The 72089-nt window shown below is 43.0% G+C and overlaps 1 protein-coding gene and 1 long non-coding RNA gene across 4 annotated transcripts; one reads left to right on the top strand and one right to left on the bottom strand.

The window, feature by feature from the left end:
* Positions 1-2868: 2868 nt before the first annotated feature.
* Positions 2869-40519, top strand: LOC147900140 (neutral/alkaline invertase 3, chloroplastic-like). The gene is made up of 6 exons (XM_087376531.1): positions 2869-4208; positions 20208-20376; positions 20545-20756; positions 20976-21469; positions 39925-39973; positions 40075-40519. Exons 1-6 carry the CDS (start codon positions 3264-3266, stop codon positions 40396-40398), a joined length of 2193 nt encoding a protein of 730 aa, XP_087232657.1. The 5' UTR covers positions 2869-3263; the 3' UTR covers positions 40399-40519.
* On the bottom strand, positions 6935-45208 carry LOC147900141 (uncharacterized). Of its 3 annotated transcripts, none has more exons than XR_015541272.1 (2): positions 45091-45140; positions 6935-7129 (listed from the first exon to the last, which is right to left on the bottom strand). It is a non-coding gene; the product is annotated as an uncharacterized LOC147900141 (long non-coding RNA). The 3 variants fall into 3 exon arrangements; XR_015541274.1 differs by lacking the exon at positions 6935-7129 and adding an exon at positions 18894-19153 and having other exon boundaries at positions 45091-45191; XR_015541273.1 differs by lacking the exon at positions 6935-7129 and adding an exon at positions 19801-20388 and having other exon boundaries at positions 45091-45208.
* Between the last annotated feature and the right edge of the window lie 26881 nt (positions 45209-72089).

Here is a 72089-nt window from a genome sequence, read left to right on the forward strand (position 1 = left end):
AGTCAATTCCACAAGGACTTGACACACAAAAAGATCCACTTGTATACTTACCTATGTTCTTAGGCAAAGGTAATCCCAAAGAATTCATTGCTTTCTTTGAGTGCAAATGGTTAGGAGATACCTCAAGGCAAGAGGAAGATTATTTGAACATATTCCCACAAGCCCTAATAGGAGAACCATTTGATTGGTACTGAAAACTGGGTGTGGAAATACAAAGCTCATGGCCCATGCTATGACAAGCTTTTATACAACAATTTGCAGTTACTCATGGAGCAATGATTGATCTTCATCAGAGTGTCATCCGCAAATTTGGGCAATCAAGAAAGATCAGACAAAGGGATTCAAAAATCGACATTGCCAAAGGTAGTTCAAAAGAATCAAGATACTGTGACAAATTAGTTCTACAAGCTAAAAAACACTATCATAGAAAGAAATATGTCACTAACAAAGCACCAATTATTCAAAAGTCTTATCAAGGGCTTGCATGAAGAAATTAAGCAACAATTGGATCACTATAACTGCAAAATTGTAATAGAGGTATATGATGTCGCAATGATGATTGAAGATTCAATTGAGAAGGATTAGGAAAGGATTGAAGCAATATTAAAACACAGGTTTCCAAATCAAAATAATGACACAAGTAAAGTCGACTCTAACTTCGCTGATGCACATAGCTCATAGAATCATCAAACACACTGAACAATAATGAAGGCAATTTGGCAATGGTTTCAAGAGAAACCCTTATCACTAACATGTGCACAATGGAAATTCAACCAACAAGAAAAAAGAAAAAGAAGAAGAAAGGAGCTAAGAAAGGTAATGTGAATGTGCAATCAAATGATGACTCAGAACCAACCCTCACAAAAGCAGATTGCCCAAAGGGGGAAGACATCCAAAGCATTGCACTAAAAGGTTGTAACACATGTCTCTTGGGTGATGCAAAGCCAAAGTGTGGCATTCAAGAAAATCTTGATCACTAGGGCTCTTCCAGTATAACACTTTTATATGAAAAGGTTGCACAAAGCATCCTCTCTGATAAATCTCAAATATGGGTGCCAACCATGGAAGAAGAATAACATGAGGGCCATACACTAGAAGATTCCCCAAAGACAACTACTAAGGTACAAGAGTCAGATCCACTCTCTTATCAAAACCCTTGAAGACCTATTCTTGACACATTCAAGGGGAGAACAAGAGCCATGCATTTGGTTTAAAAAATCAATCATGGACACTAGCCATTCAGCTTATGAATGTGTAATGTATGGATTGGTGGCATGGAAAGAAAGGGATGTGATCTTTTATCTCCGATTTGACTTAAGGATAATGCCCTTTCATTGTCACAAAAAGCTCCTATCCTTTCCCAAGATTAGTTGGAGGGCTAATGATTAGGACCTTCACATGCTTAGCCGCAAATACATCGCGCACATTTGGCTTGAGTAGTGGGTGAAGAGGATCAGTGTAGCAATGGACTTCTCGTAAAGGGAAGTATGAAGGTTGGTTGTGCGCAAAGACAAAATGAATTTCCCAACATTTGCAACTTCTAATGGTTGTGCGATTAAAGAATCTACCATTGGTCGATAAAAATTTACTACATTGATGAGAGTGAAGGGGTGGCAGCTTGAAAGTTTAATGAGAATATTTTGATAGTTTTGAGATCTATGATGCATATTTTGATAATGGCTATGGAATTTTATACATCTTAATTTCAAAGATTGCATATTCTTTGCTTTTATGGCTCCCGTTATGGCCTTTCATTACTTTTCGATACATATCACCTCCACGTCTCTTGCTTCCTCATTTTGAACCGACAATAACTTATACTTTGTTTGGATTGTAGGATCTATCATCTATGGTAACTACTTTGCCTATTATCGCTGATGATCATAACATGTCTCTCTAAAACAATGTGATAGCATGAACACAATGGACTATCCATATTTGCCAACCGAGAGATTGGCCATAGACATCATACACTCGTGTGTGTGCCTTTTCCAAGGCAAAGGAGATTTTACCTTTATTAGCACTACCTCCTTAGTGCTATATTAGAAGATTGACACTATTTTTACATGTAATTTTTAAAAAATTTAACTAAGTTATGCTTAAATGGATATCATCTTACAAAAATTACCTTTTAAGGACCCCGACTCCGTTTAAAAAATCGTTTGCTTTCTCTTTTGCACTTGCTTTACCACGAGGGTAAAGGGGCCAGTCTTGTGCACCCCTATTTTTTCCATAGTGTAAGGGGTTGCGTCTATGGTTTTTTTGATCTTTTTCAAAATGTAGGAGCATCGCATGAATGGAAATAGAGAAAGGATATAATTTTTCAAAGAAAAATGAGGAATACAAATTTAGCTTGGGGGAAAACCCACATACCCAATACTAAAGGCACTGCTGGGTAACTTCATAAGAGCTTGACACCTAAGCATATTTTCCCTTCTTCATTGACATTTTAAAGGCACCCACTTCTTTACTAGCCCCTTTACCTATACTAAGGGCCTTATGTCATGGAAGGGAAATAGCTATTTCTGTGCTGTGCGAAATGCACCATGAGAAATAGAGGGGAAATACGTGGGAGCATGGGAAATAGCACTCCATGCTCTAGACCTCAAGGAGCTATTTCCCACACTCTTGAGAACCATTGCTTTATAGCATGTCTAAGTTTCCCTTGGATCCTAAGGGAAAAACATGCTTTTTGATGTGAAAAGCATCGTCCATGACATAAGCCCCTTGAGTGTGGGACACGTGAAACGTGTGTGAAGAGAGACTTCCAGTTCACGGGAACTGGACATTCACCCAACGACCACCTTCCCACCATCTTTTCACAGCGATTGCAAGCTTTCCTCATCCTCCATTTCCCCTGATTGATGATCCACCTTAGCACAGCACACATTCAAAGACGTTTCATCCTTCATGGGAGACTCTTCCCAATGGTCTGCCGTGCAGTGACCTGAGCTTCCCAGCGTTTTGACGAATGCTAGCTTTTCCAGCTGCTTTTTTGCGAAGGGGTCTGAGGAATCGCCTGCTTTTCCCCTTGGCTTTGCTTCTTTGCTAGATGTCCTGCACTCGCTTTTCCATTGCATTTTCCCATCTAGCCACCACGTCGGGCATTGACGACCATGGGAGATATCCAGCATCGTCCCCCATCAGTCGACTTACAGCTGCCTTCACTTTGCAATCTAATCACATCTAAATGACAGTGGTATTTCATAACTCGGAAGGCGTTTAAATCATCTTTAGTGGCATTATTATCCTCCCTTTTGCTTATGAAGCACATCAGTTCGCCAGCGGCATTGGTGCCTTCGCTAGGCCCTGCCATTCTTAAACCTTGCAGGTTTATTACCTCAAAACACCTTTTATCCACCTCCAGATTGAAGAAATTATACAGCAAGCCTTGTGTTTTGTTAGGGTGTCCTCCAAACTCTTACCGAAAAGGGAAGAGACTGAACACATTTGTAGAGCTATTCCCTACTGGAACCCGCCAGTTTTCATCTAGCACTTACTCTTGCTCGGGTTCATGCTTAAATTATAACGGGTATTGGAGGTTGCAGCACAGGCCTTGCCTTGTTTCTCATCTTTCTTGTGCTTCATGCTCTGATATTGGTAGAAACCGTGTTTCGCGCATTTGCTGTGTGAGATCTGGCCTTTTCCCAAATTCTGCACACCTAGCAAGGCTTTTGTCCTCTGATCAATTTCTCGGGAAAAAAACCAAACACTTTGTTGGTATTCATTCCCAGCAAGAAGATGCAACTACAGGAGAACCAGAATGGAAGAATACTGCCTCTTCAGAAAATAATGAACACTTACAGGAACGGGAGAAGCTGTCAGTGGTTGCTCCAATTGTCGAAAAGGTGCAAATCGCAAACCAATGTATACAACCCGATCAAGGTGCTATTTCAAGCACACAAGGACCAGTTTCTCCAAGCCACCCGACGCTAGGTAATACTGCATCATCTGCTGGTACTCCAACAGGAAATGTTTATGAAGAAAGCCCTATAGAAAAGGAGGCATGGGAACTTCTCAGGAATGCTACGGTGTTCTATTGTGGGAGTCCACTTGGAACAATTGCAGCAAACGATCCTACTGATCCAAGTCCCTTGAATTATGATCAAGTTTTTATCCGGGATTTTATCCCTTCAGCTATTGCTTTCTTACTCAAAGGGGAGACGGAAATTGTCAGAAATTTCATTCTAAATACTCTTCAGCTACAGGTAGGTGTGTCCTCAAGTTTAAAATTGCCATGGCTTCCTGTTTCTTCATGATTGTGTTGTCTATCATAATTAGGTGATCTGCTTCCAAGTCACATAATAGAAAACAAACAGATGATAAATTTGCACATGTTTAGACACCTTTGTACTTGATAAGACCCACAGTTTCAATTGAGATTTTGGTTTCTTATTAGTGCAACTATTTTGTGTTGCAGTGAGGCCTACGAGTGTGTTATACAGAAAATCAGCTCCCCCATCCTGCTAATAATTGTCCAGCCTATCCTCATTCTGATCCATTCAGAATATATGCAGACACATGCAGGGCATTGCACATCACCGCCGCTCAGATCCACAGTTTCAACTGAAATTTTGGTATTAGTGCCACTGTTTTGAGTTGCAGTGAGGCCAAGAGTGTGTTAATACAGAAAATCAGCTCCACCAAATGCATCAATTAAGAGTGATGTCCTGGTAATAATAATGCAGCCTATTCTCATTCTGATCGCTTCAGAATATATGCAGACACATGTAGGGCATTGCACATCATCTCAATTACTAGGAAACCCTAGGGAAGTGATGCTGACAAGTTAGGCTGAGTGCCAAGCCATCAAATAGATGGGGAAGCTTTGCTGGAAACGTACACAATAGGAATTTCATATTACCTATGGAAGTCACTACAGTGGGATCACCATGTCAAAGTGAATTAGGTCTGTATAGATAATAGCATCAAGATGCAATATTGTACAAGGAAAGTTTTCATGAGCTCCCCTGCCTTCTTGCTGATCCCGTTTCCTCCCATTCCTGCCATCCCACTCAGCCCATGAGAGACCTGCTCATCTTTTTGAGCTCGTGGCTCTCCCTTCTGCACCTGTCACTTTCCCCACTATACTTTTTGCCTCAGTTTTCCCCTCCCACCTCAACTGCTGCTAGCAGGATCCTCCCGCTGGGTGAATGCCATACGGCATGCCCTTGTGCTCACAGTTCGCCAATCCCATAGGACTGTGTGCCGAGCCTCAGCCCCCTCGATGGGCTGTGCACCGTGTGTATAGACCTAGAGCAGGTGAAAGAGTGCAGAATATCAATGAACCATATGTTGACATGGTATCTTCGTGATCTAGATGTGATGGCTCAGACACTTCTCCAGAGTTACCCCATATACCTCGGACCTGTTTTCTTCATACCTTGGTACCATGGTTTCACCATAAATGACATGTAGAAATGTCATCAAATGCTGAGGTACTCCATGACCTCGCAGTTGCCGAGCAGGCCATAGGAGTACAGGACTATCCTCTCTTCAATAGGTGCCACATTTGGAAACATCTTGGAGCCCTCTAGGACAGCAGCTACAATTATCATGGATGATGGGTGCAGAAGGTCATCATGGACCCCTCCGCCCTACCCTCTGGCATCTCTTTGGACCCTTTCCAAAGGGGTGGTGCTATAATGGGTGGAGGTCACTAGGCTCCCAAGACAATGTCATCTGGGCCATGTTTGCCAAGGTTTGTTGGCTGTCTGATGGTGAGTCAAGGCCACAGCAACAGGAGCCCACCCAACACCTTCCTCCCCCGCCACCGGTGGCACGAGTTTCAGACTCTCATGTTCCTCCAAGAATGGCTTGGATGCCCGTCCAGAACTAGAGAAAGAGACATTGCGCAAAGAAAAATGTAAAAATAAGAGCTAGAAGATGAAACTAGGCAGGGAAGCACATGGGGTCACCCATTTGGATATGAACCCTCCCCCTCCTCTGCAGACTCAGGGAAGAGGACATGGAGAGGAGACCCCCTTCGAGGCATCCATCTAGCCTATAGAAGGACCACATGTACAGGAACCAACGGAGGCATGGATGTCCCATGTTGGTAGGACTTACCTCCTTTCTCTCCTTGGTAGTGCAGGCAGGTCCTCCACTACCAAGCCCTCTGACATGCACACCAACTCATGATGATTCCTCCCCCACTCTATCAGCTCTTCTAGGGGTACCTCCCCCACTCTTTCATCTCTTCCAAGGGTACCTACCTCCCCTCCACCCTCTCCAGCTCCCACAAAGGAGTCAGTATCTACCCCCTCTCCTCCCTCCACTGCACCCTTTTCTCCGTTAGCATCTCTCCCAACTCCCGAATTGGTTCTGACACTAGTCCTCTCCGGTGTCCTTATCGAGATCCATGTTCTCTCTCCCCCACTCCCCCCTAGTCCCCCTCCCCCTTCCCCCCCTTGGACCTACGATCCCCCCTCGAACCTTGCCCCCCCCCTCCCCCCGAGGTTTCTCTTACATGAAAACTTGTTTACTCCTAGCTTAACATCGAATCACGGGTGCTGGCACGTAGAATCACCTCCCAGCCAATCTCGGTGGTCGTAAGTTCTCTCTTCTTTCAAATCGTTACGTTGAAGCTTTTTTCTTACTTGATTTCCACCAAGCCCCAAAATTCCCTAGATGGATCTAGTATGCCACATGTCTTCATTTTAGGGTCCTTCCTTAATGCATCAATTACCCCTCTCTTGGGATATCATTAAAACCATTTGCCCCTTGGCACATTTCATGCATTTAGGTCCCTTAGCCATAGATCCACCTAGTCTAGTGCCATATCACCCTCACCAAGGACCTTGACCTTGATTCCTTTTTTATCATTTACATGAAGCCCAAACAAATATAATACAAACATTGATCCTTTAAAGGAAAATGCCGACTAATCCTTCCGAGGTCATGTTACCTCGACTTGAGCGTAACATTCCTTCCCTCTTCAGGCATCAGCGTCCTCGATGATAAAGTCTGGGAATACTATCCGTAACTGGTATACGGATTCCCAGGTAGCTTTTGATAGAGGTAAACCATGCCATGCAACCAACACCGTGGGTATCTTCCGATTGCCTACTCGCATCATTCCTCGGTCCAGGATTCCTATTGGTTTGTGTCTTGCATTATCCTCTATCTCCTGAAATAAAACAACACCCTCGATTAGTGAGTCACCTGTATGTAAAAATGAGAAACATGAAACACTGGGTGCACCTTGCAACCCTATGGCAATTCTAATTTATAGGCTACCTTGCCTATTCTTTTTAGAACTAACCATGGCCCATAAAATCGAGGTGATAACTTAGCACACTCTCCTGCAGTCAAAGACTTAGAGTGCGAAGGAACTTTGAGAAAAACATTTTCTCCTTCCTTAAATTCTCTAGCGGATCGGTTTTCATCTGCATACGCCTTAGCTCTATCCATAGCTTGGCGGATGTTAGCTCTCGCAAGTGCTAGCATCTCCCGCATCTGAACCACAAAGTTCGCGGCACTAGGCACTTTCTGAGGTACTCCAACTATAGTTGGATTCGCTGGTCTATAACCATAGTTCAGCTCAAAAGGACTGAACCCTGTAGAGGAATGTTTTCTATCATTATAGGCAAATTCTAACAATGGCAACCACTTGTCCCATGTATGTTGCCTCATGACACATATGCTCTAAGCATATCCTCTAAAATTTGCTTGATTCTTTCCGTCTGACCGTCCGTTTCTGGATGATTCCCACTACTCATTCCCAACTCAGTCCTTAGTGTCTCAAACACCGCAGTCCAAAAATGACCGGTAAATTAGACATCTCTGTCTGACACTATGGATTTGGGTAATCCATGCAAACGAAATATATGTCTAATAAACAAATCCGCCACTTGCGGGGCACTAACAAACTCTCTAGTTGGAATGAAGTGAGCCATCTTGGTAAGATGATTAACCACCACAATGATAGAATCATATCCACCGTGTGTCATAGGTAGACCTACAATAAAGTCCATGGAAATGGTCTCTCACCTACCTAGTGGTATTTCCAAGGGTTGTAAAAGTCCGGGTAGCTTCACCCGCTCTGCCTTACTTACCTGACACGAAAAACAACGCATCACATATTCATGAATATGCTTTTTCATCTTTGGCCAAAGGAAATCTCGCTTCACGAGATCATATGTCTTCTTGACTCCTAGATGTCCCGCACATCGGCTATCATGGCATTGTTGAATGACTCTCTGCCTGATATCATTCTGATTAGGTACTACTACCTTGCCATTTCTTTTCAGCATACCATCCCTTATGGCATATCTTGCATAAGTTTGGCCTTTTCTGGATGCCAGGTCATCCTTTTCCCCGGGTTTTAAAACATGAGCCTTAGGCCAAAGGCTCTGGACGAACTCGTCCACCTTTTGAGTTTCTCTAATCTCGATCATTAGAGCAGTTTCTAATACCGTGAAACTCATATTATGCATAATGTGTGACAACGCATCAACAACTTTATTATCCTTTCCTCTTCGGTACCGAATCGTCAAGTTAAACTCCTGCATGAGTTCTGCTCACCTAGCTTGGCGGCCTCTCAAGTCAGGTTGTTTACAAAAATGTTTCAGAGTATCATGATCAACATCAACATAAAACTCTGACTCATGCAAATAATGTCTCCATGTTTTCAGAGCATGGACAACATCATACAACTCTAATTCATGAGTTGGCCAATTTCGTTGAGAGGGAGAAAGCTTCTTGCTTTCAAAGGCTACTGGCCTTCCCTCTTGGAGGAGAACTGCTCCTACTGTAATGCCACTTGCATCGGTTTCAAGGAAAAACGGTTTCTGGGGATTAACTATTTTTAACACCGGTCCTGAGACCACAGCTTGTTTTATGGTGTTAAAACTTTCTTGTTGATTCTGTCTCCATATAAAAGGTACTTTATCTGAGGTCAGATCAGTCAATGGCGATACTATTTCGGAATATCCTTTGATATGCCTTCGATAAAATTAGACAAATCCCAAGAATGATCGCAAGGCGGTCGAACTCTGAGGGATTGGCCAAGTCAGTATCGTAGCCACTTTCTTTGAATCCATTTCTACCCCCTCAGGAGTAATTATGAATCCTAAATATTCAAGTCTTATCATACATAATATAGTTTTCTTTTTATTTACATAAAGACTGGCTTTCCTTAAAGTACTGAACACTATTCTTAAGTGTTCATGATGCTCAGTAATACTTTTAATGAATACCAGAATATCGTCAATAAAATGTACTATAAACTTTTCGATATACGGACGTAGTAAATCGTTCATAAGCATGACAAATGTAGCTGGAGCATTGGTAAGTTCAAAGGGCATTACCAAAAACTCATAATGTCCAAACCTGCTTCTAAAAGCAGTTTTATACACATCCTCGGCTCTAATACGGATCTGATGGTAGCCACATTTAAGATCTATCTTACTGAAAATTATGGCCCCATGTAATACATCTAGCAAATCATCGATCCGAGCCATCGAATACATGTGCTTAATAGTGATATTATTCAATGCTCTGTAATCTATATAGAGGCGAAAAGTATCATCTTTCTTCTTCTTTAATATCACTGGCGAAGCAAAAGGTGAGAAACTTGGTTGAATCTGCCCCAACTTGAGGTATTCTTCCAGTTGTCTTCGCACCTCCACCTCTTAAATAAAACTCAACCTATAGGGAGATCTATTTACAGGTTCTGTCCCCGGGATTAGTTCAATCTTATGCTGAACATTCCGCTCTGGAGGTAATCCATAAGGTAGTTCATCCCTAAAACAATCAGAGAACTCCTCTGCTATTTGATCAGCTAGCTTGGCCATCTCTCCATTTTGAGCAACATCAGTACTAGCTAAAGAATCATCAATCGGCTCTACCGATGCTGTACAAAGAAACCAAAACTGTTCTTGAGCTTTTCGAATTTCCATTACGGAAACCAACAGTCCTTGAGGTATATGCTTTTCACCTCGTAAGACATACAGCACATCATTCATTTTGAATCGATAAATGTGCTTTTTCCAATCTATGGCTGGATTCTTCCTAGAATGCCAAGCCTTACCCAGGGCTATGTCTGCATGAGCAAGCTTAGTCATTTCAAAATCAAGCTTCTCAGCATAGTCTTGAATTCGAAGCTCCAGCTGGGTAACCCTTTGGTCCCATACTTCAGTTGAACTTCCATCTGCCATTCTGACTGTATATGCATAATCAGATAGGCTAGTCTTTAGTTTCAGCCTATTTACAAGCTTGGAGTTAATTACATTGTGCGTTGACGCTGAGTCAAATAACACAATGACATCATGATTAGCTACTTTTTCATCTTAATTAACTCCGTATCATTAAAGGCTGTATACCCCGTTGCTGCGGGCTTTGACAGGATATTATCAGACGCACTAGTTACTAACTTAGCAACAGACACACATAACAAAAAACGTATTGACCTTTGAGAAGATCCCGCTAGCTGAATCTGCATCTGTTCTGCTCTGGGACTTCCCTCCATTTCCACGTCGCATTCTGAGACCACCATCTTAGCCATCCGACGATCCTTGTTTCATGGACAATCTTTCCACTGATGAGGCTAAAGGCAATCAAAACACAAGCCTTCTCTCCTCGCTTTTTTCCTTTGCTCTGGGTTCAAAGAAGACTTCGACCAAGCCCGGGCTGCCATTGGTGTTACTTTTCTTTTCATTCCAATGGTGGTACTTGATTTTGGAGTCTCAACTGGTTTCGCCTGCTTGGCTTGACCACTAGGCTGTGAGGCACTCCCTTTGCTAATCCACTTCTTCTTAAACACGGTTTTCTTCGGGTACCCATACTGAGTCCCAACCTGCATAAACCCACTTGGTCTGTTCTCTTTTGCATCCTCATAGTTCAAGGCTATGGCAATTGCTTCATCTAGTGTTACCATAAATCTCTATCCTAACCACTACTGCAGATCACGGGAGTAGCACCTCTCTTGTCCACCCAGCCAAACTGCCAAACTTCAAGCATGAGAGAGAGAACTGTTACGAAATCACGTAAATCCCAATTCTTCATTCTCTCACAAGCCTTGACAGACCCCAATTCCCTAGATAGATCTAGATGCCACATGTCATCCATATAGGGCCTTTCTAATGCAACATTTCACCCCTCTCTTGGGATGCATTTAATTCCTTGCCCCTAGGCACATTCTTTGCACTAGGCCCCTGGTCTCAGATCTATCTAGTCCGGTGCTATCAGCCCTCACCTAGGACCTTGACATTAATCCCTCCCGATCATTTACATAAAGCGCAAACACATATATTACAAAGATAGATCCTATAAGGGAAATGTCGACTGATTCTTCCGAGGTCATGCTACCTCGGCTAGAGCGTAACATCTAGCGTGTTCGCATACTTAGCCCGAACTTTCATCCTTATCCGATCATTCAATCCAAAGATAAAATCTTTTACTTGGATTGACTGAGGTAGGGGTTCATCAACCTTTATTACACTTTCTCTGAACTTATCAGTGTATTCTGCCACTAATAAATTTCTCTGACGAAGGTTTCGATACTGATCCCAAGCTCGAGATGCTTCGTCAAGAGGTAGGAAGTGTTTTCTAAATTCCTTTTTAAACTTCTCCCAAGTAGTGGATGCTACTCCATCTTTCTGCTATTTTATCCACCACCTATCCACTGCCTCATTAAACATATGGGTGGCCTTGCGGATTTTCTTCATATCATTCTTGATTTCACAAATGGCGAATGCATCGTCCCATTTGTGTAACCAGGTCTCAATGATATCGGAACTACGGTCAGACATCCGACCAGAATACTCTTCTGGCCTATAATTGGCAATATTAGGCACCTTAGCCCTCCTAGGCTCGACCGTATGAATACTGGACTCCGGTTCCATTGGAGATTTACCTTTCACTTCATGGGATGGTCTAGCAGACATACTATGTACCATTTTCCTGAGCTCAGATTGCCCTACATTTGCTTGTAACTGTTGCGCTAAATTCTGTTGCAAGGCATCTTCTAATATTGCAATTCTGCCAGATAGTGTATGACCTGCTGGGCGTGATATCTGCGGGGTTGGCTAGACTCCCGACTCTACGGGATCCATCCTAGAAGCTTCTTCTTCTACTTCCATTTAGGTCGATGGGTGTTTTTTTTTTTTTTTTTGGGAATAATAATAAAACACCGCTTGAAACTGTATTTACAAATCAAAAGCCCAACTTCCAAATTTACAGCTAACCAGGCATATATTACACTGAAACCAACCCACTTTTCCCTATACTAGGGAAACTCCTGCAATCAGAAATAACTCAAACACAGAGACCAATAAACTTAGAAGGCATAGAAAACTCCCTGGTCATTCATGTTGCATAGAGAGACCAAGTTGTTCTTGCTGTGGCTCAGCTACACCCTCGTTGGACACCCAAAACACCCCAGCTCTCACTTCAACAGTTATCTTCTGTTATCTGCATAATACTTGTTGATAACCGAACTCTCCAAATAATGAAATGTCACAAGTAAGTCTCGTGATCAAATGAAGAGAGCCCTACGTATGAAGCAGCAGCCAACCCAATTCAAAATTACGTAGCTTTTCATCCATGGTTCGGCTTTGGTTCCTGTATGATCGACAAGGAGTATTGAAGCAGCTGCTGGACTCGTTTAGGAATAGAATTGCTTCGCGCATTTGCTCGTAAGGTCGCTTGTTGGCAGATGTTATCACAGGTCGCTCTTCACTGCCACCGGCACGTGTTGGTACTGATCAAAAGCCTCCGTTGCCCAACAGCTAGTGGAAAGCTTCCATCTTGATATTAATCCAAGGCGGAGGCGAGCTGCAGGTTGCACAAGTCCACCGTACCTTGCTAGAGAGTGCCTGCAATAATGGCAATCACCAAATCCTGCGACAGCGTCTCCCACAATATTGCACAGCTAGTCCCTCGATGCGTCCCAGTCATGACCGCTCTGATGTTCAACGTCAACCCAAATTACGAACTGCCCGATGGCCTGAACCAGACGATGCGACAATTTACCAGCTTAGTTTTTTCTCTGATCCCGTAAGACAAAATCCCAGTTCCATATTGTCCGTCGTCAAATCCTTCCTCAATCCAACGTTAGCCTGTCAACTCGACAAGATCCCAAATCTGCGCTCTGATACCAAATCTTACACGAAAACTTGTTTACTCCTAACTTACATCGAATCACGGGCGCTAGCACGTAGAGTCACCTCCCAGCCAATCTCGGTGGTCGTAAGTTCTCTCTTCTTTCAAATCGTTACGTTGAAGCTTTTTTCTTACTTGATTTCCACCAAGACCCAAAATTCCCTAAATGGATCTAGTATGCCACATGTCTTCATTTTAGGGTCCTTCCTTAATGCATCATTTACCCCTCTCTTGGGATATCATTAAAACCATTTGCCCCTTGGCACATTTCATGCATTTAGGTCCCTTAGCCTTAGATCCACCTAGTCTAGTGCCTTCTCCCTAGCCTACCCTCTCTCTCCCTCTCCACCATGCAACTTCATGGACATCCTCATGGGAGCAAAACGGCTACAACAACAGGTGTTGAATGATGTCCTTACCAACTTTAGAATTTTAGGGTCAAGCGAGCATACTCATATTTGTATGCTAGCCAGGGTGCTCCCTTAGTCTGTTTATGGATGCCAAGTCTTTCCTGAGAGCCTTCTCTCTCATCATTAGAGCTTGCTTATACCTTAAGGCTTAGGCTTGCAACACTGTATCACTCGTTTGGATGGTCTTTGCTGTCCAAATATCCCATCCATCTTGTGGGCAGCATGTTAGAAAATACCCAACAGAGGGTACACACAGCGGAACACTTATAGTAATGCCCAGGAGCTCACACAGTGTGGTGTGGGTGTGGAATCACAAACTTCTTTACTTAATGTGCATCACATAGATGTGCAGACTCATCAATAGACAATGAACCAGCTAGATATAGAAGACACCAAAACTTATATATTTCCGTCCAAAACTATGGACACAATACAAAAGAGATAGATCCAGAGTCCCACCAATGGTGTGGCTGATCTAACCACAAGGTCCTTCTCCTATCTGCCAGCTATCTCTAGACTCGAGCCCTCGTGCTCCACCTCGAGCGTCTGTAGACTTTCCGTCTAGTGTGTTCTTCTCCACCTTACTGCCTGTGAATCAGCCTACTCAGAGGTCTAGGACACTAATGCACCAACATCCTGGAACTCACATGCCATGCCTCATAAATAGGCCTATCAAAGCCAATACCTGGCTCCCACAATACATCCCCCTCTTGGCTGCGGGGACTAATTAGAGAACATGGAGCCAAACACCATAAATAAAAAAGTAATATATCATTTTAGGAGAACTATGCAAGGCAGAGAACCTTATTGACTCAGCACACATCATTTTTGGAAACAACCGGGCAGAGTACCCAAAATAGAACATGCTTAGAAAATATATGGATCATCATCTCCATCGTCCTCTAGAGGGAAAGAGAGATGTTGGATTTCAGTAGTAAGAGCATGAACTCGTGTCGAAGGATCGTCATCTTCATCGTCACTTGTGGCGGCTGCAACCCAACTCGCATGGTCCTTAGTTTGCTGTTTGGCAAGCTTCTGGTAGCATCTGTCCTCCATATGACCAAGCTTGTTACAAAGGTGCACTTGAGAGGCTTGAGTGGCTTTGACTTTCCATGTGCTGGTGTAGGCCTGGGTTTCCATCTGCTAGTGGAGACAAGAGCCTCTATAGTATCTGAAGAAGAGATCGGAGAATCTTTGTTCCAGCGATCTTTTTCGAGAAGAAGAGTCACCATATCATCAAAGGTAAACTGAACAACATTTTGATCCCGTATCACTCTACAAAGCCTAAGACCCCATCATAGCTAGGTATCCCCACACTCTAACTGCATTTATATTGAAGAAAACCAGATAGGGTTTAGGGTTTCCGCAAGGCTTTCCACTCGAACTCATCTCTTGGAGGGTGGCTCGGACAAGGTTGCCTGAGAGATGCTGCCACTCTCTTATCAAGCTCCGCATCAATGGCAACTCAATCCCTATGAGAGGGTTCACTGTGAAGATCTGTAGGTGAGATTGTTAGCATTGTCCTCCTATACGGGGCATGTTCCTTAGGAGCCCCTGCTAGAGTAGGAGCTTCCAAGGTTCAGAGGTTGAAGGTAGACCTCTAACAATAAGCTTCCCCACATGGATCTACTCATGTAGAGGTCATCATAAGTTTCAGTGACATTACTTTGCATGGATTTTATACTATCTCAATCACATCATCTTTGCCATGGTAGCGGCACTTTACAGAAAGGGTAGCCACCATATGTAAAGTTTGTGAGAGCGAAGAGTATACACAACTTGAAGAAAGTTCTACAACGCTGAAAATGAATTGCACACTTTTTGAAATACAAAGAAGTATGTAATTATAAAGAACTCTAAACTCTAGACTAAGATTAAGACCTCGAGCGACATGGCATGGTCCAAATGTACACTGCAAAAAAATATAATTACACCCATATGGAGGACCCTAGGCCCCTTCAATGAGCTAGAGTCTAATTCTAGATCTGAACTCTACATATCATCTAGGACCCTATACACTAGTTACACTTGTTCAAACCTATTGTAGACTCAATGTTACAAACCCTAAGTGCATGAATCAATCCATGGCGGGTATAGCGCAACAATCTTGCCACAATGCAAAATGGTTGTAGGAGTCTGGCTTGATTTTTATAGATTGCATCATCATCAGTCCTCCTTGAAAAAGAAATCTATGATGTGTATCAAGGAGATACATGCATAAGAAATATTTCTCCTTTGGTAAAGCTTGATATGTAGGCTAGACTATCCTTGGTAGAATAATAGATCACTTGGACCATCTACTTTTCAAGGTAATATATGATATCAATGTGCTTAGTCTTGGGAGAGAAAGCCCTAGGACATTGGGAGGGCCTTGAGGTCCTCATGAAGCTCTCCATTAGTTTCTATGCTCATCATACTCGGAGAAACTACCGAGGGGTGTGGGCCCACACCTACTCCTTGGTCCACATTTGTGGATCTACTCTTTTGCCTAGGGTTAGGAAATTGTAGACATATCTAGGAATTCCTTGGGGTCGAGCGGAGCTTCCCCTCCTCATTTCTCAACTTTTGAAGATTGGGACTTGTAGTCTTAAAAAATCCTAGCCATCTTGTCCTTTTGCTAAACCTAGCTAGCCCACAATGAATGGTACAAATACTCTACCCACTTGGCCTCGGTCTCTTACACCCACCTTTGGACTAGCCTCTGCCTAAGGAAGATCTCCTATTTCTTTTGGTTGTTATCTCATGGAGGGCTGCCAGGAGGACCACAGCTTGAGTAAATGAGAGTAGATAGGACATATCAAGCAATGCTCCTAGCTAGGATGCAACGTACCCATTGGGACTTCACTTGGAGCATGGCAGCTTGGTTGACAGAGGGATGACACACTTTTCCTATCGAGATGGTCTCTGCAACCTACATGATAGATAGGCTGAGTGGCACTCACATCATCCCTCACTTTCAGCAACTAGTGTTCTCTCCAGAGAATGACGCCGGGAGACAATGGCCAACATCACAGCTTGGAATATCTAGGTAGCGTGCTGCAGTGTAGTGATGGAGCGGTAGCACATTCAGCCTGCAACAGCCTCATCAACATTTGGTGTGATATAATCTACACCCTACGGGACACATGGGATCAAGATACAAAGGGATCTAGGAAGACCGATGAAAGGCGGGAGTGTTTCTGCAAGGGATGGCCTGCAAGCATTTTTGGCATTCCCATAGATTGAGGAATCCATTGGTTGCATAGCCCCCACCATGGTTGTTGGCACCTGTTTCTGGGACCCCTTGATTGGTCAAGTGTCCCATGGATTGCTGATTTGTATCATTTTATCAAATTTTCTAATAAAATACTATTTTCTTTGTATTGAAAATTTAACAAATGGTGACCTCTGCATACGATTTGCTGAAATAGATGGTTGGATGTTTTGCTAAGTCCCAAGTACTCATATGAGGGCTCACAAGTGGGCAGGTGACCCTTATATTCCAACACCCCCTCTCACCAATCCACATTGGGCCCACACCCACATGTCGATGTACACGCTCCATCATCTTCCTCAAAAAAGCTCTCTGAAACAAGTCGAGGATGTTAGCTTCATCTGATCATATCCTAACCACAATGACCATGAACAATCGCATCCAGTATGGGGCATTGGTACACTCTACAAACACTACTCCTAAAGCAATCTACTGAAAGATCCAGAAAAACATAATGAAAACACATACCCAATTATTTCAGTGTAGTGATGCTTGCCATCAAAGCAAGCCAGGTACCTCCCAAAAGTACCATGCTCTTTCGTGCCTTTGTGGTTACCCTGTAGCCATGGCCCTAGTGGTCTCTTGCTCACCAAGCTCCATCTCTAGGTGTGCTCCTCCATTTTTTTAAGGTGGTACTGGACTAGTCCTCAGATCCCATGACTGAGCAACATCCTCCTATAGTCATAATCTATGCACCACTATTTGATGCATGCTATGAACACTATCACCCCTAGCTCTGCATACTCTGTCTCAATGCGACATGGCGTCACTAAGAAGAGTTTCTCGGTTACCGCATTGGTGCTGTGTCGGATTGGTCCTCCTTTGCTTAGTCAGTCGTCTTCTTTCTGTGATGTTTAGTAAAGTGTCAAGGCATGTCACAATAGAAGCATGTCTTCTGATTCTTCCTCTTCTCCTTGTTTTCACCATCAAAAGAGTCCCCTCCATCATTCTTGGCATTCTTCATTTTCGACGGTTTCTCTTTTCCAATCTTGCTTTGGGCTATGAGAGTGTTCTCGTCGCCATCGTCAATTCCATCATATAGCTTCATCTCGGCTTCTTCTTGAAAAGCAATAGCGGCCCCAACTCCTTGAACATGATTGGCCTTGTCCGTTCTTCAATAGTGAGAGTCGTCACCAACCCTTGGTAGCCTCGAGAGCTTGCTAACCAAAAGCATAGCCTATTGAGTGTTATCCACCCTATGGACACTTTCTGAGATTTGTTTCCTTAGAATCTTTGCCTTCACAAGGAAGCCATGGGCTCACTCTCCTTTATCTATCTTCAAGTTGAACAATCGAATTTGAAGTGTTCTTGGTTTCATAAAGATCCTATAAGACTGTCCACACATCGACAAGTTTCGGCACTGTGCCTTCCGTGCCCCAAATGCCACTTGTATATCTGTTAGATCGATCGTCCTAATGTTCACGCGCTTAGCTGTCTTTGGGGCGATCACAATGTGCGTAGCCCCCGAGTCAATCATCACCCTTTGAGGGATGTCATTCATTTGTCCGTCGACATAGATGTTGGGGATTCCTGTTGCCACTGTGGCAGCCATGCACCTCACAATTACCTTGCATGCCCCTATCCTAGGCTGTTCCTCCATTTGTGATATGTCCCTCTCTTCAATCTCCGTGGTTTTTACTCCCCCTCCCATGTCGTCATGATCCTCGGCTTCCTCACCTGGGCCAATACGATGTGGGGCCTCCCAAGTCTGCCATGTTCCGGCTGTCCTTCACATAGTGATCTTTCCCACATTCAAAGCAACCCCTTGTCTGGACCTGTCTAGTGCTGGACAAGCTGGCACCTCTACCAACGAAGCCGCCTCTCAGGTTTCGGGGAACCATCGCTCCACTAAAGCTCAGCTATGTCCATGGAGAAACAGCCAGTCCTACTTCTTTCTTATCCAACAAGTGGGAAGATACAAGGTACAAGAAGTATATCCACTGCTTTCCTACTATGTGAGCCACACCCTTATCTTACAATTTTGACTACACAAGTCATAAGCAACTTATGCCCCAAATTTCATATATTTTTGGCTTCAGGGGCATTGCTCCCGAACCCTTGCCAAGGGGCGCCTAATGCACTGCCCCATCATCAAAGAGCTCGACGTGTCCGTCGCAACGGTGGAGATTCTATGCCATTAAAGCAAGATTTTCCCAGGATGCTTCCAGATGGACACGAAGAAAAAGATAGAGAGAGAAAAAAACTAAGGAGGTACTACCATACCCATTGGAAGATTTTTCTCTCCATGTGACTGACATATCAAGCTTAAATCTGTCAGTGATACCACATGTCATGATATAGGGGACACTTGTGTGGATCCAAAATATATGAAGGGTCCAGGTAATTGTCTTGTAGTAGAACCCACTCCATATCGACTCCAAACAACCTGTGTCAGAATGCTGTTTTAGCTTTAAGACCCTTTAGAGGACGGAGTGGTGATGTATGTGCAACATTTGTTTAGCAGTATGTGGACTAGTAACATACAAGTAGTAGAATGATCAGAAAACCACTAGAGAGAAGAGCTGTTAAAGAGGCCTTTGCCTTGTATCCAAATGCCAGCAGCCAAAATGCAGAGACTTTGCCAAGGTTGAATGAAAAAATCTACATGTTTCATTGCTACATTTTGCACGTATACACTTTTTCTTTTTTCTTTTTGTTGGTTAATTCTGTGTGCATTCGATGGCAACAGCCATATAACTACAAAATATTATGTTGCAAGTAAGTGTTGCCTGCTGTTCTGACAGACAGTATTCTGTTTGACTTTATGATGAAGGCACGTGTCTGAGCTGTCAAGAGTCTCCATCTCTACTTGCTTGCATGGTCATGTCTGTTGAGTTAGTAGACAAGTTAATTCATTCACTTTGTATCCTCTTCTGAACCTAGGGCTAGAACTTTGCTCAAGTATTTTCTTTCCACTTCATAGAAGATTTATTGATTGACTTATATTACTCTAAGCTTCCTTATCAACATCCCTTTTCTAGATGATTACATTTCTGTCCTCAAAGACAAGAAAGTGGACAAGAAGGGCTGATCCTTTGATGGGTCTCCTATATCCATGCTTTATCAACCCTGTAGTCCCCGTACTTCATGTCTCTGGCAGTCCTTGTTTTTCTCCACATCACTGGAGATACCACCTTGCAGTCTTTCTTGTAACGACACCAGCAGAGCATCTTGGAAGTTGTGAACACTTCTTTCACTGAACCTTCACTGCAGTAGGAGCCCCTTTAAGCCTGGTCATTTACCCGAGATGAGTTGTTATTCTCAACTGGCAATTACTGTGCATGAGTGCCGACGCTGATCTCTAGTTTCTCCAGTGGAATGTTTGGAGTCATCCATAATTGATGTTCCATGTAATATCATAATTGCAACATGCATATCTTAGTTAATTTGTACTACAATTTATAAGCCTCTTCTAATTCAAAATTTCACCTGATCTGTAGAGCTGGGAGAAAACTGTGGACTGTTTTAGTCCTGGTCAAGGCCTTATGCCTGCTAGTTTCAAAGTACGCATTGTTTCTCGTGAAGAGAATGATGCTAATGCAACTGAGGAGACTTTGGATCCTGATTTTGGGGAGGCAGCCATTGGACGAGTTGCTCCAGTTGATTCTGGTGAGCACTAGTCTGTGGTCATTGCAACATGTCCTTATTACGTGATGAAAGACTAAACTTTATTCATGAAACAGAAAAATATACATAAATTTCATGCCATCAGATTATCATACATATAAACTTCTACACTCAAACTAAACATCACAAGTAAAATGTTGTTTCCTTTAGGACTATGGTGGATCATACTCTTAAGGGCTTATGGCAAGTCTACTGGTGACCTTTCTCTCCAAGCCAGAGTTGATGTGCAAACAGGCATCAAAATGATACTGAAATTATGCCTGGAGGATGGTTTTGATATGTTCCCTACATTACTCGTGACTGATGGATCTTGCATGATTGATCGCAGAATGGGAATTCACGGCCACCCTCTGGAAATCCAAGTAAGTAAAAGGAGATTTAAAAGAACCATTTGTACTCAACCATGTTCCATGCTTTGGAGTGCATGGGTTTGTCTATGTTCCTTGTGACTATGCGAGCACAACCAATATTATTATATTTAGGATAACATTGGAGGTAAACTAAATGTTGCGATGGCATGCAGCTGGCATCCTCCACACCAAGAGACCAGCTGATTTGTTCTATGTTGAAATAATTGTCAGGCTTTATTTTATTCGGCCCTTCGTTGTGCACGTGAGATGCTTACTCCAGAGGATGGATCCTTGGATCTCATCAGGGCCATGGTTAACAGATTGATTGCATTGTCTTTTCACATCCGGGAATATTATTGGATAGACATGAAGAAACTGAATGAAATATACCGATACAAGACAGAAGAATATTCTTATGATGCAGTGAATAAGTTCAATATCTACCCAGATCAAATATCCCCTTGGCTGGTAGAATGGATGACCGACCGTGGCGGGTACCTGATAGGCAACCTACAGCCTGCTCATATGGACTTCCGATTTTTTTCCTTAGGTAATTTGTGGTCGATAATTGGCTCACTTGCCACTCCTGAGCAGTCAAATGCTATTTTAGACCTCATTGAAGCAAAGTGGATTGATCTGGTTGGAAACATGCCTCTCAAAATATGCTATCCTGCACTGGAGGGTAAGGAATGGGAAATAATAACTGGAAGTGACCCCAAGAACACGTAAGCTTATCTTCCCTTGCACTACATGAATTGATGTAATAATTTTTTACTCAAGTACTCTCTCTTTTCTTGTGTTTCTGATAGCAGAATAGTACAGAATTAAAGAAGTGCAAATTAATATGACATATATGACCAAAAAATCAAATGCACCCCATCCATATGTTCGTGAGTGTATAATGCAATATATGAGAATGCCTCACCAGAAAGGTGCTCTTGAGAAAAGAAAGTACTTTGCAAAATACCCTTAAAAACTACCAATCAAAGTGACCCCCAAAGACCCATAGATATCCTTGAGTGATCATGAACAACAGAGACTCCTTCCAAGGACCTTTAACCCCTCTATTGGATGTCTGAGTGTTGCAAGCACTCTAGCAAGGTATGTTGTCACATCTGGACCTCCATAGTATCAGAGACCTCAAAGTTATGTTCCATGGGACCCTCTGCTGCTGCAGCCTGCGACCTCGTCTGAAAACAATCAAATGGAGCTCAAAGAACTCATCAATGTGTTGGCACCACACTCTAGGGGCTGGTTTCAGCCCGTATAGAGTCTTCTTTAATCTGTAAACTTGAGAAGCGGAACCAAGGAACCTGAAAACCCTGAGGCTGATCCACATATACCTCCTCCTCCAAGTTTCCGTTCAAAAAATGCAGATTTCACGTCCATTTGAAAGAGGGACCACCCATGATGCGCAGCAGGCTATCACTGTCGAAATGGTCACCATCCGAGCTGTAGGAACAAAGGTCTCATCAAAATCGAGATCCTTTGCTTGAGCATCCACTAGCCTGTCTTTATATTTATCCAAACTCCATCGGATATGGACTCACCGTCTGCTTGAAACGTCTGTCCACCAAGTCCCAGGTATCATTCTTCAAAATAGCATCCATTTCAGCCTTCGTGGATTCCTGCCATTCTGATATATATATATTTCTCCTCCTTGAAAGACCTCAGCTCATCAATTAAAGCCAGCAATGCATAGTTCACAGTAGGATATCTCGAAATACGTGGAAATTTCCTTACCCCAAAACTTGTCTCTGGTAATTCAGTCAACCGAGACTCTTGCATTGTCCTCAAGTACCACTATGGAATCCTCTTCTCCATTGGTGGTGATTTCTTTGTCTCCGGTGCCTTTGGCTCCGTCTCTGGCTCCTCTGACTCTTCATCCTTCTGCTTGATTGACAACCCGGGTATCGGCGGGGGTGCTTGTGCTACCTCCTTTGGCTGGAACTCCACCTCCTCGAAGACAACGCCCCTGGTGATGAGGATTTGTTGCTCGTCTGGATCGAAGAGATGATATGCTTTCGACTCTTCAATGTAACCGACAATTATACACTTTCAAAACCGGGAATCCAGCTTCTTCCTTTCATCCTTATGCACATGCACATAGGCATTAGAACCAAAAACCTTTAAATGTGAAATAATAGGTTTCTTACCATAATGGACTTCATAAGGAGTTTTGTCATCACCTGCCTTTGTCTTTGACCTATTGAAGATGTGTAGGGCTGTATTAACCACTTCACCCCAATAGGCCTTGAAGAGTTGCTTCCCCTCATCACGGTTAACCCCATTTCCACTATCACACAGTCTTTCTCTTTGCAAGCCCATTCTACTGAGAAGTGTGGGCTGTTGTGAGCTGACTTTTGATTCATGCTTCTTACAGAAAGCGTCGAATGCTTCTGAAGTAAACTCCTTCCCTCTGTCATGCGAAATATCTTCAAAGTCCTTCACTCCTTTTCTACCTTGTCCTTCCACTCCTTGACTTTATCAAATGCTTGAGACTTCTTAGACAAGCAGAATACCCAAATCATGCGGCTCCAATTTTCTATAAAAGTAAAAAAATAGTAAGAACCTGCAAATGAGTTTGTTAACATGGGCCTGCATATATCTGAGTGCACCAACTCTAACAAGGCTTTCCTTAACGTGGCCTCCTTTGGGAACGGATCCCGATGTTACTTGCCCTTCAAGAGAGCCATGTAGACCTCATCCGTGCCTACAATTGGTGGAAGTCCATCCACCATCTTTGAGTTTTGCATCTCCGACAATGTCTTGTGGTTAATGTAACCAACTCTCTCATGCCGCAACTTGGAGCCTTCTTTTTCACCATGGACCAAAAGTGCATTGGTACAATCCATTCTCTAACTCCGTGACCCATAATCTCTCAGGTTGCCTCGGATTGACCGCAACCTCCTTGTCATCAAACTCGACCTTCATCCTATTCTTGGACATATGAGAGAGCAAGTTCTTACAAAGAGCAAGCACATAAAGAACACCAAAGATTACCCCTTTGTCGTCTAAGTTTGCTATGAATGTAATGTCGCCCATTCGCTTCACACAGGGCATGTCATGTTGTCTTCCACTGTCATCGTCAAGTCTGGATGTGCAAGTTACACAGATTTAAACCATGATCTCTTGTTGGCAATGTTGATAGCGGAAGTGAGAGAGGGGGAGAGAGAGAGAAGTGCACCCGATATAGCTACCTGTACACTAAGTGTATTGACAATGAACATGAAGATATAAATGTGAACCCCTTAGGGTTAGGGTTTGCCCCTATGCCCTATGTAGATGATGCAATTTACACCACCCTCTTAAATTGCACTAGGTAAGTAGAGGGTGCATGTACAAGACCTTTTTGTGGATTTCATTTGGTGCATAAGCTAGAATCCAAAACTGAAAAGAAATCAGAGTAGTATGTGCGTCTGTAAGCACAGTGACTATGTAGTGGAAGCATGTACAATGAGTACAACTTACGATCCTATACATAACGTGGATTTCTCCCTCTTAAGTTGTGAGTCATCCTTCGCCTTTGGGAATAAAACCCAGAAGATAGGCCAAAAGGGAGAGGACGGAAATATGCAAAAAATAAAGTCCACCTCGATCAAAGACTGGTCGATCAAAAGATAATTACGTGGAGAATTGTGTGTATGGCTGCATGCTGAACATGTCTAAGACGAACATGTCATGTGTCACCATGGACTGTGCAGCTACTCTGTAGAAGAGGCATCCGAATGTGAAGCTAGTCGATGTAGCTATGGCGATGTGATCCGGTAGGTTGTGACATACGAGAGTGTCACCAACCCAAAAGAACTGACAACAATGTCGAAGGTATGCTGCAGTAGAAGTATAATCTCTGTCGAATGATGCGGGATTGAAGAAGACCGCATAGTCGGTGTGGACACAGTGATCCAAGGGCTGAAAATCCAAGGCCGAAGGTGCACATGCGATACTCTACTCTGCTGAAGAAGAGGCCCGTAAAACTAACAAGGTATGGTAACATGTCAAACCTGTATGCTCAACTATCATGAGCTGAAGGTCATATGATGTGTGCATAGCTAAACATCCATCGGCATGGGATGTAGCATATCTATGGTAGGCTCGTCAAGAAGGAGCTAACAGTATAAAGGCCTAGAAGCCTGGAATACAACTAAGAGTGCATAAGATGTCCCTGCAGCGTATGCAGTACCAAATGCTGATGAAGGGATGGATCTGTAGTCGTGGATCCAACCACTGATTTGCATCAAGTATGGATTTGTCATGTGCACGGATTGGTATCTGACGTGTACTAGGTACACAGGACTAGCTCAGGTTAGCCTGGGGAGGCTTAGAGCTAGGCAGGCTTGATTCTCGGGTTGAGTGGCAAGGGTACGGACTATTTATAGGTCTTCGCTATTTTTGGCGCTCGGGGCCCGAGTCTATAAAAGGGGCTCAGGGGGTTCAGTTCTCAGTGTGCAATTGGGAGCAAGTTTCGTTCCCAGGTGCCAGGTCTGTTCCTAGATTGAGTCACGGACGCGCGCCTGCATCTTAGCGTAGCCCAAGGCCCAGTGGCAGATCTATGGCTTCACAGCTCCACCTAGTGGTATGGGACACCAGGCTGGTTTGGATCTGATTAGGAGTTCGTGCCAGTAGCTCAGCTCGTGGCTCGGAGGGGACATCTCCTGATTCGGGATCACATCCCGTACATGTCATGGTTGGGTGGTGAGCAGCCTGCTCAGTTTCTCACGTGGTGTGTGTTTGTTTGCAGATCAGGGGTTTCAGGAGTGCTGGGATGTGTCAGTTGGTATCAGAGCCAACTCGTGAGGTAGGAACTTCTGATGCAAGAATTTTTGACGAATTTTTCCTCCAGGTATGCCCTAAAATTCGAAATTTGTTGCTGCGATTTTTGCTGGGTTCCTGGGTTAGCAAGGGTGGTCAGGATCTAGGGAAAAGGTAGAAGAAAGGAGGGAGAGTTTCGAAATTCCTGAAGGGGGCTGAGAGAGAAGGCTATAGGAAGCAGGAGTGAGAGCAGAGAAGAAGGAAAGAGAGGGAAACGTAGAACGGAGAAAGCAGAGAGGCGATGTGACCGACAAGGGCTGCGGGGAAGGCGGTGATTGAACGCCAGGGTTGGTACGGAATCTGGCCAGGGCAGGGAGAGGCGAGATGCGCAGGAACAGGGTGCGGCCAGCCTGCGTTGAGGGTTGCTTTTTTCGAAAAAAGCACCCCCTCCAAAGCTGGGAGGGTTGGCCTATTTCGGAAGCAGGGCTTCCTAATTAGGCTGCCCTGCTCCCTATATAGATGGGGCAGGGTACCAGCCCAGCCATAGCTTGCAAAGAGTCTTAGCTGCGCCATCGAGTTGCGTGCCAGCCTTGCATCAGCCTGTCGTGCACCTGCGCCAGCCACCGTACAGTGCCTGCATCAGCCTGCCGTACATCTGCGCCAGCCCCGCGTCAGCCACCCGTACCTGCGTCGCCAGCCATCCGTACAGTCGCCGCACAGCTACGTCAGCTGCTGTACGGCCTCCGTCAGCTACTGTACGCCTGCGTCAGCAGCCGTACGGCTTACATCAGCCATCGCACGGACTGCGTCAACAACCGTACAGCCACGTCAGCAGTCAGTACGTTGCAGGATTCCGTACGTTGCATCCAGTAGCGGGTTCAGCCAGATTTCGGGATTCGTGGGCTTCCGGTTCGCCAGTTTACAGCATCTCCTTCCGTCAGCATTTCTTGGGACGGTTTTCCTCTGCTCCATTCTCCTTTTCGCTTCGGTTCAGTCAGTTATTTCTCTCAGTCTGTATTCAAATCAAATTTCAGTTATGTCTGATTCTGCAAATCCCGAGTTCACCATGGGAGAGCAGGATTTGGATTACATTCCTGTGGGAGAGGAGGATCAGGGTCTTTATGATGACCTGATTACAAAAAAGGCCTTCAGTGAATTTACGACTGCTCTGGATGGAAAATTCGAGCAGGGTAATGCAAATCAAACGGGGTTGACACAACGACTCCAAGGGATTCAGGCGACTCTCACTCTTCTGGCTAGCACTGTGCAGGCACTCACGCATGTGGATGCCATGGCTTCAGTGCTAGGCCCGAATATAACTCCAGACCCTTTTCCGGGAGATCAAAAGTCTCGAACAAAGGAGGTAGTTGACACTTGGTTACACAAGTGGCAGGTACATTTTCAGTTCCACCCATACCCAGATGAGAAGAAGATCCAGCTTGCAGCGGGTTTCATGTCAGGTAAAGCGTTGCTATGGTGGAAGGAACTCCAGCCTAAGCCCGATACATGGACAGATTTTGAAGGGGTCTTCAGGAAGGAGTTCCTAAAGAAGGAGGATGATTATGATATCGTTGGCAAGCTTAAAGCCCTCGATATGTCAAAGTTAAACTTGACCTTTGAAGTTTATCTTCAAAGATTTCGAGATCTGCAAACCAGGGCCACTAAGATGGATCCAGTGACCTTGTTAGGGTTATTCGTGGATGGTTTGCCAGATTCATACAAGTTGCAGATAAAGAACAACAAATGCACAACGTTGCAGGAGGCCATGAATTATGCGCGCATTTATGATGATACCATAGCTGGTGCTAAAGCAACCACAGTTTCCAACACGAGTGGAAAGAACAAACGCAAGTTCTTTCAGCATACGACTGGTACTGGGGAGACGAAGTCTACGGACAACGCCTCCAAGAAAAACTTGACTCAAGCAAAGAATGGTAAAGCCCGTTTCCTTCGTACTTTGAGGCTCAAGAAAGAAGGACGTTGCTTCTATTGCGAGGAGCGGGGCCACACCAAGAATGAGTGTCCAAAGCGCAAGAACCAAAAGTTGGTGCTTGGGCCGAAGCTCCAGGCGGATACTGGTACCAAAGCCAAGGGAGCGAACCAAGTCTCGATGACAGGTATTTCTGTAAATGTCATTACCTGCCCACTTTCTTGTAATTGTACTTTCAATACTTCGTTGTTTGGTTCCCATGATCTTTTCCGAGTTTATGGAGAAGTTATGGACCAACAGGTTCACATTCTCTTTGATCCGGGCAGCTCTCACAATTTTGTTAATTACAAATTTGTGCAGAAGATGGGGCTGTCACAGTACCTAGCGACCACACCTATGAGGTGCAGCTTCCAGCCGGGAAGCAGTTTTGGGATCGCAAGGTTGAAGTGCTTCCTATCCGGATTCAAGCCTACACAGGGGCTCTTACATGTTATGTTATGCATCTGGAGCATGTAGACTTGTTGATCGGAATAGAGTGGTTTAAAACCCACAATATTCAGATTGGATGGACGGAGCATACACTTTCTTTTGTAGATAAGAACACCCAATTTTGTATTCAGTGTGATAAAATTCCCTCTTCTCAGGGACCTATTGTATCTGCGATGCAGCTTCGGAATATATTAAACAATTTTCATTATGATGTCTATCAGTGTGTTTTGATTCCGCTTTCTTCATTTGTTGTCTCTGTAATAAACAAAAGTGTTTGAACACCGTGAATTGAGAATGTTGTTAGATAGTTTTAAGGATGTATTCCCTGCTCAACTGCCGGAAGGTTTACCTCCAGAAAGGGCAGTAGATCATCGCATAGACTTAGTCCCAGGGGCTCAACCTATTAGTGTACCACCTTATAGGATGAGTCAGGTAGAGGAGGATGAGTTAGCTACCCAGCTACAGGATTACCTGAATATGGGCTATATACACCCAAGTAAATCACCTTGGGGTGCACCTGTCCTCCTAAGAAAGAAGAAAGATTCTTCCTGGAGAATGTGTATAGATTATAAACGATTAAATAAAGTGACAATCAAGAATCGATACCCTCTCCCTCGTTCCGATGATTTGATAGACCGTTTGGCCGGAGCGAAGTATTTCACTAAGATTGATTTGCGTACGGGTTATCATCAAATCCGTATCTATGCTAAACACATAGATAGGACCGCATTCCGAACTAGGTATGGTCATTACGAGTTTCTCGTATTACCTTTTGGTTTGACCAATGCTCCTGCTACTTTTCAGCAGATGATGAACGATTTGTTCAGGGATTTTCTGGGCAAATTTGTTATAGTGTTCTTAGATGACATCTTGGTATATAGTCGAACGCTTGAGGATCACATAGGACACCTTCGGGTTGTCTTAGTTGTTCTAAGACAGCATAATCTCTATGCCAAGATGAGTAAATGTGACTTCTTTATGAAGGAGATCATTTACTTAGGACACAAGATTTCTTCTGAAGGTATTAGCATTGATTTGGATCGTATCCAGAAGGTTTTAGAATGGCCTATCCCTCAGACTGTGAAACAACTTCGTTCTTTCCTAGGATTTACGGTATTTCTTCGGAAGTCTGTGTGTGATTATTCACATATCATGGCACCCCTGACAAACATATTGAAAGATCGTGGACGCAGGTCTACCCAACCGATCTCTTGGAATGATGCAATGAACAACGCTTTTGAAACCTTGAAGTTTTCTATCAAGGAAGCACCCGTTCTTGCATTACCCGATCCTACCCGGCCTTATGTTTTAGAGGCCGATGCGAGTGATTATGCGATTGGGGCAGCTCTATTCCAAGAGGGCAGATCTGTAGCTTTCGAGAGTAAGAACCTAGACGACACTCAATATCGTTGGCCCACACTCGAGAAGGAACTTTATGCTGTAGTGTATGCTCTTAAGGTTTGGAGACACTACTTGTATGGTTCAAAGTTCCTTGTATTGACTGATCACCAGTCAATTAAGTATGGGTGTGATGGATCAGAATTGAGGGGAAGGAAAGCTAGATGGGCAGAATTAATGCAGGATTTTGATTTTGAAATACGTTATCGTAAGGGTTCGTTGAATAGTGTGGCGGATGCCTTAAGTCGAGTTAAGTTTGTAAATGCTCTGTCATTTACGGAAATATCCTCAGACCTATTTCAATCCTTGAGAGGGCTATACGCAACTGATAGTCATTTCAGTTCTTATTGGCAGAGACTCCAAGATGGGCATCCATCGTTGACCAGGACTCAGGGATTGTGCCACCTACGATACAGGCGGCGGGAGGTCAGTGGATGATTAGGAACGGCTTGCTGTTCCGGAATCAAAAGATTTGTGTGCCGAATGTTCTGGACCTTAAATCCAAGATACTCTGGGAGTGTCATGATGCTCCTAGTGCTGGACATCCGGGTATACATAGGACTCTGTCTCTTGTGAAGCATACCTTTTATTGGCCTAAGATGCGTGCATTTATTGAAAACTATGTAGTAGGTTGCCGAGTTTGTCAGGTTACTAAGGCAGAACGCCTTAGAAGCGCGGGCTTATTACAGCCATTACAGATTCCAGGTAATAAATGGGAAAGTATTTCCATGGATTTTATTACTGGTTTGCCTCGAACGCGCAAGGGTCATGACTCCATTTGGGTCATAGTCGACCGTTTGACAAAAATGGCTAGATTCTTACCTACTAGAACAACTATTTCAGCTGTTCATCTGGCTCACGAGTTTGTGGACCACTTGTTTAAGCTGTATGGTTTGCCATCTGACATAGTCAGTGATAGGGACTCAAAGTTTACCAGTAACTTTTGGACACTTGTTTTTGCAAAGTTAGAAACTACTCTAAGTATGAGTTCCTCGGATCATGCACAATCCGATGGCAGTACAGAGAAGGTCAACCAGTTGGTTGAAGACATGCTTCGGGCATATGTATCTAAGAGACAGTCTTCATGGGAAGATTATCTACCTATGATAGAATTTGCTTACAACAGTGCAAAGCATTCTAGTACTGGTTACAGTCCTTTTATGCTTATGTACGGGTTTCAACCTAAGTCACCAGTTATGGTTGGGTTAAAAGGAATTCAAAATGATGCTGCTAAGAACTTCTTGCTAGACATGCAGGAAATGTTGCACTTTGCCAAGGAGTCTATTAGAAGTGCCCAAGATCGGGACAGATTTTATGCTAATAGACATCGTTCACCTAGAAAGTTCTCTGAAGGAACGATGGTATATTTGCGAATTCCTAAGGAATCCAAGAGCCTAAGTACTGGTTTGGTTCCGAAATTATCCCCCAGATACTGTGGCCCATTCAAGGTCATTAAAAGAATTGGACGAGTTGCATATCGACTGGAATTGCCTCCTGATGTTAAAGTCCATCCAGTCTTTCATGTCAGTAGACTGAAAGAAGTTTTGGGTGCGGAAGATCAACTTGTTTCTCCTCACGAGATAATAGAAGTTACTGATTTGACTTTTATTCCTCACGAACCTGAGTGTATTCTTGAATTTCGTGAAAGACAGATTCGAAATAGAACTATCACGGAATACAAGATCAAGTGGAAGGATCGTGTTGAGGAGGATGCAACATGGGAGACATTACAAAACCTCCAAAGAACATTTCCGGGTTTTTTAGCGAACTCAGGAGTGAGTTCTTAGAGGAGGGGGAGTATGTCATGTGCACGGATTGGTATCTGACGTGTACTAGGTACACACGACTAGCTTAGGTTAGCCTGGGGAGGCTTAGAGCTAGGCAGACTTGATTCTCGGGTTGAGTGGCAAGGGTACGGACTATTTATAGGTCTTCGCTATTTTTGGCACTCGGGGCCCGAGTCTATAAAAGGGGCCCAGGGGGTTCAGTTCTCAGTGTGCAGTTGGGAGCAAGTTTCGTTCCCAGGTACCAGGTCTGTTCCTGGATTGAGTCGTGGATGCGCACCTGCATCTTAGCGTAGCCCAAGGCCCAGTGGCAGATTTATAGGTCTTCGCTATTTTTGGCGCTCGGGGCCCGAGTCTATAAAAGGGGCCCAGGGGGTTCAGTTCTCAGTGTGCAGTTGGGAGCAAGTTTCGTTCCCAGGTGCTAGGTCTGTTCCTGGATTGAGTCGCGGATGCGCGCCTGCATCTTAGCGTAGCCCAAGGCCCAATGGCAGATCTATGGCTTCACAGCGCCACCTGGTGGTATGGGACACCAGGCTGGTTTGGATCTGATTGGGAGTTCGTGCCAGTAGCTCAACTCGTGGCTCGGAGGGGACATCTCCTGATTCGGGATCACATCCCGTAGATGTCATGGTTGGGTGGTGAGCACCCTGCTCAGTTTCTCACGTGGTGTGTGTTTGTTTGCAAATCAGGGGTTTCAGGAATGCTGGGATGTGTCAAGATTGTATACGACGGCCCTAAGTGCATGATCAAACACTGAGTCTCCCCAGGTTGCGCTATGGCTGAACCAGATGATGTCTATTGCACTGGGGCAGAATCACACTGATGCATAGGTATCCTCGTGTTTAGGAATGATATGTTGATCGAAAGAGGTGGTGATCACTGGATCCAAGGGTGCAATGCGGCATGACTGAGCCGATGCTGGAATGTCCTGAAGACTGATGTGTCGATCTAAAGTGCTGAAGGAAACTGTGTCCATGATATGCTCTATGTAAGAGGTGAAGGCATCAGTGATGGATGCTGGAATGGAATCACCTGAAGAGCTGGATGCACTATGGCATATATCTCCGCATGCGGCTGGAGATGTGAGTGCCTCGTACTGAGGACTTACCTGCTAAATAATTGCATGATCCCTGTTGAACTCCTGCTGAGTATCTGCATCTGTGGCAAAAGATGGAGTCGGATCCATGCATGAAGGTGATGGTTGTACATCATTGTAGTAGAATGATGACAACTGCATGTCGGGCGGAGCCAAGAGGTTGTACAAGGCTGATGTGTATGTGCAAGAACCAATGCCAAAAATAGCCAACAAATGTGACTGTACATGGGTGGCATACGTGCGTGCAAGAAGAATGCAACAATCTTGAATCCAAGAAGGAGAACTCTCCCAAGTGTCACCAATCATGATGAACTGCCAAATGCCAAGATAACTGAGATGGTGTCAGTGTGTGAATGTGTACACCAATGATAGAACCGCATGGACTGACGCTGGTAGAAACTAATCGGGTAATGCGGCAATGGCTGACTTGAGCTACGAAATGGATTAGGAGGTGGTTCCGATGATGAGGATTGAATGATGCTAACCTGTGGAAAAGTCAGATGTGAAATTTGATGTAATAGGTGCGTAGAGTACGAGTTGGTGAGCAATCTTGCTTTTTGGAGCGTTGCAAAATTTCGCATCGATCAAAAGATACGGCCCTCGGAAGGATAGGCCAAACTTTAAGAAGGCCCAAAAATGATGATGTGGCCTGTGGTGAGGTGGCAAGCTGAGGTCACACGCTGTTTGAAGGGTGCCTGTGCTGTGTGCTTAGATGACACATGGTGATATGGCATGATGACTAGTGTCACATGCAGAAATGCACTGTGTGCCTAGCTGGCACTGATGACTGTGCATTGCCACATGGCCATGATGACTGGGCAAGCAAGTGAGGTGGCATGCTGAGGACTGCAAATGATGTGGCCTATGCTTGCGTGCCATGGATGACGTGGCAGTGGTGCAACAGTGATGACGTGGATTGCCACGTGTACCACATGGCCCAAATTTGACCACTTGCTAAACCTAAGGTCAAGGTCACCTGACCATGGTATGAGGCTATCTGCCACATGTCGAGTCTTGTAGTGCCACGTGTCTCTACCATGGTGGATTAGATCCACCAGAATCAAGAAGATTTCGTCTCCGTTCATGAGATTCCGTCGCCATGTTGAGGTCGCAGCCCGTCGTTCGTCACAGCCCGTCGATTGGCCGTTGGAGGTCCTTGAGCCATTAGTGTTCATCATTGCGTCATGGGCTAGAGAACTAGGCTCCAGCTACAAAAGCCTCCGGTTAGGTCAAGTTTGCGAGCAATTGGGCTGCTAGACGTGGGAGACGCTCGTCATGGACGCCGTTTGCATGGGTGTTCGGGTGGATGTAGGCTCATCCGTTGCACAAGATGCTGATGGAGATAAGGCTATTGGAGAGCTCGTTCGGCGCTTTAAGGCAATGACTTTTGAGCTTGGGCTGAGCCAGTGGACGTCGGCTTGGGAGCTCGAGGTGTAGTAGTCGCATGAAAAGCGTTGAGAGTAGAGCTGCAGAGTGCTGGTCGAGATGGCAAAGGAGCATTGTTCGCTGCTCATTTGCTGCTGTTTGAGAATGGAATTTGTTGGAGCTAGAGAGCCGCCTGTGTGTTGCCGGTTGGAGTGGTCACCGGGTCAACGATGCAGCTATTGGAGCCGTGAGAGCTTGAGGGTGGCGGGTAGAGCGGCCGTTGATGGAGCTTAAGGGTATGGGAAAAGTATTCAGAAGTAGAAGACTACATTGAGGCCGAGCGAGGGCGAGGGCTGTTGATGAAGCGTTGTAGCATGACGTCGAGTTGCAAGGCACTGTGTGAAGTGCTTCCAAGCTGGCTGGCCTTACTTTAGAGCTGATCGTCCTTCTTGTCTGTAGATCTGGGAGCTGTTGAAGAGCTTGTTGATGCTGCAGCTCTGTAGATGCTGCTAGGTCGTTAGAGTTGTAGAGGCTCTATAGAAAGCTCAAGAAGGCAGCGTTAACCTTTGGAGGAAAGACTGCCAACAAACAACTCTTATGCCACCCAGCGCCATGGTCACTGCACTAAGGAGAAATGACTAGGAGGAAACCCTCTCCAAGAATATCTCTCACAAGCTCTTGAATCTCTTGAAGAGAAGAATGACAACCTTTCACGAACTTCTCAAAGAGCAAAGAACCAAAATGAACGGAAATGTCTCACATGAACATATCTCACTCTCCATAGCTCGAAATGATGAGCTGACTTAACCAAATCGAAGGGGAGATGGAGCTCTACGATGAGAGCTAGAGAAGGAACGGAGATGCCTCAAGCAGAGGGCTTATGCCTTGACAGAACAAGGGCTTTCGTGCCTTGATGGAACAAGGGCTTATACTCTCTCTGACGGAAATCTCTCTCAATGGAAGATGCCTCGCGGAAGGAGGGCTTGACACTCATGAAGGGAGTGGGAGCACCTGGTGCTCTAATACCATGATAGCTGAAGTAAGAGAGGGGGAGAGAGAGAGAGAGGAGTGCACACAATATAGCTACCTGTACACTAAGTATATTGACAATGAACATGAAGATATACATGTGAACCCCTTAGGGTTAGGGTTAGGGTTAGGGTTTGCCCCTATGCCCTATGTAGATGGTGCAATTTACACCATCCTCAGCAAATGTGTCGTGAAGCTCCATTGTCCACATACCGACCTTGCTTGCCTTCACTCACTGCAAAAGAAGCTGAGCAATGCTCAATGACCAAGAAAGGTTCTCCTGTAGCACACGTTGGTTGATTCAGATTTAGACTCCTCTTTGGGCTTAGATTCCTTCTTCTTCTTTTGATCCGTCTTTTCAGGCGGGCCTTTGCGAAGTGGCCAGGTTTCTCGCAATAGAAACACATCTTGTCGCAAGACCTTTTCTTCTTTGTCTATATCTCAAGACTTGTCACCCTTGGAGTTTTCTTTGGCCTTTACTTTGTTAGGATTGACTTTGTCCTTTGCCAAAAAATGCCTTGTCATTGTTGTTTTTGTAGATATCGGGTACTTCACAACATACATATTAGTACTAGGTTGGGTTCACATCTACCCACACAAGTTAGTTAGGTTTCACCTTTCATGATCTTTCATATTGCTGATTTTGGTCCACATAGGCCATATTTTCTCTCTTAGCGCCTAGCCTTCAGGATCATGCTTTGGCTCATGAGGTGGCCATGCAGTCTTGATTTTTTTTTTGGGTGTTATGGTAAAACATACTTGTAAAACTGTATATATATGTTGCCAAAAATACAGTGTTTGACATCTAATGTACAAGGGTTAGGTGATGTGCGGAAATTGAAGACTATATGGACATATGTCAAGAGATTGCAGCCTGATATAGTGGCCTTGCAAGAGCATAACCAGCATGGTTATGCAGGCCAGACAAGGCATTTTGAGGGATATGATATTTTCTATGCGGGTGCTAATGCCTTCTAAGTAGTGCTTCTTGTGAAAGATGTCCTTCAGCCAGTAGTGGCTTTTAATGACCGGGGTGGTCGTTGGATTATGTGCAATGCCTCGTGCAAGAAGAGAGACTTGAATTTGCTTCAGTCTATGGTCCGCAATCTTCTCATCACGAAGCTTTGATTTGAATTGGAAGCAAAACTTTCTCTATGTGGATTTCAACAATTTTCTGCAGCCAGGAGATAATACATTTGGTCATACACATATGCTTGACTCTGAGAGAGTGCAATGGACTGAATTACTCTTTTAGTTTGGTCTTGTTGACCTCTGGAAAGAGAGACGGCCTTTGGTTCTTGGTTATATTTTTCAGCATAATGTGCAGTCTGCTTATCAAGCTTGTTTAGATCACGGGCATTTGTTTAATGAGTGTCAATATGGTGCCTTCACTTTTAATATGTGGGCTGATTATGCTTTCCCGCATTCAAATCATGCTCCTCTTTGGTTGCAGATGTCCTTCTTTGATGTTCAACAGCACAGATTGCCAGATAGAAGGTTGCTTCTAGTAAACAATAGTTATTTGCATCATGAGGTATTTAAATACATGGTGCAAGATGCTATTGCTCCTCTTTGGGCACACTACCGCATAGATGCTGATTATGCTTGGATAGCTTTTGTTACCCGAACGTAGCATGTCATTCATGACTATGGCAAGAATTTTATGCATAACCTCCGAGAGGATGTTCCCAAATCCAAAAGCACATGTCAAGAATTGACAAAAATTAGTAGATATCTCAAATAAGCTGCTTGCCTGTGTCAGACTACACACTTTCTTCAATGCAACGACTGCAGGAAGGTGGACAAATGGGAAACTTGGGCAGCTATTAAGTACGGCAGTGCTTTAATTTACGCAATAGCTACTCATCCTATGCTTCAATACATGGGTCATTTGGTCGCTACAGGTACTTTGCATGTTCTAGAGATACATGGTAGCAAGCCGTTTTGCGCAGGCATATGCTGACTGCTTTTTTCTTGCCCAAGAACATAGAAAGGGATCTTTCATGCCTCATGGTCTGGCTGCTGGTCTGCAAGTAAATTTTCAGAAATCTAAGCTTCTTCCTCTCCATGAGGAAGCTTGGCATCATATCTTATGGCCAGGGGACATAGTTTACCAACCCAACTTCTACATCATCTTAGTAACCCTTCGAGGTGGACAGTCAATTGTTGCTAGCAAATGGACTAGGTGCTTGCCATGCTGAAGAAGAAAGGGGGATACTGGAAGCTGGCCACCTTACGATTACATGTCCGCCATCACATAATGCAATTGATTCTGGTTGTCTATATTTAGTTAATATAGTTTTACTTTCCCTCAATGATGTTTGCCAAAAGCAAGACATCTTCTGTTTTATATCTCATATCATGGAGCTTTTCTAGCGATCCCGCTATCGCCAGAAAGCCCTTAGGTTGCTTTCAGTTGATCACCTCTGCTTGCCTAAATGCATAGGGACTCAATATCCTCAATATTCTCAAGCACGTTCTAGCTCACAAGGAGAAAATGATGCTGCAGTTTATGTAGGGTGAGTGATCAACCATGGATAAACATGATGCAACATTTGATTTTACACTTGTCTTCTATGCATTTCGCTAGCAGCTTACCCAATGGGACTTATTCCTAGGTCACATTGATGGTACTGTCACTCGCATGCTTTCTGATGTAAGCACATACTGTCCCACCTTAAGTGGAATGGCAGGGATACTCGTGCAGTAAATTCTTTGCGTGCCCCTTTGCTGGAACCTCGCTGTTCTTACTTTCTTTGCTCCAAAGGCATTTTCTTGGTAGATAATGTGCTTGATGCTGCTGGTATGGGGATCTCTTTTCCAAAGGCATTCTCTGGTAGATGATGTGCTTGATGCTTTGGGACAACATTATAGGCCTTTATGGCATTTGTTGTCACAGATGCTCCGTGACTTTCAGCCAGTCCTTCGTGTTGAGATTCTTGACCACCTCAAGGACTGGGTTCTCTAGACGGATGATCATGTTTACCGTGTACTACCGTTCGCTGAGATCACAGTTGCTTCTTTGTATAAGGTTTTGCTGCTGCCTCCTCATGCCAGTTTTATCTAGTTTATGACATGCACCTCTCTGGTCACAGAAAAGATTGTAGCACATCTGGGATTGGAAACTACATCTTCAGAAAAAAAAATTCTTATGGCTTGGGGTTTTCCATATGGTTAGATCATCGCTCGTCATCATATTGCTCCTGTCACTTGTCAACGATATTTGTCCTCACAGGGATTTATGCCTCATCTGTTTTGGCATTGCCGTGATTATCATGATTTCTTGCTTTTATTCCAGCAACGGCTTCAGGCTTCCCCCTATAGGTAGGAATATGATCTTCTCTTTTACTGGGTTCACTGTTAGGTACTGTGGACCCTATGGAAGGACCGCAATCATCAAGTCTTTGGTGATCCCTCCTTGGCTAAGTATCAGTACTTCCAGGCATCTCTGTGGCAATCATTTTCTGCATGTCTACATGCGCAGGATCTTGATTATCTCATCATATAACGTTATCTTCTAATGTATGTATCTGGCTATCCTTTCTTTGGGACTGCTTTTTGTAATATAATGACAAATGGATACCACCCAAAAAAAAATGTTGTGGCCTTGCACGCACGTGCACATGTGTGTACACCTGGCCTCTTTCTATGTGTGTAGGCCTGCCTAGCATTTAATTGATGTTACCGACAAGCTACTAGATCTGTCCTTTAGCCAGATGACTTACCTAGCATTTCATTGATGTTACCTACAAGCTACTAGATCTTGTCCTTTAGCCGGACGACTTAGCCACCACATCATTGCAAGTTAGAGCTCTTGCTTGGGCTGCCTAAGGACAGCATATCTGAAAGGACTGTAGGAGACACAGCTAACCACTTAGAGAAGGGGGACACCATTTCTCAATGATCAAAACAGCATTTTTCCCACAGCTATTGTGTATACCATGTGATGGAATATAGGCCTTTTGAAGACGTTATTAAATTGTGTGTGTGTGTGTGTGTGTGTGCAGCTTCCCACCAAAAAAAAAAAAAGTGTGTGTGTGCAGCAGTAGATTTCTTCCCACCAAAAAAAAAAAAAGTGTGCAGCAGTGCTATGCCCTGGAGAACACGTGCAAATCTGCATACGCATGGTTCTAGAATTTGAGGAAATATTTGTTGAATACATATGTCACGCCCAATTTGTTGTATGGGGTTAGAAGTTGGGGCAGTCTCACACCAGGCACTTAGAATGATATCGAAATTTGGTTTTCGACCAAAATCTTGCAAGTCAAAGAAAACACACCATGTGCCATATACCTTCTGGAGGCCTTTGGAAGTTCTTAGGATACTCCCGAAGTCCGAGATATGTTAGCTGAAGAAGCTTTCTCACCAAGCTTAGGAAGCTAGTTCCACCCATTGATGGGCAGATTTTGGGCTTGACATGGCAGCCAAGTAGACGCAAGGAGGAGACTGGAGTGTAGTGGGCAGTGTGTAAAGTCTTGAGTGCCCACCATGGGTTTATTTATTCCCATTGGCTGTGAGGAGTGTCTGGTGGGCAGAGCCCGCGGTGTGTAAAGACCCTACATCTTACGAGAGACACCCATCAACTCAGATGTCATAGAAGCATGCCTAAACATGAGGTATTGGAATCCTTGAAAATGAACACTTACCAAAACTACTTGTACTATATGCAGCACATGAATCCATCTTATCAGGCCAGCTTCTTTTTTGGACAGGGCTTTGAGCACATTGATATTTACTTCAGTAGTAACTACAGGGCTTTTAACACAATGATATCTGCTTAAGCCACTAGTCAGACGCACACAAAAGTAGTGGATGCCATTCTGACAGCGTGACACCGCTATGTGAGACAAAATGCTAGCGTGTGGAGGGCTTATATTGGTTACCACAGGAAAGTCGGCTTTGTCTACTTACATAATTTAATTACGATGGAGATTTAGCAACAGGTGCAACATACTCTCTTGTATGAAGCACGTTTTGCTATATTCCCGGATACCATTGGTCATTTTCTTTCACAGCAGGGGGGCACAAATGCACATACCCCCGATTCATGGAGACCAAGGAAAAGCTCCCTTAGAGGTTGGTCTCACTCCAGTTTTTGCTATCATTGTGATGCCGTTTATTAGAGCTTGCAAGCATACGGATAATATAATTGCTAGACGATGACCCTACCCCATTGGATGATGACTGATAGGAACTGACTGGAGACTTGGCAAGGAAAGATTTCGTAAGATTAGGATCACAAGCATCATAGTACGTTTATTTTGTAGTTACAAATTGTCTTTTCGAGTTGAGGACCGCGGGCAGACATCATCTGACCGAGTTTGATTCTCAATGCAGACCTTGGTCTTATCATAATGGCGGGTCTTGGCCCACTCTCCTATGGCAGGTACGCGGACATTGGTTTCAGCTAGACACTGGTTGTGAAATTTTTCTTTCAATATGACTAAAAATTGGGAACTAAAGGGCAAGTAGACATGTCATGTGCAGTTTGCGGTTGCTTCTATAAAAATGAACAGGCCAGGTATAGTTTGCAAGGCAATCGAAGTAGCAGAGGAAAGGATTTCAAAGGACCGGTGGCCAGAATACTACGACTTACGAAAGGGTAAGTTCATTGGCAAGCAAGCTCGCCTCTATCAAACGTGGTCAATTGCAGGGTATCTTGTGGCCAAGTTACTTCTCCGCAAGCCAGAGGCAGCTCAGATGCTGACATGCGACGAAGATATTACACTTCTCGAAGCGCGATCTCTGCTTGAAGCCAGCCCAAAAAGAAAGCGAGGTCGCAAGACTGATAATAAGCCATTTCTTGTTTGAATCGACGTACGATTCTCATTCTTCTCTACCCACGTCTCCACACAATGAACCTTTCTCTCTGTCCTCTTTGTGAAGAGTCGCCAGGAACATTTTGTGAGACTCCCAAATTCAAAACACAACAGAAAAGCATCAACAGCTGCATGAAGGTGAAGGGTTCTCCTCTTAACAAATCACTTATCACAAAACTTCTTGTTTCAAATCTTTGAAAAAAAATTACTTGACCGGTTTGGAGTTCATACAAAACATTCCTCTCTACAAATCACTTGTTATCTCACCAAACTTATGGTTTCAAATTTTCGAAGATTTTTCTTGAGAATTTGTAGATTTTTTAGCTACAATAAAACTAACATTTTGGAGATCTTACCAAATGGAGTTCATAGAAAGCATCTCTTTCCACAATCCACTTCTCTCAACAAATCACAAAGCTTTGAGAATTTGCATATTTTTAAGCTAAACTATAACTAAAATTTTGGAGATCCTACAAAATTGAGAAAAAAATTTACAAGAAAAAATGTAAATGTTGCAATTCATTGTGTATAGTTTGCAAGTTTTTCCTTGAGGTTTGTAGGTTTTACTTGTGGGTTTCAAATTTTTGAAGGTTTTTCTTGAGGACTTGCAGATTTTTCTATTGAAATATAACCGAATTTTTTGATTTTACAAAATTGAGAAAAAAATTATATGTGAAACATGTTGAGTGTCCACCTATTAAGGTGGTTGTGCATGTGCTAACTATTGGGCCACGTGTTATTTGTGTGGTCAACATGCCACATGGATGCCATCTACCATGTGTCTACAAAGTGTGCTAGTTTTGTCTACTATACCATTGTAGTTATGGAGCAAAATGCCTTTTTTATAGGCAGACAATAGTGGCTTGGAGAAGAGGATAGGGGCCCAAACAATAAAAGAATTGTGCAAGGTGTACTATAATAGGAGCATGAATGATACAGTGAAAGAGGTGATGTAGATGGAGGCTACTTGTAGTAGATAGAGGTGACATCTGGTTGCTAATCACAATTGATAGAGAGTTGAGGAGTAGAGTCCATGCTAACGTGGTTAGAAGTTGCGCTACTAGGACTCGGAATACATGATCACAATCTTCCTGGAGTTATGACACAACTAGAAGGGCACCCTATAGACATGAAACACAAAATGTTCTAGATCACATAGTCGATTTGCAAGCGATAAATCTGATGCACAAACACGCAGACTATTGCACAAGCTATGTGGGTGGCTAGGCATGTGGGTTGGGTAGCAATTGTAGACATACAATCTGTGGTTGGGCCAATCTTTTTAATTCTAACATGGCAAAAGATTTTTTAGCACAAATAGGTGACAAGTTGTAGGTAGCTATAGAAGGTCAAAGTAGGTTGATGGCTCAAGATGTGGACTATTGTGTTACTGAGCAATCTTGTCCCGATTTGGGGCTACTTTTAGCTGGAATCCAGGACAAGTGTTCATACAATTGATGGATGGTGATGTGATGAACATACAAATAGGCCAACGTTCACATTGCAAGTGACATCTGGCAGGCTATGTGTACAATGAGGTGAGCTGGTAGATGTGGGTTGCATGCCAACTACTCAGCATTGATGGCAAAGACTATGGGTTTCAATTCTATAGATTTGCAGGCCTGTGGCATGAACCACAAGTGTGGATCACAATGTGCATGATATTTTTTATGACACTTTAGGGAAAATTTAGTTGACATGAGAGAGAGAGAGAGAGAGAGAGAGTCTATAGATGGAGCTTGATGAGAATTATAATGGAAGGCATGGAGCCTTTTTTTTTTGGAGACCCTCTTGAAAAAGGAGTGCCTTATTGGGCTACCTCCTACCATCCTCAGCCTTGAGAAATGACAGCCTAAAATGGTCGATTATGCTCTAGGCCTAGTGGAGAGAAAAGTAGCCATAGCTTCATGAAATGCTTATCTTGATGCATGCAACTTTAGTAAATGGTGCAAAAACATGATAATTATCTATCTCATGTCTTGTCATTTGATTTTATATGCTTGAGGACTCAACTTGACTTGTCAACCAAAAGATATGGGTTGTCAAAGTGGATTTTTTTTGTAATCAACATAGATTTTCCCAAAAAAATGAATACCATTGTTGCCATATGTTTTTGCCAAACCCAAATGAGCTAGAGGTTATGATGGACATTGTTGAAAGAACTCAAGATTATCAAGAAAATGGAAATTTGTGTGCAATTTGTGAAAAACAGAGCCTCGATATAGACAATGGGAGCAAAGGCTTAATTGCCGCCATGGGGAGGCTCAAGGAAAACAAAATTTAAGGGATGAACTAGATATGCAGGTGGTGGAGTAGAGCATAAGAAGATGTGCTGGAAGCATACTAACATGATGGAGCTCGAGATGATGAAACCTTTTGTGTATCAGGATTTGAGACATCTTCTAAATGCTTCTAAGATCAAGTCCTTACTCTCCCAAGGATCCTTAACATGAGGGATCCTGCAAAATGCTAATAAAGGAGCCTCTCTCCCAACTATTCGACTAGATTATCCAAACTGATAGAGGTTTTGAAACTCTCAAATAAAATGCATCGAATTAAGATCTTCAACTAAGAAGATGTTATAAGAACCAAAGGTGTCTCTCTCCATAGGCTATAACATGAGCATAAGTAAGGCAAGTGTGGTAAAGCGTTACAAAATTTCAAGATTCTCACATAGCATATAACAACGTAAGTGACTAAGTCTAAGCACAAAGCTCAATATTGAAAAAAACCCACAGGGTCAATTCAAAGTAGAGCTGCCTTCCCTCAGGATTATCTCGCTGTCTATTTGAACCTTATGCATGAAGAAATGGATAAGCTTGTCTCTATAACCTCCCCAAGCAATCAATGTATGTTGCGTGAACATTTTACTTGCGTGATTATTTGCTTATTCTATTGGATGTCGTAGAGAGAAACTTCATTGCACTAAGGGCCTTAGCACATGGATGGGGCTAGCATGGGCTTAGGATGGGAATCTTTTTGTCATCATTACACCCATCCTAGACCAAATGGTCTAGGATGGATTTACAATGGGAGTAGCCACTTTTTCTCCCATCCTAGACCATGGCCTCTAGACCCTGGCAACCTTTTTCAAGGATTCCAAAACATGGGAGAATGACAAGTGTCCTTGTCCCCACGTGGTCCCCAACTCCTAAACACATGAAATGTTGCCATGTATTCTCTTCTACCTAAACCCATCCCTAGTTCCTTTTTTGTTAGCACATGGTGGGATGGGAATAGGATAGAAATATGCATGGGACCACTTGGGACCACCTTTCCCATTCCCATCCTATTTCTTCCCATATGCTAAGCCCCTAAGGCAAGGTTCAGACTAGGCCGGCGGCCATGTTTCAAAATGTTGTGCAACGGTGCCCTCACGCTTGGACCAATAGCATACACAGGCCCGGAAGTGGCAACCGAAAAGATTTGTCCGTGGGTTGAAGGCCGTCCATAAGATGGCCGGCGGAAGAAAAAGGCCGCAAGACAGCTTGATTGGGGATTGAACCCACAACGAGGGACCCATACAATAAATGCCTTTCCATCAAGCCAATCAAATTTGCATGTCATTAATGCGTCTTACTTTGTTTAAGGTTTGTCCACCAGGTAGTGTGAACTACCACACCGGCGGACATGGCTTCAAATTGCTTCACAACACCCGTGTCCGCCGGCCTAGTCTGAACCCACACTAAGCCTAACTTTAAGTGTATCCATCCCACATATTTGTTTCTCATGAGACAAGGTGGGCAATTGATCTGTGCTAGTCTGCTTGGCTGCCACTCATGACAGCAGATCTCGTAGTACTTAGGACATGGCCCAGCAACAGCTTATCACAAGCCCATAATATATCTCTATAGTCCATTATTAAATTAAGGAACGAGACGAGGGTAAAAGACTAGAGGGCTTCCACTGCAGTTCTCAATAACTCTGTATTGCCACGAACAGTAACGAGCCATGGCAGAAATCTCTATGAAGGCCACAAGCTTATGTACAGCCGTAAGCTCTTTTTGTGGCTCCAAGCCAGCGGTGAGATCCTTGCCAACACAGACTCTCTACCAGGAAGTCCATTCCGCGCTAACTGCGGCCAAGGCATACGTGCAATCTTCAAGCAGGTAAGTGTCATCGTAATCCGATGAGCCAACAGTACATCTAGCTAGCAAAACACTACATCTAGTGGGCCGACTCCGTACGTCATTTAACAACCAGTAGTGTACAAAGTATGGACAGTATACAACATCGAATCGATAGACTCCGTCTCCAAAGAGGCTCCCAGATATAACTGGTCTATTGCCATGGCTTGTCTAAGACATAGACAAGCAATCTCGAGAGGCTCGTTGCTTTCTACTCTCTCAGCAAGCGACAATGGTTCAGCCTACTACGGAGGGCAACAGATGGGGCTTATAATAAGCGGTGCGACACACGTAATGAAAGTATATACACTGCAAGACAGAGCTCATGAGAATTCGGGGTGTACTATGAGAAACCAAAGCCATCTAGGTACTCTGTGGCTGCCGTCAGCGAGCTCAGTTCAGAGACTAAATGAGCATGAAATTCTTGGTTTGGGGCAAAAGATAGGCGAACATAGTCCATGCGATGCTCGCAGCCCGTTTCTAGTTTTCATGGGCACCTTCGCCTGTGCCTATCCATTCACATCAAAATGAACACATATGCAGGTCTGCCAACTCACCTGGTTAGAATCGAGTATTGTAGCAGCGTTTGTTATCTCTAGCATTTCGAGTCTTCCTACTTTTGTATGTCCCCCACGACTATCTCCTTTGGTCACCACCAGAAAGCCTTTGAGCCGCTTGAGCAGTGTGCCAGGGAAGGTGGGTAGCAAGGCCAATGGGCACTAGGCCACTTCCTTCTCTATCCCCAAGTACTAATGTGTCTCCCTCTCCATTACAATCCACCCAGCCTTACTACTCAACTGTAATCCAAAAGTAATGCGAGTGGATGTCCTTCAAGTACTTCCATATACGCTCCATAGTGGCCCTTCATAATTCTTGTCCTTGGCCCATTCTCTCACTAAGTGGTATCTTAGTCTTCCCACAAGGCTCATTACTGCAATCCAAGGGGGCCTATGGTCACATCCTTTTTACTTACAACACCATTACCCATTCTATTCATAATGATGGAACCATTGGCAAGACTAATATTTGGCCTACTTGGCCTTGTTTCCTTCTAAATGATCCAAGCAAAACAAAGGACCCCACAAGATAGAAGACTATTAATGTGTCTAAGAATCATCATCAAACTAGTGAACGAGTCCAAATCATCACCGTATTAGGGACGGGATCCAAATGTACATAATAGAATCATGACTAAGAGATGTCCAAGTGGTTATACAAGGGGACCTCTAGTCCCATACCTACTATCTAAAAATCATCACAAAAAAGCCTTTTTACTCATAGTTATTGAGCCATCCAAAAGATAGCATTAAGGATCAGTACAATATTAATCCTCCCTTAATCACAGGCCCAAGTCCTTCAAGTGGGGGAAAAGCCAATGATGTGCCCCAAATCCTTCATGTAAGGTGTTCCCATGCATCAATGTTACAAAGGTCCCCCAATGGGGTGAGTTCACATATCCAAAAATCAAAAGGGACCCCAAGGGGAAGTGTGTGTGTGTGTGTGTGTGTGTGTTTCCCACCGACCACATTCTCGCAGGTCCGACACACAATCCAAGTGAGGGCAGGAGTCCGCTCATCACAATGGATTGTATCGGACTACTACCCTAGATAAAATCCAATAAAGTGTCGTAGTGGTTTCTTATGGGTCATCATCATACGCATTAGTCGTAGTAGTGGATTTGAGTCAATAGTTGACAAGTAATTAGAAGTATCAACCCTCATCCAGGGGGGTAACCATGCTTCCATAATCATGAAAGATTCCTCAAACCAGTCGATCAGGAACATCCACAGAATGTATTATGCTTCATCATGTATCAGAGACCCAGCTTCTTCACTAGCCACCTGATGTGCATGGGATTAGTGACCTTGATGTATGGTCCATCCTCATTGCCTACAAATTGGGTATCCTGATTATAGTGTTGAAGGGCCGGTTTGAGCTTGGCCTGGGGGTCACTCCTAAATATATAATTGTAACCTGGGTTCAAAAGAAGGGATTTAAAATTCCTTTTTGTTAAATAGATTTTTAACATACAGAAGGGTACCATTTAAAGGGAGTATGCACATATCACATTAAAAAGGGGTGTGCTTTATTCATGAAAAATACAGAGATAAGGGGTTTTAAAATCAAGCCTTTAATGCATATGATATAGATGGTTTACATATAGTGACCTCTCTAAGGGTTTGAGATGCTCTCTACTTTGCCCTATCCTTAGGCTAGCCATTCCAATCCTCCTTTGTTCAAGAGATTTGTTTTCTTTCTTCGTCCTTCAATCTATGGAAAGTACCTCGACTTGCTTGTCGAGGTTACCAGTATAATGTATCAAAAGAACATCCGTAATAATGGACTTAAAACTTCAAGTATACAAACGAATTATCCCAAGTAAATGGATACTTTTCTCAAAAATCAAATATCTGAAAAGGATATGGATACCCTCGTAAACTATACATACCACAGAAAATGTTGCCATCATAAAGCTTGATGTCGATCCAAGCATCACGGCCTGGCAATTGAGGGAAAGAGCTAGTCCTATGGTCCTCGTGCAAATCAGTTAGTCCTGAAACTTAAACAAATCCAATCATATCAAATCAAATCAACTATACTCATTAGACGCAAGATTTTTTTGTTATCCTGCAATGGGTATACTAGTGTGTGTGTGTGTGTGTGTGTGTGTGTGTGTGTGTGTGTGTTTCCTATAAAAAAATCTAGCCTACTACACTACTAAACCAGTCTTGAATGTTTGAGTAAACCAAATGCTAACAAACGCCATTGCCCTTTCCAACCAACAAGTGAGAGTAATCCATTAAAATCTAACCCCTTCAAACAGAGTATCGAACTAGAGTCATCATAAATTCACTCCCTCATATTATCTCTAGTTACATACAAAAAGAGTCAAAAGTTATCTCCAACAAATAATGCATTCCCTTATTACAATAGGTGGAGATAATCCACCAAGTTCTGCTCGAAGTTGCCAATGCCATATTTTATGTCCATCAAATCATGCCAAAGATTTTATAATGCCAATCCGATGGAGAGGTAAGCCGACTCACTTGGAACCATCACAACCAAAAGAAAGTTAGAATGATCCATTTTAGTTTGTGGAAGCCATGCTTTCATGCTGACACACAATTGTTATCCATGTCACTCTATCTAGATCAACATTAATAAAATCTTGGCATTCTTGTAGCACAAAGGTTGGCATTAGTCAATGAGTTTATTGAACTTCATGAAATAAAAAGAAATTCCCATAATAGTACAAATTCCATCATGATACTCTCTTAAAATACTCCCCCGTACTATGGTACACCCTGCCAAGGTAGATGAAGAGGAATTCCCTTATGTAGAAATTCCTTTGTGTACAGAATTCCAAGGTTCCTGGAATAAGACTCTCATGACCATTTCCATTTTTTAGATATATGGCCATGAAAGAGATTCCTTATATAAAGGAGTCCCAACATTAAAGGATACTCCAACCACGTCAAAGGAAAAGCCCACGATTCAATTTCAAGTCCAAATTCCCTAATTATAATAAGACTGCAATTTCCAAAGGAATCCATAATGTATGGGTAGCACCACTAAAAATGTCCCAAAGCTTAAGAACTTGCAATAGTCATGTAAATTTCCTTTCTCTGCACCCAACCAAGTCCCTGTAAGACTAGGGTCATTATACATCCTACCACACATACATATGGATATCCCAACAAAATATAAGGGTTGCCAATTAATGTAGTTCCGAAAATATTTGGTATCTCCATGATAAGTAGAATGTCTCCATACATCACTAAGATAATCCATTGAACAATTTTATCATGCAATATCATTCAATACTAGGTCAAATGGTTTTTTATATATGATCCTTTTCTAATATGCTCATGGCATTCTCTTATGGCCATGGTCAAAACTGTCATGGATATCTCAAATTTCCTACATCATTACTTTTCTGCAAATTCCAAAGTACATCGCAATATCTCATCAATTACACCTGACATATAAAATGCTATACACTGAAGGGATCCCCAAGGCAATACTTGCCCCATAGCAACTTACCCATGATCAACAAACTCGTATCTAAAATTTTCTTTTTATCTCAATCCAAGTGTGGCAAAGTGTTGTAAAATTTCAAGGTTCTCACATAGCATATAACAACGTAAGTGACTAAGTCTAAGCACAAAGCTCAATATTGAGAAAAACCCACAGGGTCAATTCAGAGTAGAGCCACCTTCCCTGAGGATTATCTCGCTACCTATTTGAACCTTGAACCTTATGCATGAAGAAATGGCTAAGCTTGTCTCTATAACCTCCCCAAGCAATCAATGTATATTGCATGCACATTATTGCATGCACATTTTAGGGTGAGGGCGACAAATGGCTTCCATTACTTGCGTGATTACTTGCTTATTCTACTGGATGTCATAGAGAGAAACTTCATTGCACTATCGACTAAGCCTAACTTTTAGTGTCTATCCATCCCTCACGTATTTGCTTCTCATGAGATAAGGTGGGCAAGTAATATGTGCTAGTCTTCTTGGCTACCACTCATGAAAGTAGATCTCATAGCACTTAGGACATGTCTCACTAACAGCTTATCACAAGCCCATAATATATCTCTATAGTCCATTATTGAACTAAGGAATGAGGGAAAAGACTAGAGGGTTTCCACTGCAGTTCTCAATAACTATGTATTGCCACGAACAATAAGGACCCATGGTAGAAATCTCTATGAAGGTCACAAGCTTGTGTACACTTGTTCCATCATTGTAAAGTCTTCACATATGCCACTCAACCAGTCATTCTAGTGTGTGAGCTACGCCACAAAGAGTGTAGCTACAAAGATGTCTCCAAGTAGAATTGTGAATCCCTCAATGTATAGTGCATCCACCTCTAGCACTAATCCAAGCTAGTTGTAAGCTCTTTTCATGGCTCTGGAACCAATCCAAGCCAGCTGTGAGATCCTTTCCAACACAGACTCTCTACCAGTAAGTCCATTCCGTGCTAACTGCGGGCAAGGCATACGTGCAATTGTCAAGCAGGTAAGTGTCATCGTAACCCAATGAGCCAGCACTACATCTAGCTATCAAAACACTACATCTAGCGGGTTGACTTAGTATTTAATTTAACAACCAATAGTATACAAAGTATGGAAAGTATACAACATTGAATCGACAAACTCCATCTCCAAAGATTCTACTAGATATAGCTGGTCTATTGCCATGGCTTGTCCAAGACATAAACAAGCAATATGGAGAGGCTTGTTGCTTTCTACTCTCCCAACAACTGACAATGGTTCAGCCTACTATGTAGGGCAATAGATAGAGCTTATGATAAGTGGTTCGACACACATAATGCAAGTATACAGACCACAAGACAGAGCTCATGAGAACTCCGGATGTATCATGAGATACCTAAGCCATCTAGGTACTTTGTGGCCGTTAGTAATAGTCCATGCAATGCTCGCAGCCCATTTCTAGTTTTCATGGGCACCTTCGCCTGTGCCTATCCATTGTGGCTCTTTCCCATGGCTTCCGTAGGAAGAGTAGGGTATTCTCGGTATGCAGGGTTCCGAGGCTTTTTGTCATAGATATATCAGGGTTGTCGTATGTAGTATACATGTAGCTTAGGACCTCGAGTCATATTGTTACGAGAATTGGAATTATCCTATTAATTTAATCCTTCAGTATTTAGTTTAGTGAGATCCAACATTTTTGTCACGCAACTGATGCATGTATGCTCGATGTTCCGTAGTGATGCATGTGTGCTCCTACATGGTTGGATATATGGCTGTGACGGCTGTATGAGTGTGTAGCATTATGTGCACCACTTACGCGATGATGGTATGTGTAACATGTGTGCACCATCTGTACGATTTTATTCATGTGTAGTATCATATGCACCATGAGATGGTATGTGTCGCATGTGTGTACCATTCATCTGTGATTTATTAATTTCGCATTGCTATAATACTAAAAGATTGATTGATTGTGGTGATTAATTCTTATGCTTGAAATATTTCATTACTATTGATCGTGTGAATCCAGGGGGAAAGTAATTGATTTGGCGATGGCATCTGGCAAGCATGATCCGCCATATTTTGGGCGCGTAGGCGCAATTCCAGTGATGCGGGGATGAATAAGGCTTATGCCTAATTTTTGATATTACAAAAGCTTATGTACATATTTGAATTTTGGAATATTAGTGGCTTGGCTAAGTGTATAAACTAAAGTTAGAAAAAGCTTTATTTTTAGAAAAAGCCAGCTATTCTAGAAGGTGGATGGGCTTTTTGTAAAAGGGTATATGGAGGAAAGCACAGGGGCTTTTTGTATAATTCTTGCTCGGAAGCTTTTTGGGGAATATACATAAATACATAGGAGGTGGAAGGAGAGCACCACACCTATGGGGGGAGATTGTACCCAACACGCTTGTTCTATCTCTTCCGTTTGTGAGTTTTGAGAGTTTGTGCCTATTTTCAAAGAGTGTTGCTGTGTTTTTCAAGGATTTGCAGGTTCCATGATCGTTTCCCGTTGTAGTGGTATCAGAGCCAGGTTCCATCGTCCATAGCACGAGAAGCACACGCACCCCGTGTTCTCAAACAAGAAACCACAGCACGCATCAGATTGCAGACACCGCATACAAGAGCGCAATGAAGTTCGAAGCAACAGAAGTGAACAGCATAGAACGGCTCGCAGGCAGGAAAACGTGCAGTGAAAAAAAAAGTAGTCGGTCAGTCGTAGACAGGTCAAAGCTTGTGAATGCACACCCACGCGCGAATAGCTCGCAGGCAGAAAAACGTGCGGCGAAAAAAAAGTACTCGGACGTGGAGCTTGTGAATGCACACCCATGCCTTAGCTCTTCCAAGCGTACAACTAAGGCGACGACCAAGGCATAGTCCTTGGCATACCAGGCTAAAGGCGCCGTTGGCTACGCACGAGGAAGCCTTTGGGAGATTGCTCTTAAAACTTCCCGGGAGGTCCCCCATCCCAATATTGTTCTAGCTCAAGTCCCCTTAACAATTGGTGACTATCCACTAGATCAAGTCACTTTGTTGCTCAATCTTTGAAGTTTCTAGTCATAAAAATATCCTTCAAGGCAAAAGTGCAAACAAGGGAGCAACCCAACCGATTTTGGAAGAGGAGAATCTCAAAAGCAAGTGTTCACAACAGCAAGAGGCAGTCTACAAGTGCTCTACAAGTGCTATCGAACACAAGCTTTGCTTTGTACCTTGCAAGTGGATTCACTTGTTGGAATTGTGTGAGTTCGAGAGCCCACAGAGATACTATTCGACAAATAGCCGCTTTCAAAGCTTGGAAACTGAATTGAGATAAGTCTTGTGTTTGTGTGTATTTCCTTTCATAGTGATTTCTTCTTTGCACTGTGCACATACTTAACTATGTATGGAAGGCGTATTCCATCAAAGATAGGTTATCTTGAAGATCTACATCATGATGAGGATGTGGAAAACGATCACCATCAGTCAAGAAGAAGTTTAACACCGATGACATTTACTAAGGAAGAATGGCGAGAACGCTATCAGCATGAGAAGCAACAATGTCAAGAGATTGAAGATGCTCTATGCCAAGTGACGACAACTTGGAAGCCACCTATATCGATTGAGGACAAGGAACCTATGCATGCATCAGATTCACTGGATGCATGGAAACATCATGCACGAGACCTTGAGTAGGAACTTGAGTACATGCGCAACATGTGTCACGCATAAAGCCAACGAAGAACGCACAAATCGAGTGTTAAAAGATGACTGAAGTCACAAAGAATCGTATGAAGGACAAAGTTGATTAAAAAAGTGAGAGCAGGAAATCATTAGACACCAGTGATGGTGAGCGTGGAAGAAGCAAGATGAGACATCAAAGGAAGTAGAAGCGACATGTGAAGACTTCACTACGACGACATCATGACACTACTCCTTCACATGAGTCTAGCGATGAAGACAATGTGGGAAAGGCCATCTTGAAAGCACTCAAGCTTCGTGATAAGAAGAAGTCTGGTAAGATTAATCACAAAAATTTTTCTTTTCGAAAATATGATGGTTAAAGAGATGGACAAGCTTTACTTGCATGGATTAGTTCTTTTAATCAATACTTTTTGGGAGAACGGTACGAAGAGATCGAGAACGTAAAACTTGCTGTGAGTCACATGACAAGCAGTGCACAATTATGGTGGAGTGTGGTTGCCAAAAGCACTCATGTTCCAAAGACATGGGAAGCATTCAAAGATAAAATCAAGAAGCGCTTCCTACCTACACAGTTTGAAGAGGATACTCGTAGGCAATGGCAAAGATTGAGGTAGTTGGATAATGAGAGTGTGGATGCATACACCAAGAAATATCTTTCCTCTCTACTTCAATTGCAAACTATTGAGAAAGTGTCCCAAAAAGAGCAATGTCGTACCTTTGTTGAGGGTTTATGCCCTACTATTCGTGCTGATGTACGTATGCTTCGACCATCTATAGCTTCTGATGCTATGGATTTGGCATTAGAGTCAGAAACAAAGTAGGGAAGAAGCTTTGCTACTCGCACCCCTTGAGCAAAGAAGCATACTTCATACTTCAAGTAGGAGGGTGTAAGTGGTAAAGTTGGTAGATATGATGGTAAGTCTAATTGGAAACCTGCTAAGTCACGTATTAATCAAAGAACCAAAGAACTTGTCACATGTTACGAATGCAAAGAGAAGGGACACTACTCTCATGAATGTCCAAAGAATCCACTTGCTACACACAAGACAGGTACCCAAGCAAAGAATGCTACTAACAACAACGGAGGCAATGGAGGGAGAACCAATGGACGTACCAATGGTAATAGTTAATGCAACAACTCCACACGGATCAACTACATTGATGATGGATCCCATGATAAATCTTTCAAGCAAGAGGGCGAGGATGAGGACAATGACACTGAAGATGCCGACTACACCCCTTCAGGTAAGTGTTATTCAGGTAAAAGTGCATCTTATTTTCGTACTTCTTTGTTACATATGACTGCACTATTGCACAAAAAAGAACATAGTGTCTTATTTGATGATGGAAGCACCCATGATTTCATTTCGCAACGTTTAGTTGAAAAGTTAGGGCTCACAACCATCAAAACAAAATATAAAGTCAAATCAGCTTTTCAAGGATCAAATTATAATTGTTTGCAAATGGTTAAGGATCTTGAGGTGACTTTAGGGCCATTAGTTGAGAGTCGTGATTTCTTAGTTGATCCTTTGCATGAGCAAGATCTTATTCTAGGGATGCCCTGGTGCGTCAATCATAATGCCAAACCTGATTATCTTAAACGCACCATTACTCTAACTCAAGGCACTGAGACTATGACTCTAGAATGTGACAAGAATCTTCCCTCTTGGCCTATATTGTCACATACCCAAGCTAAAAGAGATTTGTGCAAACGTGAGAAGACATATCTGGTTATGATAAATATGATTGAGGCTAGTCCTGAGACTAAGAAAACTAAGCAAGAGCCTTTGGATCCTTTTCTAGCTAGCTATGACGACTGCTTTATGGAAGACTTACCCCCTGGCCTACCTCAATCTAGACCTGAGGATCATAAGATTGACCTTATTCTAGGTAGCGCACCACCGTGTAAATCACCATATAGACACAATCCTATTGAGCAACAAGAGATTCAATCCCAAATAGAAGATCTTTTGGCTAGAGGCCTAATTCGACCTAGTAGCTCACCATTTGGGGCACCTGTTCTTCTTGTCAAGAAGAAAAATGGAACTTTTCGAATGTGCATCGATTATCGTGCCTTAAATAAAATCACAGTAAAAAATTGATACCCCATTCTGAGAGTTGATGATCTACTCGACAAGTTGAAAGGATCCACAATCTTTAGCAAGATCGATCTTAAGTTAGGATATCATCAAGTGAGAGTGATCGAGCCCGATATTTTCAAGACTACTTTTAGAACCCAAAGTGGTCACTATGAATTTCTTGTTATGCCTTTTGGATTGACCAATGCACCTGCCACATTTAGTCAGATGATGAATCGTATCTTCTTACCCTATCAAGACTTTGTGGTAGTTTTCTTTGATGATATCATGATTTATAGCAAGAGTCAAGAGGAACATGAGAAACAATTGAATCTTGTTTTCTCTCTCTTACGTGAGAACCAACTGTATGCCAACCCAGAGAAAAGTTCTTTTTTCCAGCCTGAAATTGAATATCTTGGACACATTGTTTCAGCTGAAGGCATTCGAGTAGATCCCAAGAAGGTAGAGGTGATAGTAAACTAGCCATAGCCTAAAGATATCCATGAGTTACGATCTTTTCTAGGTCTGTATAGTTTCTATTGCAGATTTGTTAGAAATTTTGCACACAAGGCACATCCATTGACCGAACTACTGCGTAAGACTCGTGCTTTCTCTTGGGGCGAGCAGCACACTTTAGCTTTTCAATGACTTAAGGGTGCAATGACACACACACTAGTTTTAACTTTTGACCATGCCGAACTTTACGAGATCCTTCTTTGTCATGGTTACTGATGCTAGTGGGCAGGGTTTTAGGGCTGTGCTCATGCAAGATAACCATCCAATTGCATTTGAGTCATGTAAATTAAAACCAGCAAAGTTAAACTATTCCACGTATGATAAAGAATTAGCCGTTGTTGTGCATGCCCTTAAACTTTGGAAACACTATCTTATGGGTTCCGAGTTACTCATTAAGACTGATCACCAGAGTCTTAGACATCTCCTTACTTAGTTGGTGATCTTCGATTGGCACATTAAATGCGTTGCCTTTATTGGCAACTTTAAACCGATGATCCAATATCAACCAGGCAAAGACAATGTAGTTGCCGATGCACTGAGCTATCGACCTAGCATAAATAATATCTCAATCATCGAGGGAGACCCTTTCGAGCCTATGAAGGCGGACTATCCTACTAATTGAGACTTTTCAAAAATTTGGCATAAGATTAAGCAAGCTAGTAGCACCCCTATGGCCTCGTATTCCATTCATAATGACTATCTATTCTATGAAAAGCGCTTGTGTGTCACTGCACCATTTCGATGCTTGGTACTAGAAGAGGTACATCAGCCACCCTACATGGGACATAGAGGTGTCACTGCTACGTATCAGACTGTAATTCAATATTTTTTTTGGCCTAAGCTTAAAGTTGATGTTGCAACTTTTGTTGCACAATGTCTTATTTGTCAAAAAGTCAAGAGCTGCAAGGGCAAATATCAAGGTTTACTTATGCCCTTACCAAATCCTGATGGGCCATGGGAGCAGATTTCTATGGACTTTATTACTGGATTTCCTACAACTAGCTCAGGTTTTGATATGATTTGGACTATCATTGATAGATTTAGCAACAAGTAGGCTTACTTTATTCCTTGTAAGAAGACCTTGATCGCAGTTTAGGCTGCTCATTTATTCATCAAGCACATAATTATACACCATGGTCTTCCAAAAGTAATCGTGTCAGACCGGGATAGTAAATTTTGTAGTATCTTCTGGACCGCACTCTTTGACAATCTTGGTACGAAGTTAGATTTTGCCACTGCTTTTCATCCGAGTCTAATGGCCAAACCGAGGTCACACAAAATACTATTTGTGACATGTTACATGCTTATGTGTCTGGTTAGCTAGGCAAATGAGACAAATTTATACACATATTACAATTTGCCTACAACAACACTAAGCACTCTGCTACAGGCAAATCTGCATTCCAAATTGTCTATGGAATGACCACTCCTACTCCATTGACCCACCTTAAGCACCAAGTAGAGGCTGCTGATCGATTTATTGAAGATTTCTCTAGCATTTTGACTAATATAAAAAAGAATATCGAGCATGCTCAAGTTGTGTATACTGCACGTGCAAACAAGGGTAGAAAGAAAGTTGTATTTTGTTGAAGGTGACCTAGTCATGTTATGTATTGAGAAGCACAGACTTAAGAGTATTGAGACACACCCTGTAGTTAAGTTTGCCCCTAAATCCTATGGTCCCTTTAAAGTTTTGGAGCACATTAATGACAATGCCTATCGGCTCGATTTACCACCCAATTGAAAAATTCATAATTCTTTTCATGTGCACCTCCTGAAACCTTTCCATGGAGACCCACCGGTTCAACCTATTTTAAATGATGCAGCATTGCTTCAAGGAGAGACCCAGTCTTAGAGCCAAACCAAATCATTGATCAACAAATCACTCAAACAAGATGTGGAAACTCATATCCAATTTATCTTCTTACATTTAAGAACCACCCCGTTGAGGATGCTAAGTGGATGCCTGAGCGATATTTTTGCCACGAGATGGTATGTGTCGCATGTGTGCACCATTCATCTGTGATTTATTGATTTTGCCTTGCTATAATACTGAAAGGTTGATTGATTGTGGTGATTAATTCCAAGGTTATCTTATGCTTGAAATATTTCATTACTATTGATCGTGTGAATCCAGGGGGAAAGTAATTGATCGGGCGATGGCATCTGGCAAGCATGATCCGCCATATTTTGGGTGCATAGGCGCAACTCCAGTGATGCGTGGATGAATAAGGCTTATGCCTAATTTTTGATATTACAAAAGCTTATGTACATATTGTTAGACATCAATGCTCCACTCTCATGTAACTATGCAGGAACCAGCTAACTCTACTTGTAAGCCCCCCATATGAGGAGAAGGCATTTGAGTAGCTCGGTTATCCGGTAGGTCCTAATTTGGACACCAAATGGGGGCCATGTATGGCCTGATGGCTGGACGACTTCAGATAGAGTTGGCACACTGCCAACTAGGTTACATGCAAGTGTGGGAAGGCATCCCATGACTGACCGCACTGAGGGTATATGGAGCATTTCATGGGGCAGCCCACTCTCAAGTTGCGGGGCCTGTTTGGAGCCCCAGATGATCCCAAATGGCTCTAGGCCGAACGTGAACCATAGGCCAGTTGCTCTATTTTGCACCACGGTTCTAACGTGTGGTCGGTAGCCTATTTTGAGACCAATCTCTAGTTGGCTATTTTGGGTTGACTGGGTCGGTCTCCCAATTGGGTCTAACTGACTATGACTGGTGGCTATATAAGAGCAAGCCCGTGAAGCCCATATTCATCACTGGCTACAGCAACCCTAATTCCTTAGCATCTAGCCTCCGTCCTCTATTGTTTTTAACACACCATCGAAGCTTCTCACTCAAGAGCGCACGGCTGGGAGGCAGCACCATCTATTGTATCAGTTTTATAGTAATCAAAATTTTGATTCTCCATACTATCTGCTTTTCTCTCTTGCATACGAGATCCTATTACTTGTTGAGCATAGACGTTGTATTGTTTTCTTACACATATTTGAATTTTGGAATATTAGTGGCTTGGTTAAGTGTATAAACTAAAGTTAGAAAAAGCTTTATTTTTAGAAAAAGCCAGCTATTCTAGAAGGTGTATGGGCTTTAGGTTTCCATTGCAGGAACCATTCATAGTCCTTGGATGTTTTTCCTTAGATGGTTTATGAAAAATTAGGGTGTATGGAGGAAAGTACAGGGGCTTTTTGTATGATTCTTGCTCGGAACCTTTTTGGGGAATATACATAAATACATAGGAGATGGAAGGAGAGCACCACACCTACGGGGGGAGATTGTACACAACACACTTGTTTTGTCTCTTCCGTTTGTGAGTTTTGAGAGTTTGTGCATATTTTCGAAGAGTGTTGCTATGTTTTTCAAGGATTTGCAGGTTTCGTGAGTGTTTGCCGTTGCACATATTCCGATGAGAGACATAGCCTTAAGTGTGGTAAGCAAATATAGTGCATGCATGTGTGAAAGGAACGTGCATCATCATGGTTGAGGTAATGAAGGCTTTCACCTTCATTGGGGGTTGCAGGGTTTAGGAGGGGTTTAAGGGTTAGAGGGATGTTCAGGGTTTAGAAGGAGGTTCCAAGGTTTAGAAGGAGGTTCCATAGTTTAGAAGAGGTTCCAGAGTTTAGAAGAGGATTAGGGTTAGAAGGAGAATCCAAGGTTTAGAAGGAGGTTATAGAGTTTAGAAGAGATTCCAGAGTTCAGAAGAGGTTCCAGAGTTTAGAAGGAGGATCCAAGGTTCAGGGTAGAGTACATGATGGAGAACTTGTCTCCCTCGTAGATCATGGAGGTTAAGGGTTGAGGAACTAAGGGTTTAGGGGGAGCATAGGAGTGGGAGAGGAGGAAGGTGTAAGAGCATGGGGGAAAGAAGAGAGAGGCGGGAGGAGGAGGAGGAGGAGGGAGGAGGAGAAGGGAGGAGAAGGGAGGAGGAGGAGGAGAAGGGAGGAGGAGGAGGGAGGAGGAGGGGGAGAGGATGGGTTGCAAGGTTGGAGGAGAGAGGAGGAGTTATAAGGTTAGGACATGCTTTTGGATGTAGAGTGCAAAGGAGCATGGAAACTTAAGACAATTGCTTGGAATACCAAAGTAGAACTCAACACAATGCCCCAAAGAGTATGGGCTTCATTCCATTATGGGGTATTTACACAAGTTGGAGAGCTTCTCTCTCTGCATGTAGGAATTGTAAGACATTTTTTCTCTACATGTAGAACTTGCATATAGAAGTTGCATGTAGGAGTTGCAAGTTGCATGTAGAAGTTGTAGAACTTGCATATAGAAGTTGCATGTAGGAGTTGCATGTTGCATGTAGGCGTTGTATGTAGAACTCGCATGTAGAACTTGCATGTAGGAGCTGCATGTAGAGCTTGCATCACGTAGGAGTTGCATGTAGGAGTTGAATGTAGAACATGCATGTAGGAGTTGCATGTAGAACATGCATGTAGGAGTTGCATGTAGAACTCACATGTAGGAGTTGGATGTAGGACTCACATGTTGCAAGTAGGAATCGTATGTAGAACTTGCATGTAGAACATGCAAGTTGGATTTTAAAGAGGGATTATTCCTAGCCTTATGCAAGTATAAGCGGAGCTTTGCCGCTACTCTCTACACACACATTCTGCACTACCTAAGTCCATGTTGGCACATAGACAACATCCATTCACATCAAAATGAACACATATGTAGGTCTGCCAACTCACTTGGTTAGAGTCGACTATCGTGGCAGTGTTTGTGAAGCCTTTGAGCCGCTTGAGCAATGTGCCGGGGAAAGTGGGTAGCAAGGTGTGTGGAGGATGGGGTATAACTCTCTAAATCTCGACAATAAGACAAAACTCTGCAATACCACAGCTAGGAGGAATCTCCCTATTTCTTTGGATCTCCAAGAGTTTGACCATATGTGCAATTCTAACTAACAAGGGGGAGTATGTTTGTAATCGTCCATACCAGCGTGTTCCCATTTCTTATGGCCTATGTGTCCACTCTAAGTTCTCAGTCATCTTAGTTGTGACTAGTAATGCATGGAAAAGTGGCACGTGAAGTTGAAGAAGTATCAAGTCATTGTTGATCTCCTCGAGGTGAGTGTGGACTGACCTCCACTATGACCGGCAATGAAGTGTAAAAAGATGCATTTTCCCATGCAATGAATGGGCCGTTTCCTCAAGGACAATGGGCACTAGGCCACTTCCTTCTCCATCCCCAAGTACTAATGTGTCTCCCTCTCCATTACAATCCATCCAAGCTTATTTACTACTCAATTATAATCAAAAGTAATGCGAGTAGATGTCCTTCAAGTACTTCCATATATGCTCCATAGTGGCCCTTCATAATTCTTGTCCTTGGTCCATTCTCTCACTAAGTGGTATCTTAGTCTTCCCACAGGGTCTGTAATCCAAGGGCGGCTATGGTCACATCCTTTTTACTTACAATACCATTACCCTTTCTCTTCATATAATGATCAAACCATTGGCAAGACTAATATATGTATTCCCTTGCTTTGTTGCCTTCGGAATCATCCAAGCAAAACAAAGGACCCCAAAAGATAGAAAACTATTGGTGTCTCTAAGAATCATCGCCAAACTAGTGAACAAGTCCAAATCATCACCGTATTAGAGACGAGATCCAAATGCACATAATAGAATCATGACTAAATGCACATAATAGAATCATGACTAATAGACGGGATCCAAATGTACATAATAGAATCGTGACTAAATGCACATAATAGAATCGTGACTAATAGATGGGATCCAAATGCACATAATAGAGATCAGATGTCCAAGTGGTTATCCATTGAGACCTCTAGTCTCATCCCTATTAACTAAAAATCATAACAAAAAACCCTTTTTACTCACAGTTCTTGAGCCATCCAAAAGCTAGCATAAAGGGCTCCAACACAATCACCTTTCTACCATCGATGGTCTCATTTTGATAGACCTCATCTGACATGCAAGTCAGGATCCATCCAGTGTCCCAGGCTCACACATGGGTTCTCCTCATATGGGGGCCTTACAACTTGAGCACCTTGGACCACTGGTGGTTACCAAGAGGGTGGGGCATTGAGCATATCTAACAGGGATATAGTAAGTTGGAATACTCTGACACATCTTCTTTTGTGGTGAGGAAGGACCAATAGTTTCAAGGAGGGGATGTTGGTGATGTCATACCTTGTGGACAAGAGTGAGGAATTTTGGAGTAGGGGCAATAGACTACCAATGATCTTAAGGGGATGACTGCCCATGAGGCATACATATGGAACAAAAGCATCAATCTTGATTGTATTAAAACCCTACAAGGGTGGAAAGACAAAAGACAATTGTGTCATCTTCTATTGGCACAAGTATTTTTACCCATGGATCATTCCCATTGCATGGTTAGCCAAAAAGGTAGTATTTTTAATTGGAGCTTCTTCCATTGGATTTTTGCACATCCTTTGAGGTGATCTTTAGCGTATCAGACTACTACGAGCTCCTTGTAAAGTATAGTGATGCAATGCAATAAGAAATGCTTCTTGTGGTGTATATAAGCTGTAGAAGTGTGTAAAGAGAATGCATTTGATCAAAAAATGGAAGGATGTTGAGGTATGAGATGGACAACGCACATTGACTTTTATGAATCTACAATAAGTCTTTCTCCTTTCCTCTTTCAATCTCCCATTGGACTTTAGCATGCTTTCTACTCTAAAGGAGCTACTCTTGAAAGAAAGGTTCATTGCTTGGTTTGCTTCCTTCATTGCATCGCTTGGAGTCCACAGGCTTTTCACAATTCTAGAGTTTCATTACATTGCTTGGAGTTCATGGGTGTTTCATTGCATAACTTGGAGTCCACATAGATCTAAACATTTCCTTGCTCTTACATGTGTTCCGTTTGATCTTCTCAAGGGAGCAATTCGTAATTCTAGTTAGTGTTTTAGTTGAACTCCCATAGCTCCACTTAAATGCAATTTCATATGAGACCCTTTACCTTCTATTACACAAGCATCTGGCATTCTTGTAATCATACAAGCTAGTTTCAATGATCCATACTCAGAATGACAAAAACCTCTTCCAAAAGCCATTCAACAATATTCGCCTCCACTCCAATACAAAAGGTTTACTAAGAGACCTTCAAGTTCTTTAAGGTTTCTAACCTCCTAGATCTGTTGAACTGAAGTAGCCCCAAATCTAAATTATTATCCACAATCATATGATTATTCTCTACAGTTGTTGCAAGATTAAAAGCATCGATAGAATGCAATGATGCACCAATTATGTCAACTAGTTTACCCTTGAGGAATGTTTTTAATAGGAAGTAATAAGCCCTCACCACGAGCTATGTGTAGCCAATTGCAAACAAATTTACTAGCATTATGAAGGGTAGACAAGGGAAGTTAGTTCCTCTACTCGCTATGAAAGATAGTTTCCCCCTTTTGGTAAACAAGTCTTTCATTTGATTCCTAACTCGTGATTTTTTTTGGCAAATGGAGATCATTTCCTTGGAATCCAGTGCCACTTTGGAAGGAGCTGCTCTTGAAAGAAAGGCAGAGTTTTGAAGCATAGCTCGATCGGGTTGAAAACTAGGTGTGTAAAGGGGAATAGGAACCCCTTCTATTGTGTGTGGCACCGCACACATTGTTGTTGAGTGATTAATTTGGAAGTTCAATAATTAATTTGACGCCCCTCTACTTCTTTGTTTAGTTTATGTTTTGCTACACTGTGTAATTTAACATGGTATCAGAGCCCAGGCAGCTCTAAGGATTGAAGAATAGAAGAGAGGCGAGGGCTTCAACAACATATGGAGTGATGGCAACAGGAAGCGGCTCAATAGGAAGTGGCTTGAGTTCAACAGCTGCTGTTGCACCAACAATCCAGGCGTTGAGGATTCGCCCATCAGCCTTCACTTAAGGCAAGCTAGATGGTATGAACTACACTTTGTGGAAGTTTAAAATTATTGCTATTCTAGATTCATATGAGCTTCTAGAGACAGTCTTGGGGACTGACCCAGGACCACAAGGAACCCCCAACCCAGCAAATTTGAGGAGAACGATACCTCCAGTCGACCTTCTATGAGCTTGGAATGCAGGAATGCAGATGCTCTCTATGCCCTGGTTACAAGTACTACTAATATACTATTTTGACCCTTGATTTAGCATACATCTAAGGCAACTGTGGCCTTGAACACATTGAAGAGTCAGTTGAGATGCGAAATTAGACAAGGATCCAGAACCTAGAGAGTCAGCTCGCAGCTGAGAAGTTTAATGAAGGAGAGATAGCGGAGGCATTCATAACTCAAATAAAAAATCTATGTGACCAGATGGCTGGTGCTAAGATACAAAAGAGTAGCGAAGAGCTAGCTTGGTGGTGTCTCCGGATATGTCCACCAAGGTTTGATGGATTGGTAACAGCGCTTAACACTTAGGTGAGACCCCAACCATTGTCATTTGAGAAGTTTTGTGCTTTAATTATGGAGGAGGAATTGAGGCTTAAAGCTCGAGATGGAGGCGGCAATGGGGATGCTACGTTCTCTGCCACTGCAAAAGGCAAAGGTGGTTCCTCCACCAAAGGTGAGTCCTCTACTAGTGGTGACAAAAAGAAGAAGGGTGGCAAGAAGAAGTTTCAGGGAGAATGCTTCTACTACAAGAAGAAGGGCCATGTGATTGTAGATTTCCGGGTCAAGAAAGTAGACAAAAAGAATGGTACCCTAAAGAAGATAGATAAGGGGAAAGAGACAGCTAACACAGTGGAAGTAGAGTTGGATCTATTTCTGGCCATTGAGGAAGAGTGTTGCTCAGTTCAAGAAGCGTCAACCACTGATTCATGGGTGTTGGATAGTGGTGCCTTTCGTCACATGACCTACAAGAAGGGTCTATATTGTTCCATGCAGCCTCTACAGGAACCCATCATTGTGACGGTTGAAAATAATGCAAAATGCCCTATTGAGGGTACAGGTATGGTTTCATTTGTTTCTGTAAATGGAGATGTTAAGAAACTATCTAATGTGCTATATGTTCCACAAATCAAGAGAAATCTACTATCAGTTGCTTCCATAACTGACCTTGACCATGAGGTGAGGTTCAACAAGATAGGAGCAAAAATTCTGGATAGTGCAGGCAATCTTGTTAGCACAGGAGTAAGGAGGAATAACCTGTATGAGCTAAGTGCTCTTATAGCCACCGCTGGAGTGGGTACAAGCAGACTTTGGCATGAAAGATTTGGCCACATCAGATTTGCAGTGCTGAAGGAGATGCAGAAGCAAGGTATGGTTGCTTACTTACCTGGTAGTAGCAGAAATAAAAGAACCATGTGAAGCTTGCATGATGGGTAAGCAACAGAGAAAGGCATTCCCACAAGAAAGCAAGAATAGAGCAAACGCTCCTCTAGAGTTGGTGCATGTTGACTTGTGCCGTAAGATGCCTACACAGGCCTTAGGGGGATCTTCCTATTTTTTATTGATTGTCGATGACTATAGTAGGAAGATGTGGGTGTACTTTCTTCGCGAAAAGGGTCAAGCTTTTGGTAAATTGAAAGAATGGCTATAGCTTGTTGAAAATGAAATAGGGAGAAAAGTGAAGAAAATCAGATCGGATGGTAGTGGTGAGTTTGTTTCTACAGAGTTTGGAGATTTTTGCAAGAGTAAAGGGATCAAGCGACAAGCGACGACACCACATACGCCTCAGCAAGATTCAGTTGTTGAACGCCGAATGCAGACCACCGTGGAGATGGGGAGGTGTGTGTTGAAAGGTGCTAGACTGCCAAACCACTTTTGGGTTGAGACTATCAATATTGTGGTATATACCTTAATTGCAGCTATACAAAGGCACTCAAAGGTAAAACACCACATGAGGCTTATAGCAGTAAGAAGCCATCTATCTCCCACTTCAGAACGTTTGGGTGTGAATGCTATGCGCATGACAAAGAGAGAAACAAGCTACAACCAAAAAGCACCTTCTTAGGCTATTATGATGAGAAGAAAGCCTATAAGTTGTATGACCAAGAGGCAAAGAAGATCATAGCGAGCCACGATGTGGTGTTCAAGGAGTAGCCACATGCAGTGGAGGCAGAGAAGAGCTCTTCCACTTTATCATCAAGCGAAGAGGTAATTCACCATGGACTTATCTCAGGAGCTATAAAGAAGGAGGAAATATCAAATGATGAAGGTATAAGTCACCAACCTGTTGTTACACCACCGAAAAAGCCATTGCCACGATGGATAAGGCAGCTCTACGACCATGATAATCAGATGTCTATGTTTGTTGAGCAGCATGCAGATGGACCAAGGCAGTCTCAAAGAATTGAGGAGAAAAGGAGGGCTTTTGCTCACATAGCCAATATGGCCTTGATGGCTGAGATTATTGCACAAGTAAAGGAGCCTATGAGAGAAAGCACTTGCAGACCGAGATTGGAAAAACGCTTGCAACTAGAATATGACAGCATCATGAAGAATGAAACTTGGGAGCTAGTAGATCGACCACTATTATGGATAAATTTGACCAAGGTAAAAGGCATAAATATGTGTGTGTGCTTGTATGTGTGGCAATAGTATAATAAAATATGGTGTGCATAGGGCCCAGGGTTGAGGTGGCAGGGCATGACCATGTGCCACCCTGCCATGTAAGAGGACCCATATGGTGTGTTTTACATAATCCATGGTAGTGATATTATAAAATGTTAATGTGGCATGGTTCCTCCATGTGCCACCACTCCACCTAGGCAGTCCCATGCTTGCATCTAGTGAGACATGGCCCAAGGACCATGGGAGAAGTAATATAAAATAGGTGGAGATGGATATTATATTGGATTATTCCCTCCATATAGGGTAGGCCCATGTGGGTATTGGGAATGAAGCTCTCGGTTATTATTCTTGTTGTGTGAGTAGGTGAATAAGGTGAGTCACACTGACTTAACCATAGTTAGTTCTTATCTACTATGTATGGGTGTTGACCTTAGTAGTGTTCAATTGTATTATTGTGTGGGGTGAATATGTGCTGATTGTGGAGGAGCCTGTTACTCCCTCCTGGTTGCTTCCTATATCTCTCTTCTTGTTTTTCTTAATCAGAGCTACCGTTCCTTGCCACTGCTTGTGGAAGCTTGCGGGAGTGATTCTCCTACTCTGAAGCTTCGAAGTGATGAGAAGAGATCTCGTTTTTTGGACTGAAGTAATAATTTCCAACTTTTGTTTAGCTTGGGAGTTGTCCAATTGATGTCTTCTTACTAAGGGGAGATCGCTATTACCCATAGGTTGTTCGTGGGAGATGTATTTTGACAAAACACAACTCGTTTTTACTGTTTGGGTGTGATAAAACGGAGCTGATCTCTTTTTCTGGACAACTACTACTTGGTTTGAGCCAAGCAAGAGGTATATACAGCAGGAAGAATAAAAAACGTCTCTCCAAACCTCATCGCCCAGCTCTTTGGAGGTTGTTTGTGAAACTTCTCTCCAAACCTCATCGCCTAGCTCTCTAGAGGTTGTTTGTGGCTGGAAAAACTCTCCTACGTCTCCTATCAAGTGAGGAGAACCTTTAGCTTGTAGATCTCGTTTTTTTGCTTCTGGACAGCTTTTGTATACTTCAAAAGTGATATACGACTTGCTTTCTTCCTTTTCCAGCACCCCAAAGGTTTTCTACTTCCTCATACATAATTTTTGTGGAGTCTTAGTCTCTCTGTGAGCTACCAAGACTCCCGTGTTCCTCCAAACACAAAGTGTTGCTGCTATTTTTTTGTTCAAAAGTGATCAAATTGTCATTTTCTAGACTATTTATTTCTCAAACTGTGTGGATTTGGATGCTGGTTTGAACTGACAAGTTGGAGGCAAGTATACAAGCTCCGACTTTGCTTTTGGGATCAAGTTCATTTGGATTTATTGTCAAAATTTGAGCTTGGGAAAATAAAAAAAGTCACAGTTTACAACTTACTGTCATTGTCAGATGTAGTTACAAGCATGATATTGCAATGTTCATGGATATATGTGATGGTATTTGGATGCCCAGTGATTGGATGTTAATGTCAAGTAGCTTGACAGATGCTATGCCTTGTCAGTGATAGTAGCAAAGTGGCATTTTGAGTCCGGTTGATCCATTGACTGAAGTTTTCGGACTGTTGTCAAAAGTGTGCAGGTGCCTATTTTCAGAAGCAGATATCAAAAAATCCTTAAGGAATTTGGATCTACACTAAACTGGAAGTTTGTAGAGCCATGCACTGGCTACATTTTTGCTTTTGACAATATTTATATCCAAGCTAAGGTGTGAAAGATATTGACAGTCCAAAACAATAAAAAGTTGCAAGAATCTGTTTTTTTGTAACTATGGCAAATGCAAGTGGGTTTGATAATATCATTTAGATTGTTGGTGAGAAATTAGATTACCATAATTATTCCATTTGGAAATTTAGAATGGAGAACTTTTTGATTGGAAAAGGCTATTGGGATTTGGTTACAGGTGATGAGAAAGAGCCTAATTTGCTAGAAAGAAATGCTATTGCAGAACAAGTTAAGAATCATAAAGCTTGGTTGGAAAGAGCACATAGGGTACTTCACTGGTTTTCAATATCTATTTTAGATGCCATGGTTATGCAAATTCTGAACTGCAAGTCTCCCAAGAATGCATGGGATATCTTGACAAGATATTATGGCACAACTACAAGTGCCAGGAAAATTCAGCTGAAGCAAAAGTTCAACAATATGTCAAGGTGGGGTAGAACAATACATGAGTACGTGATTGAAATCAAAACCATAGCTGATCAATGAGCTTCTATTGATGCTTTTGTGGATGATGATGAAGGTTGCAATCACTTTGAATGGACTTGGTCCTGAATATAAGTCTTTTGACACTTCTATTTCTGTGAGACAGAATATGCCAGATTTCAATGAGCTGGTTGCTCTTTTGATCCATGAGGAAGTGAAGCTTGGGCTGAATAGTGATGCAATGTTCTACTTTGATTAGAGAGGCCATGGTGGATGACACAGAGGTTCATTTTGTGGTAGAGGTGATGGCATGCATGTCCCTAAAACCCCTAGTCAGTCACCTCAGAGAGGAGGTGGAGCTTTTAGAGGTAGGGGGAGAGGTGCTTCTCATGGTAGAGGTACTTGGCAGCAATCACAACAAATAGTGCATAATCCCAATAGTGATAAGACATGTCATTACTGTGGCAAGGTTGGCCATATTGCCAGAGACTGTTTCAAGAAGCAACCAAATCAAAGAGGAAAGGCAAATCAGCATGGTCATTTTGCCTCTTCTAGTCATGCGCATGAGACATCCTCAGATCAGCTATTTGCTATGATGCATGTGCAAGATCATAAGCCTACTGATGGTGGCTTGGATGATATATGGTATATTGATTCAGGAGCATCTAATCACATGACACCACATGGAGAGTGGTTTGATGAGATGACTCCTGGTGTGCATGGTTATGTTTGGCAAGCTCTCGGTTATTGTTCCTGTTGTGTGAGCAGGTGAATAAGGTGAGTCACACTGACTCAACCATAGTTAGTTCTTATCTACTATGTATGGGTGTTGACCTTAGTAGTGTTCAATTGTATTGTGTGAGGTGAATATGAGCTGATTGTGGAAGAGACTGTTGGTCCCTCCTGGTTGCTTCCTATATCTCTCTTCTTGTTTTTCTTAATAGTGGGGGGGGTGTAGATAGTTCAAGGATGCAAGTTAAATAATGGGGAAAGTAGGATGAGGTGGCAAGATTCCTTGTGCTAACCCTCCACTTGTCCTCCTAGATGTTTGAACGTATTATAAAATTGGAAAGAGACCAAGGGAGTATCTTAGACTTGGGATATGGGGTTGATTTATGTGGAAAAATGAGGCAAAGGGTTATCGCACACAATTGAGAGTGCGTACCCACCTAGCCCACATGGGAGATTCCTCCACACACACCATGCATGTGGGAGGATGCATTTATTCAGAGAGATCTCCTCTCTTGGCTATAAAAGGAGGGGGCTATTCCTTGATGTGACACACTCATTCTTGTAAAGCCACCTAGCTAGTACTTTGATTCCCCCCCCATCCATCCTTTCAAATAAAGCATGACTCTCTTCCCTTGATGTCTCCATCTCTACATTCCACCTCCCATCATGTACATGCTCCTATTCCCCCGTTCCCTTCCCGCTTGTGACATAGTCCCCCTCTTCATTCCCACCCCTCTTAATCCCTTTTCCCCTACCCATGTTAATGCTTCTCCCCTCACGTTCCCTTTTCCTCTATGGCCCTCGAGCATCGCCATGCCTAGCATCAAGCCTCATGCCTTGATTTCTTTTCTAGTTAATAGAATTGGTGTGGTTGTTGGGATTCAAAGTCTCCATGGTTAGTGGCATAAAATCCGTCGACATCTGTTACTTCTACGACTGTGTGCGGTTTTGTAGCATCTTCTGTGTGTAGTTCTCTGCTTCTGCGCCTCCAATCTACATGTCTTCTACTTGCGATTCCCCGTCTCTGCGACTGCAAAACTCCTATGTCTCTGTGCCTCCAATCCGCATGCCTTCTACTCGTGGTTCCTATGCATCCGCATGTCTTTTGGTCGTGATTGGCACATTCATGCATCCCCTGGTCATGGCTGGTGCATCCGTGCATCTTCTGGGTTCCTGCACGTGCATTCGCACATCTTTTGGTCGCGCGCATCTTCTGGGTTCCTGGGCATCCATGCATCTTCTTGTCACAACTAGCGCATCCCTTGGTTATAGCGGCTAGCGCATCCGCACGTATTCTGGGTTTCTGCACATGCATTCATGCATGTTTTGGTCATGTGCATCTTCTAAGTTCCTGCCCATGCATCTGCGCATCTTCTGGGTTCCTGCACATCCCATCTGTGCGTCTGCAAAACTGTAACATACCTGCCTCTCTATCCTCTTCTCCTTCTCTTTCTCTTCTCTTCTCCTCTCCTTTTATTAAGGAGTGGGAATTGAACCCAAGACCTCCCCATTCACAAAAGGAAGACTTACCAATGGGCCAACAAATAGGAAGTGATCAAAATGTAATGATATTGCTTATATGTTGAAATCTCATGAACTGTAACTCTCTAACCGTGAGGAGTTTCCTCTTGTTGTAAAAAGCAAAAGTACTTCACTTCATGTGCTCTATTCATATCGCATACTAGGTTACAGATTCTGAACTTTTTCGAGCACGCATGCCACACGAGGAGGGTGGATATTTATGTCACTTCTCGACGAGTTCAAGGATTTGGAGCTTGGTCCTCCGCTCATTACGGCTACCAATTGGCAAGATCTCTTTCTTGATCTTCATGTCGATCTTCAACAATTGATTGTACAATGCATTGCTCGAGGAGACGACAGGTGGGATGATACACCATGGATGGTTCAAGGTGAAGAACTAGTGATACACTGGGAGGGCTTTGATTCCAATTCTTCTCATTGTGCGGTGATCGAGCTACTTGCTGCATCGGAGGTAATTAAAAGGGTGACATTCTTCCAAGGGTGGGATGATCCACAAGCTTGGGGGGAGATTTGGCGCATCTGCTTATTAATTCCTATGGATAAGCTCATCTTGAATGATTTCTTCTCGACCTCACTACAAAGGTTTCTAGGGCTCAGCTATGGTTGGTAATGTTTCGATCAAGGAATCCCTTTCTACCTAACCCACCCTTTGAGCCACATTTTGAGCTTCAAGTTGTAATTCTTTTTGGCCGAAAGATAAACTATCAACAAAGGATTGTAAGTTTATTTGGTGCTGAATGTCTTGCTCAAGGATTAAATTCTCCCCACCCTCTCCTTCTACCTATCTTGGACTACCAAGAAACCTGGGATGTCCGGATTTTAGTCTTGGTATAATGACATCTTGGATCCTTCAATTTGACGAAGCATACAAACCTTCAACTAAGGTTGCGGGTGTGGGTGTGAAGCTCACTTCACTAGGGGGTAAGGTGTATTGTTATAGCAAGTGTACACCTGGAAGTACTTGCAACCGAGCTGAGTACTCGGCACTCATTTTTGGGCTACAAAAGGTGCAAGAACATCATCAAGCAACTTGAGGTGCAAGGAGATTCTCAACTCATGTGTGAACAAGTTAGTGGAAGGTGCGGAGCAAAGGCTTGGTTCCATGACATCAACAAGCATTGGAACTTTGCAAACAATTTGAAGAGGTAAAAATTCAGCATATCCCTCGAGCTCAAAATTAGTTGCTGATCTCTTGGCATGTGAAGCTTGTGCTTCAATCACACATGAAATGAGTGGAAGCACTGCCCCAACAAAGTTGCAAGCCACAAATGAGGGTGATCATTTGTAAGGAATGCAAAGCTTGTGGTCATCATGAAACTAAATGTTGTGCATATTTGATACGAGTTTACTGACTTTGGAACATCATCAGAAAGGTCCTTAAGGACATTGCTCAAAAGAAGGATGCTAAACTGCACACCCCTTGAAATAGCATGGCGACTACAAGAACTGGAAGAAGCTGAAGGTGATGTGCAAGCTCTCCAATTGTATGTCATGGCATTCTTGTTTGCCTTGATGAACAACCTCATGCAACACTGTGTCTCTAACCCTTACCTATAAAGATGGATGCAATATCATGCCTTGACCAATAAGGATGGTCCTTTTAAGATTGTCTATGAGCTATTCTATGCTGAAGATTCTTCCCGTATAGTGTTTCACAATACACCAATCACACCCTACCCTGCCTATGTGTGCTTTGTGGATGTATCTTCACCTGATTTTCAGTTCAAGCTACCTCTTTCCATTATTTGCCAATAGATAAGCCTCATTTTGCCTCTCTCTTTTCCATTTTCCAAGCATGGCTAACATTCCTATGTTCTATGGTTGGGTTGAAGAAAATCCAAATGAGTATCTTGTGGCCTTCAAGCACCGTTGTGTTTCTCTCAACTTTCTTACTGAAGATAGATGGTTGTTGGTTCTTCCCACATTTCTAGAGGGTTTGGCTCAAGTGTGGTATGAAAAGCAGGCCGAGGATGTTCGCCAAAGTTAGCCAAGGTTGATAGCAGCTATGATCGAGTATTTTGGCAAAGAAGAGGAGCCAGAGAATGTGTACCTACAGGTGGCAAACCTAAAGTAGTCAAAAGGTGAGACGGCACGTCAATATGTAGATTGAGCGGTTGTGCTCCTGACCGTTTAATTGCCACGTAGGAGGATGTCGGATTTTGAGCTAGAATGACACAGCATGTGCTGGGCTACCTTGTAGCAAGAGCAAGTGACGAATTCTGCCTCAAGCTTAAATGGGAGAATCCAGAGACCATGGTGCTAGCACAAGAGATTGCTCAAAAGTTTGATAAAGTTCAGTCTATGACCCCACTTCAAAGAAGATGGTTGTCCCTCCAT

This window comes from Dipteris shenzhenensis, chromosome 7 (genome assembly GCF_047967505.1).
Source record: "Dipteris shenzhenensis isolate YYH24624 ecotype China chromosome 7, Dip_SZ_1.0, whole genome shotgun sequence".
In the NCBI taxonomy this organism is placed as follows: domain Eukaryota; kingdom Viridiplantae; phylum Streptophyta; class Polypodiopsida; order Gleicheniales; family Dipteridaceae; genus Dipteris; species Dipteris shenzhenensis.

Excerpts from the sequence above, each read along its gene's own strand:
- LOC147900140 (XM_087376531.1), top strand. The coding sequence starts at position 3,264 with ATGAAGCACATCAGTTCGCCAGCGGCATTGGTGCCTTCGCTAGGCCCT. Across the intron at positions 21,470-39,924 it reads GGAAGTGACCCCAAGAACAC|ACCTTGGTCTTATCATAATG; the intron begins GTAAGCTTATCT and ends TTCTCAATGCAG. Across the intron at positions 39,974-40,074 it reads GGCCCACTCTCCTATGGCAG|TTTGCGGTTGCTTCTATAAA; the intron begins GTACGCGGACAT and ends TGTCATGTGCAG.